Source organism: Lontra canadensis, unplaced genomic scaffold, assembly GCF_010015895.1.
Source record: "Lontra canadensis isolate GAN:19392208 unplaced genomic scaffold, GSC_riverotter_1.0 scaffold41, whole genome shotgun sequence".
Classification (NCBI taxonomy): domain Eukaryota; kingdom Metazoa; phylum Chordata; class Mammalia; order Carnivora; family Mustelidae; genus Lontra; species Lontra canadensis.
In genome coordinates, this window is record NW_022631035.1 from 9,358,886 (window position 1) to 9,430,974 (window position 72,089).

At 38.2% G+C, this 72,089-nt stretch overlaps 1 protein-coding gene across 1 annotated transcript; it reads right to left on the minus strand.

Annotated features, from left to right (window-relative positions):
• Nucleotides 1-23,098: 23,098 nt before the first annotated feature.
• LOC116875517 (ATP-dependent RNA helicase DDX18-like) lies at nucleotides 23,099-49,863 on the minus strand. Its single transcript, XM_032871080.1, is given in 7 exon segments — nucleotides 23,099-23,118; nucleotides 23,121-24,092; nucleotides 40,351-40,476; nucleotides 42,278-42,324; nucleotides 42,977-43,097; nucleotides 45,218-45,332; nucleotides 49,669-49,863. Coding segments are annotated over 7 exon segments (1,596 nt in total).
• Between the last annotated feature and the right edge of the window lie 22,226 nt (nucleotides 49,864-72,089).

Genomic DNA, 72,089 nt, shown 5'->3' on the forward strand with positions numbered 1-72,089 from the left:
AAATGGCACACTCTGTCGTGACTCTTTGGTGGCTTCTGGCTTATGGGCGAATGCTCGACTTTGTTTGGGACTATTATGTGTACCCTGCTGGTGACACAATTTTAAAAAGAATACACTATGAGTAAATAAAGACACAATAAATCAGAAAAAAAGGTAGCGAATTTGGGCTGTTTTTAATGCTATTTACCTTTTACTGTGTTGGGTTGTTGAATTCAGTGCAATAGCCTGCTTGGAACTCCTTTTGAGTGGAGCACCATTATAACTTCCTAGTTAAGGACATGCTCCCAGGGAGATGGTCCACATTTGTCTTGGGCCATCATCTGTTCCCTCACATGGTTCCACAGGCCACAGGGGTGTACAATCAAGGCCTTAAGGTGATGAACATGAAATTCATATATTGAAATGAATCCCCAATGTGATGGTATCTGGGGGTGGGGCTTTATGGAGGTGGTTAGGTCATGAGTCTCATGAATGAGATGGGTGCCCTTATGAAGAGATTCCAGAGAAATCCCTTGCAGCATATGAGGACATGGCGAAATAAAGGTCGTCTGAGAGCCAGGAAACAGGCTTTTGCCAGACAGGGAATCCACCAGCACCTTAATCTTGGACTTCCAGTCTCCAGAATAATAGAAAATAAATTTCTGTTGTCAATAAGCCACATAGTTTATGGCAATTTATTTTAGCAGCCCAGACAGGCTAGGATAGAAGGCTTGCCTACTCGTGTGATAAAGGATGCTTTACTTTACTTCAGTATCAACAAATAAACATTAAGAAAGAGGAGAGGAAATATGACCTAGTTCTGGACCTTATTTGGAGAGTACCTGTTAGCACAAGGGCACTACACTGGTAAGACACATAAGAAAATGGAAGCTGTCAATACTTTATCCATTCATTTTCCCAATCATCGACTCACTTAACTGTCATCCCCATATCTACAAAATTGACCATCGGAATGTGATCTGCTTTATCATCTAATGACGTCTCTTTTACCTCATTTCTTCATTATTATCCTTTTCTTTGTATGTATTCTTCTTTATGTAGGACAGATCCTGTTTCCCAGAGTCCAAAATCTCACACATTTCCTTAACACTCTGGAGGTAAATATCTATCTAAATAAGTCATGGTTATTATTTCTCAAAGTATAATGCACAAAGTTAGAGCATGATTACTGTGCTTCTAGGTCAGACCTTGTGCCTTTTGTCCTCTCAACATAGGATGGAGGTTCCATCTCTGAGAACAGCCCCACCCCCACTGGCTGGTCCTCAACCTTCAGGTCTCTGCTCGGAGGTCACTTTTTTTTTTTTTAATTTAATTGTTCTTTTATTCAGAGGTCACTTTTTATGAACGATCTTTCAGAATCTCTTAGGTTGGCCACCTCCAGCAATTTTTTATTTTATCATCACTTCATTTTCTTCATTTTTTTAAGATTTTATTTATTTATTTGACAGAGAAAGATCACAAGTAGACAGAAAGGCAGGCAGAGAGAGAGAGAGAGAGAGAAGCAGACTCCCTGCTGAGCAAAGAGCCCTATGGGGGGCTCGATCCCAGGACCTGAGATCATGCCCTGACCCGAAGGCAGTGGCTCAACCCACCGAGCCACCCAGGTGCCCCCATTTTCTTCATTTTAACTATGACATTATGAAACAACCCTGATCATTTGTCACCTGTTTACTTTTGGTCTTCCCTCATGAGGGTACAAGTTCTGTGGACCCAGCAACCTTGTTTGTGTTTGTTCACCACTGAAGCCTTGCAAAAAAAAGCTGGGCTCGAGGGAGGCATCCCAAACCCATTTTCTGGGTGAAATTTAGTATAATATACTTTGCTGTGGAAAGCTTATCTCTTTGCCCAGCGAAGGTGTTGGGTAGGCAGAAATCCTCCCTGATCCTTACTCTCCTCAGACGTCTCTATAATCACATTGTTCCCGAAGGTCAGTAACTGACATCAACACACTTTGTTCTTAATTCTGGTTCTTGTTCTGTGTTGGTGATGAGGATGAGATCTGGGCAGGCAGAGTATACAGTGGAGTTTTGTCGGGATCTTTTCTGGGTTGTTTCTTTGCAGATGAAGAGTTAGGTGTTGCCAAAAATCCCTTGAGGTGTCCACCGTGGGTGTGGTCCTCCCTCCTAGCTTTTCACCCTGAAAAATGTCTTCCCTATGTTTCTCTTCTGTCAGCTTCATCTTTGCATGTCTGAGAGGGGACGTAGGCCTATATGTTGAAGCTCTTCCCCTACAACTCATCTGGTGGGCAAACCCTGGTTGTTCAGTTGTTGCTTACACAAAATTCAGTTAAACAGAAATCCACAGTTCTGATTTAAAACTTGCCCCAGACCTTTGCAGTATCACCTGCTTGCTGAATGCCTTTTAGAGAAAGTTTTTCATAATATTCTATGTCAACATAAAACACATAAAACTAATTTTTAGCACTAAATCTTGATCTGTGTCTTCCTTGAGGATAAAACATCTGAAAGAATTGGGGTGATAATCTTTAATTCTACTTTTTAAAATCTGTGGATTAAAAAAATAACTAGTTGACTAATTTGTTCAGATTTTAAATTGTGTGGGCATATATTTTGGGGGGGCAACGTGGTGGTGGGATATGAAACCTACTAGCAAAATAGTAGTTGTTCTTTTCTTTTTTCTTCCTCGATTACCCTCAAATCTGAAACAAATTAACCACTTCTCATTGTTCAGAAAGGATTTGTTTGTCAGCATTCCAGTTATACGCAATAATCTCTATATTCTTATGAAACAACGTATGGTATATGTGTTCATGTGATCCGTGCACCTGAATTAGTACCATAACACTTGTCTGTGAAAAGGAAAACATAGTCTGTATTAAAGTATAAGAATATGACTATGTGTGCGCACACACACGCAGACATACTTATTATTACTAAGATCAAGTTAGTTCCCAAGTAAATCTAAATATGTAACTTTTCCAGCAGGCTTCCACTATAATAAAATCGTCAAGCCATTTTTCCTTAACAATTACTGACTCTAGCTATAAATCCCTAAACTGGTCAATAACCTATAACCCAGTGCCTCTCGAAATGGAATGTGGGATATTTATGTTCCCCCTGAGAACAGCTTGCATATAAAGTCCCAAACAGCAGTGTGCGCTGACCAGGACCACCTTTCTTGAGCAATAACAGCACAATGGTACTGGCTTCTTCCCTTCTGTCCTCCCCTCCCCCACCCATACTGTCAGAGGCCACTTTTCTCTGGGAGGCTTGAATCACGCCCAACTTAACATATTAGGTGCTAGCTTAGCACACACAGCACTAAACCACACGACAGCTCATTAACCTTTAGACTATAAAAAAGAAAAAAAAACTTGCAAAAATGTCAACTTAACTTTCCATTTCAATAACAGGGTCTAGGGTTAACAAAGAAGAAAAATACAAACCCTGATTGTGTGGTCATTATTAGGGATCGTTCATTTCATAATTATTTGCTCTAAGTCATAAAGGAAAACACACTAAGAAAATTAGCTTCTCATTGTATATTTTATTTCAAATTCATTATGTTTTGCTGTACAGAGATATATTAGACATGTGGAATGTGTGACACTGAGTAATTCTTTTTCAACATACTCAAAACTTTTTCCCAAAGAAATGAAGTTCTCATAAGACCTTTTTCCATTGTGTTGTTTTGGTATTTAACAAATTCTTATGAAGCACTTATTATGTCCTAGGCACAACTTGGGAACATTTGAGAGATGACGGAGAGTAGAACCGATTCGGGATGGAGTTCCCATGGAGTTTGTATGCGTTTCAGTGTTTCCCATTGCTCCCTGCTCTACCCTAACACGTGCATGTATATTTCCTTCCAGGATCAAGGTCAATCTCACAATATCCCAAATACTGGAATGAGTGATTCCCCTTGCAGTGTGTTTGACACCTTTTCTAAAATAAAATCAAAGTTTTGTATATTACAAGTTAAAGTATTTATGTTATCCAAGAAATGTAAAGATAAGCAGTTATGATTCAAGTGTCCAAATACTTATGACTTGTTCTCTCCCATGACATCATAGACTGGGGTGAGGGGAGACACGTCGTCCAACAGAATGAGTGTTTCAGTTCCTCAGCTCCAAAAATTTGTCAGGAAATGATGACCTATCACACTGACTGAGGCTGTGTGTGTGTGTGTGTGTGTGCTGCATTATATATATTTGGAGAGACACAGAGCACTTACTATATATCAGGCACGGTATCAGTTATTATCTTTGCAAAGGAAAAAAAAAAAACCAGGTGAGTCAAGTAATTCTTAGTCAGCTGGGGAAGCCATAATTAAAGAGATAGAGTTCTTCATGTGTTGTCATGACAGACTTTGACACGTAATAGGTAAGAGAAGTCTTTCAAAAAAAAATTCATGCTCAGTCGGAATCTTTTTAAAAGATTCAGCTTGTCATTTTCTTTTTCTCCTTATCACCTACTGTGTGTCAGGCTCTAGGCTGAAGTTTGGGCATTCCGTGATAAATGAGATAGGCACGGTCACTGTCTAAACCTAGTGAACCTAAAACTTAGTTGAGGAAGTAAGATACTAGCAGTGATGGAAATTTATATATGGAGTTCACTGTGCTGGGAGCAGGCTTTGACCAAGTAAGGCGTGGGCCAGGGGGGCTTCCTGGCAGAGGGGACAATTTGGAGAAAGCACTGGAAAACAATAGACTTGGACAGATTGGACAGATGACGTACACCTACTTCGGGGCTCATGTGTCACTGCAAAGCAAGGGATGCAGAGATTTCCTGTATCCTTGACAATATTCTCTCACGCAGGTAAAAAGAACCAGAGTGGGGGGTCCAAAGACCCGAGTTCTGGTTCCGGAGGAAGGATCTTGAGAAAGTCAGTGCAGCCTTAGGGAGTATAGGCACAAAAGGATGGTATTGGAAGAGATTCACACTTTTTTTTTTAAATTTTATTTATTTATTTGACAGAGACACAGCAAGAGAGGGAACACAAGAGGGGGGCATGGGAGAGGGGAAAGCAGGCTTCCCACTGAGCAGGGAGCCTGATGTAGGGCTTGATATGAGGAACCTGGGATCATGACCTGAGCTGAAGGCAGATGCTTTACCGACTGAGCCACCCAACTGCCCCAATCTGAATATTCTTAATTTGACCCATCAGCTATGCCTCTCATTCCAACACACCGGATGGCATAAAAATGATGAAAATAGTCTTTATTGCCAACTTCAGATGGTTCCAAAAATAAATGAGTTAATGTGAAAATTATTCAAATACTCACCAATGACCCATTTGTTGGAAAATGATACAGCAAAATATTAAGATTTCTATGGAGAAATTTAAATCTGGTTTGTGGAGAAGGTTAAAAAAGACTAACTCTCAAAACTCCAAAACATGTTAATGTCTGTTGTGTCCTTCCTTGACCACTCAAAGTCTGTAAGCATAAAGATGATGACTTTTCTTCCAGGATAAAGAAAAAAGCATGTCCTTCAGAAAATTTATTACAATTTTGGGGTTTTTTTGGTAACTGAGAGACAAAAAAATTAAGACTTGTATATATAAAATATCCTTAGATAGGAAGATAAAATAGGATAATTTTGCCAGTTCTCCTGATAAGATGTGTATTAGATGCAATCTTATTTGAAACTCAGAGGAATTTTACCTATAACTTTATATATTTTTACTAAATTGCATGTGGAAGAAATAAGTAATTTGAAATATCGAAGTTGATTCTAAAAGGATAAATAATTAATGTGTGTTCCTATACATAAGAAATAAAAAATGACCATTTGCCAAATATTTATGAATGGCTCTCTAAGCTTTCAGATTGCCTTTGAAATAAATATATTCAAAAGGGACTCTTTTGTTTGAAAATAACTTAAAACTTTGGTTAGAAAATATTAAAATCCCAGGGAGGGGGAGAAATCAAATAAGAGATCAAGAAAAAGATATACATTGCAAATTTTGCCTCACTTACCAATAGTGGTAAATGGCCTTAATAATGATGGGACACTCTAGCCCCATTAAAGTGACAAATTAAAAAAAAGTAAATTCCAACCAAGCAAGGTTACATTTATATGGTATGTTCCTATATTATTTGAAGAGTGTAACCTGGTATAGCCTTTTAGAAAGTAAATTGCCAGGATGAGGCATGGGTAACAGTGATGATCACTGTGATTTGAACATTCCAGGAGTGTTCCCTGATGAAATCTTTTTTTTTTAAAGTATTTTAATTATTTATTTGACAGAGAGAGAGCACAGCGAGAGAGGGAACACAAGCAGGGGTAGCACCAGGCAGAGGGAGAAGCAGGCTTCCTACCAAGCAGGGAGACCAATATGGGGCTCAATGCCGGGACCCTGGGATCGACCTGAGCCCAAGGCAGATGCTTAACGACAGAGCCACCCAGGTGCCCCCCCGACGAAATAATCTAAAAGGGAAAAGGAAGTCATACACATGAAGGCATTGATTATGACATCACTTGGAAACAAATGAGAATCGAGTTTGCAAAGATAGGGTGACACTAAGGTAAGGTAAGGTGAAGTAATTAAAATACAGTGCAGAGCTTTTTACTCCATGAATTTTTATGTGAGCACTAATGGAATAATAACTAAAAGCCTTACTCACATGGAAGTAAAGGCATTATTTAAGTGAAAAAGAAGAATGAAAATGATACATGGACTGTGAACGACGCAGTGAGGTGCAGGGGTTCTGGGTGTGTGTCTATCTCGTCTTTTCACACACACCCACACACATCGCACTATGCACACACTGGGATTGAAGCAACATTGTATATAATTGCAGGCTTGTATTTTCACCTGTACATGAGGACAAGACACAATACATTTTTAAATACAGCAGTTACATTAAGGTTGTTAGTTCAATTTTGACTTTCTTCCTTCAAACGGTCATTTTGTTGAGTGTTCCCCATCCTTATGTGCTGTTTGGAAACTTTCTGCATCCCCAGCTCCAGGGCACAGACCCTGATTATTCTAAGAATTCATAGTAATTGGCACAATACTTCCGGTACTTCCTGCATTTAATTGGCTCAGTCGTGGGCATGTGGCCTAGTCCTGGCCAAAAAAAAAAAAAAAAAAGTCTTCTGGGTTTTAGTGGGGTGTTTTAGGGGACTTCTGTGGTAAGATTTCTTAGTTTAAAATGATGCCTATACAGAGAATCTGTGTATTGGTGATGACAGTACCTAGCCACACTAGGTGGGTATAAAAGCAAAACCAAAACAACAAACAACAAACCTCAAAAGACTGTGACTTAGAAACATAGCACTGTATGTCTTTCCTATAACATGGCTTACGTTCTCATCCCATTGCCCAGAACCTGGTCACTCAGTTGCAAAGAAAACTAGGGGCTAAGGTTGCCCGGTGGAGTTTCTCACCGTCTGTTACTGTGTAAGAAGAGGACATGTGTACTAGGGGGAAGACCCGCAGGCTCCTCCACAGTCTCTCTTAACTTCTGGAAGCTGTCAGGTAAACGGTAATGCTGAGTGGTTGGGATTACCTACTCTCCTAAGGTCAAAGGAACTGGTTTTAGGATAAAGCTAGGAACCAGAAGACTGAGCAGTTAAAGAATGTGAGTTCTTGGTGATATTACTGGGCTTCCAGTGCCTGGAATGCTGGGGGATTGACATCTCTGTTTTTTATTTTAGTTATCGAAGATGTTTCCTATTTTTTAAAAGTCGGGTTTAAGTCAGAATTTCTTAACTGATTCAAGCATAGATTGTTTTTTGTTTGTTGTTGTTGTTTTTTTTGTTTGTTTACAAAAAAGTGATGTGACTTTATAAAATTTGTTCTCAATTTTTCTTAAAGTTCTTTGGACCACATAATAGATCATTTGGTTAATTGTGCCCCTTATTCAGCATGTATCACTCCAGTACTTTTATAGCTTACTTGCCTGAATTAACAATTAATATTAATTTATTTCCTTTTTTTTTTTTTTGCTATCGAACTCACCCCCAAAATGGCTGTTTTATCTACAAACTCTTACTACAAAGCAAGTAGCCTATGGGAGGACGTTTACTTTTTTGTTGTTTTTAATATTTAGAACGACAATATAAAGATTTTCATTTTCAGGGGAAGTAAAACAAAAAACAAAAAACAGAAGACGTAATGCATTTGGATAAAATACCACTAAAAGGTTGTACCTATTGTCTCAAAGAAAATCTGCCTCTGTGGAGAAAAGTTTGACCCAAGGTCTGAGAAAGAAATATATAAGATAAGCTCTAAAACAAAACAAAATAAAAATCTGTCTTAACAGAAATCAAGGATGCTCTCCAAAACTAGCGGGTTTTTGGAAAAAGGATTCAGAATTCAAACCGTAACTTCAAGTAATAGAAACATTTCAGATATGTTTATATCCAGAGTTTACAGGGATTCTAAAAATATAAGTGGTCTTTGGAAAAAAGCTAAAGAAATAAAAACTGGCAAATAAGGAAAAAGTCTCCAGTATTTGTCCTGACACTTCTATACAAATAGTACTTGGGGTAATAGTGGACAAATTTTCATCTAGAAGTAATCCAGGAAGCCAGGAACTACATCAGGCACTGTGCTGTATTCAAGAACTCTGAGGTCGATATTTTTTTTAAAGATTTTATTTATTTATTTGACAGAGAGAGATTTCACAAGTAGGCAGAGAGGCAGGCAGAGAGAGAGAGAGGAGGGAACAGGCTCCTTGCTGAGCAGAGAGCCCGACGTGGGGCTCGATCCCAGGACCCTGGGATCATGACCTGAGCCGAAGGCAGAGGCTTTAACCCACTGAGCCACACAGGCGCCCCTCTGAGGTTGATATTAGCTAAATTTAAGATCTATATTGCTCTTAGTCGCAAAAAACAGAACATACAGTGGCTTTATTCATTTTTTTTAATTTAAATTCAATTAGGCAACATACAGTACATCATTAGCTTCAGATGTAGTGTTCAGAGGTTTATCAGTTGCCTATAACACCCATTGATCATCACAACACGTGCCCTCCTTAATGTCCATCACCCAGTTACTCCATCCCCCCCACCTCCCCTCCAGCAAAACTCAGTTTGTTTCTCAGAGTCCAAAGTCTCTCATGAATTGTCTCCTTCTCTGATTTCTTCTCATTGTGTTTTCCCTCCCCTCCCCTATGTTCCTCTGCACTATTCCTTATGTTCCACATAGGAGTGAGACCACATGATAATTGTCTTTCTGTGATTGGCTTATTTCACTTAGCGTAATACCCTCCAGTTCCATCCATGTTGATGTAAATGGTAGGTATTCGTCCTTTCTGATGGCTGAGTAATATTCCATTCCTCTTTATCCATTCATCTGTCAATGGACATCTCAGCTCCTTCCACAGTTTGGCTGTTGCAGACACTGCTTCTATGAACATTGGGGTACATGTGCCCCTTCTTTCCATTACATCTGTATGTTTGGGATAAATACCCCCTTAAGCAAAGAGAAAACAAGTAGATCAGGGGCTGACCCAATTGATGTGAACAGACTGGGAAACTATACCAGACAGAGGCAGCCGAGAAGCAGGAGGCCATACCTGGTAGGAGAGACATTTTGGCCAGGTGCTATGGCTACAAGACACTGTCCCTGATACCTCTCCATATGAATTGTAACCTGTTCTTCACCTTTGTCTTACCTGCTCAGAATCCAAATCCTGACGAGTATCTGATTGGTTAAGCTTTGAGGTTGTGTAGCCATATGTTGCTCCTAGAGGCTGGGGAGAAAGCAGAGGGAGGCTCTGGTCCCTCCTGACTCTCTGGAATGGGGAAGGAAGTTCCTTATGCCAGGATAGAAAGGTCAGTGTGTTACTGTGCAATTTAGTAATGGAATATCTATATATGTTTATATCAATAATATATAATGTTAACATGTTATTTATTTATAAGTAAGTAAGCAATATGTGATGTAGTAGAAGACAACAGGAGAAAAAGAAGGAACTATACAAGTGCTATGGGCAAAGTCTGCCGTGCACTTCACATCTCTTAACTTTTCAGGGAAGACATTTTTAATACCTTTCAGATAGCCTCATAATTCAGGGGAATAAGTTAGGTCAGTAACCTAAATTAGTAGGGCCAGTGTTTAAGCTAACTCTTCATGACCACAAAATTCAGCTACTATGAGAATCCAGGAAGAAAAAATAATGTTCAATCAGTAGATCAGTGAAACAGATGGCATTTGTTTTAGACCTTGAACGCTGGGTACAATTTGACATCTACTGTTGATGTCAAAGACAATCCCCGAGAGAGGGAATAACAGTAAGCAAGATTAGAGAAAGGAGTGCAGTTTGGCAATAATGGGAAAAGATATTGGACAGGCATTAAGGTGAAGCAAATGAAATCTTGGAATGCTTTGAAGGTCAGTCTAGGAAAGAAATTCCATCTTTAGTCTTGGGAGCATTCGATTTTTTTTTTCTTACCAGAATGCGTACTATTGCCACAACTGTCCTTCAGGAACATTAATTTGATGAAATTTCATTCCATTACGAGTTGATATACGCTATTCTTATCAAAAGAATATGGTCATGCTTTCCATTCTTTATACAAGGACACATAACAGGGTCCATTATTTTGGGTATTAAAATAATCCTTGGATAAAAATATTCCTATAGATGATTTTAATACAGACAGCCACCTTTAAATTTGCATTAAGGTGAAAATATCCCACATAAGGCAAAATTTGCTTTCTTCTCAACAGCTAATATTTTAGGTACATTAAAATTGATATTTTGAGTATATAACAATCTCAAAAGGTGCTTTGTGTTTAATGCACATCCCAGTAGTTACTGAAAGAATATAAAATGAAACCAAGGCAGAACAAATGATTTTAACAATGTCAAATTATAAATTCGTGTCAAAGATAATAAAAGTCAGAGTTAGCTCTCCCGACTCTGATTCCAGCTCTGCCTTCTGCATTCACCACGTAATTGCTGTCTTCTCTCCTGGCTTTGCTGGAACAAATCAGTCTCACAGAAACTTCTGTAGGTAGCTGAGCCTTCTGTGTGTAGGAAACATTTACAGTTTTTAAAAAGTCCTTCAGATTTATCTGGAATTCTTGTGAAAATTGACAAGGCCACCATCTTGAAAACATCAAAGTTGATTTGCCTCCCAAAGCTGTATCTTGAGACGTGATTTCTAAGTTGTAAAATTATCAACAGATTGGCAGTTGACCAGTTAGACATGGCATTCCAAGGAGAAATGGCAAACAAACAAACAAAAAAAATCATGTGAGATGATATGATTTTTTTACCTTCCTGTATAGAAAGAGCAAAGAGAGATTTATTTTTGAACCACTAGTTTCTTAAAACACACACACACACACACACACACACACACACACCACCAACAACAACAACTCAAAGTAAGGGTTAAGAGCATTTTAGGGCTTTTTACAGAAATCATCAGTAGGATGGGCCCACATGACTGACTCCTGCTGCAGTCCTATTTTTCTTTAAAAACAAAAGGAGAAATCGAATCATGCTTATTTTTCTTTGCTTTGCTAAATGCATTGCATAGCTTTCTGAAAGGGTTAAATAATTTCCTCCTCTTTGGCACATTTTTTTTTTCTTTTTGTGTGTGAGGTTCCCCACTAACCATAGCTCTGTCCAAAAGGAAATTAAAATGAAATACATCAGGCATGCTGGGACTTCACACTTCAGAGACTTACGAAGCAATATGGCCTGTTTAAATTGATTGTCACTTTAACTACCCACAGCTACTCTTCAGGAAGGGGGCTTACGGTTTTACTGTTCTTAACGGGACCATATCCCTTTTCCAATGGCTTAATTTAGGTTGTGCTGAAATTCCTATTAAAATCAGAGTCATTAATATTTCATTAAAAATACCCATGATGTCAGAAGCGGCCATTCCAGGCCTGCCAAGTTACAAAGAAAACTACCCTTTCCCCCTAGGGTTGTGCTAACATCCTGATATCCAAACCTACATTTACATTTTTCCATCAACCTGAACAAAAAACAAAAATGAGAGAGGGGATATATCAAGTGACGGCCGTCGTCTGGTGCCTTCAATGTTTTGATGTCTTCAGATGGTGAAATCGTAAAACCTGACTTCAAGGATGTAAAATTATCAACAGATCAGCAGTCTGACCATGTAGATATCTGCTTGGCACCAGAAAGCAGAGCGTTTGACAAACGGGTATTGGGTCTCCCTGTGTCAAGTGCACTGAAAAGATTTTATACAAAAAAATACCGTAACCGAGGCCACCCTGTAATTACAGAGCTGCCAAAGGAATGAGTCTATAAAATTTCAGTCATAACTAAAACTCATTGTCATGTGCATGGTCCTTTGGAGAAAACTTCTTGTTAGAGTGTGGTTTGAAGCGTTGATTTTTAGTATTTGCTTGTAAAGAGAAAATGAGAGCCAAAGTGGCCAGATGAAATGGGACGGATCTCTCACTCAGCCGATGGAGTGAGATTAATTTTAGGATTTCCTACGTAGGACACATTCTCCAAGCCTACCGGTGTAACTTCCCCTCCATCTTTTTCCTTGCAAATACTCTCAATTTATCCTCAGAGCTCTCACACATGCCTTTTCCCCTGGTTTTTAAGACTCATCAAACTTTCAGAAATTGGAAAGCAAAAATTTTGCCTGTCACTGTACATCAACCTATTAAAAAAGCTCATTTAGCTCATCAAAACCTGTTTATTGCCAAACTAGGTTTTGCCGGGGATAATTTAGTTTATATTTACTGAGACGGCAACTCCAGGTAATATATCCTTTTATATTAAATTATGATCTTCATATGAATATTAAAATTCGGAGATGTATCCTTTTTTCTTTTCCCCCACAATTTTAATGTATCATTCTTCAACATTTTTTACAACTTAACACGTTTGGGGGTTCTTTTATTGAAAAATAATTTTAAACAATGCAAAACCGGTTGGATTATCTATTTTAGAACTGTCCCTACTTTTTGTTGGGCTGCAAATAAAGTTTCTTTCTCTTCAGACCTTTCACAGGTAGTGTTAGGGTCCGTGATCAAAGGAACGAGACTGATATAAAGCGAAAATCAAACAAAGCTTTATTTCACGCCAAGCATCAAAAATCAAACTGACCGGTCAGGGCTGTCTCTTACGAAAAGACGACGATGATGATGATTCCGACAAGGTCACTCCCAAGAAGGCCGCTCCGGACGAGGCTGCTCCGCAGATGAGGCCGCTCCCCGGTTGGAGCCGATCCCAAGAAGAGGCCACTCCCAAGAAGGCCGCGGCCGGTGAGGTCGCTTCCCGGGCAGGACCGCTCCCAAGAAGAGGCGATGACAACAGCGATGATGACAGGGAGGACAACACCGATGACACAGATTCTGCTCCCCATGACGCCACTCTGACAAGGCTGCTCTGGAGAGGCCGCTCCGGAGGAAGCCTCTTCCCTGACGAAGCCGCTCCCCGGAATGAGACAGCTCCGGCGAGGCAGCGGCTCAGGGTTCCCGGCGAGGTTGCTGCCGTCTAGGCCGTTCCCCATGGCGCTGCTGCCGAGGGTCGCAGTGTGTGGGCGGGGCTGCTGGCATCGGGGCCGCTGGCGGCTCGGGACCACTGGCGTGGGGACTGCTGGTGGCTCGTGGCCGCCGGCGGCACTTATAGCTCTTACAAGAGCTATCACAGCTCTTCTTCTCCCGCCGACTCTTCTCCTGCTTCTTCTTCCTTCTTCTTCTTCTGACAGCTCTCCTTCTTCTCCTTTTCGCCAGCCTCGCAGACCAACCTTTATGGGGGTGGTTGAATCCCGCCCCTACACAGGTAGCCAATTGAATCCTAATTCACCCAGTGGATATACCCACGCCCCACCGATTGGACGTCTTCACCCGGCCTGCCCCGCCCCTACTTCCGGGGTCCACAAGCTAGTTCCTCTGAGAGGGGCAGGCCCTTACAGTAGGACCAAGAAGGTAAATAAAAGTTTTGTCACAGTACAGAGGGAAACCGTATTTTTTTTTTACTTTTCTAAAAAAGATTTTGTTTATTTATTTGTCAGAGAGAGAGTGAGAACAAGTAGGGGAGCATCAGACAGAGAGAGAATCAGGCTCCTACTAAGCAAGGAGCCCAATGTGGGACTTGATTCCATGACCTAGCTGAAGACAGATGGTTAACCAACTGAGCTACCCAGGCATCCCGAAAAGCAACTTAAAAAAATATATATATTTATTTGAGAGAGAGAGAGAGAAAGAGAGAGAGAGAGCATGCACTAGGGGAGGGATGGGGGGGAGAGGGAGAAAGAGAGAAGCAGACTCTGCCACAGGGCTCCATCTCACAACCCTGAGATCTTGACCTGAGCCAAAATCAAGAGTCAGATACTTAGCCAACTGACTCAGCCAGGTGCTGTCTCTCTCTTAAAAAATAAAATAAAATAAAATAAAATAAAATAAAATTTGAGAGAGAGAGAGAATATGCAGGGGGCATGGGGGAGCAGAGGGAGAGGACCAACTAGACTCCCTGCTGAGCACAGAGCCCTATACAATGCAGTGGGGGCTCAACGTGTTGGGGGGATCTCGATCCCAGGACCCTGAGATGCAGTCAGATGTTTAACTGACTGAGGCACCCGGTGCCCCAGGAAAGCAACTTTAATGTGTAGCTTCAGAAAGGGACAAAAGATAAAAAAAGAAAAAGAGAAAGAGAAAGAAACCCTTTGACTTCCATGTGCTCATTTCAAGATATCCTGATGCCAGATTTGAGGTTCTGCATCCCAGGTTTGGAATTTCCAATGTTAGTGTAAACAGAGCTGATATACACTAAGATGAATATAGTTATTTCCTCTTGCTGGTCACTATTGTCACCTCCTACTTGTCATTCTTCATATGAATGTATTTAAAAGAAATAAAAAACCCTTTTTGTAACAACTGTTTGCAGTTCAAAAATCAATAAACCGTTCTTTTCAAGAAACAAAAAAAAAAAACGTCTTAATCTGCTCCTTGATTTCTAAATATTCCATTTTTCAATATGATAACGTTCTCTATGAAATTCTGTACAATTTCCTGTTCTACAATACACTCCCTCCACCACCTCCTGTGATCTCATAGCATATCGTGTGTCCCCCATAACATCCTGTGATTGCTGTCAGAACACTGGGATGTCTCTAGGTTGTCTGACACTATATCCTCAGCACTCGCCAAGGAACCCAGCACACATTAGGTTTTTATTAGAGTTGGTTGCTCTCAATAAACCTAATATAAGAGATTCAGAAAACAAAAGGCATGGATGACTTCCTTTACTGAGAAATGAACAAGACAAGTTTATTTCCAGTAAAGGCTACAGAGTAGCCAAAAATTTCCTACAAACAGAAATGCACAAAGCTTATTTATACCTGGGATGACTTTACAGAATTGAAACAGTGACAGATAAGGAAGAAATCTAAGTAAGGGTTGAGTTGAATTCCTATAAAATATAAACAAACACCTCTTTTTCCTAGGTCCCCAATTATTGTCTTAATTGATTTAAGTTTCATTTGTAACTTCATCATTCCCTTGAAATTCCTTTTTCAAAGGTCAAGACAATTGGTAGAAGACAAAGTTATATAACTGTACTTCAAATTAGAACACTATGTTACCTGAGTATAAATCATTCATACTCTTAACTATGGAATATTGCCCAAATTTATCAGTACAGTTCTATCATTGCCCCTATAATCTCTCATACAGACCCCCAACACAACCCCGTCATTTCATTCTCAGAGAATATGTAAGAAATTAGAAATGTTAATGCTTCCAAATATTCCATAGGATTAACCTAAATTCGAAATTTGATTCAGAAATTTTCCACTGTACATAGATAATGAACCCTACATGTTCACGTATTCTGAAATATCAGCCCAGAGAAGATAATTTCTAAAATTTAAAACTTGGATTTTCCCAGTATGTATCTGAGCAAGGAGGGGTTTGAATGTTATATTAGAACTTTCAGATTATTTAAGTAATACATGATGATTCAGAAGAAAATAATTAGTACTAATAATCTAAAAAATAAATGATCAGGAATAATTAGAAATCTTACTGCCTAATATTAATGCAGAGCCTTCTCTAGGTTCTGAAGGGTGTGTGCGTGCACGCTAATATACTCATTTTCTCTTTCTGTTTTTAAAGTCTTTTTTTTAAAGATTCTATTTATTTATTTGGCAGAGAGAGAGAGCAAGATCACACACAAGCAGGTAGAGGAAGAGGCAGAGGGAAAGGGAGAAGCAGACTCCTAGCTGAGCAGGGAGCCCGATGTAGGGCTCCATCCCAGGACCCTGGGATCATGACCTGAGCTGAAGACAGACAGACGTGTAACCAACTGGGCCACCCAGGCACCCCTTAAATTCTTTTTTTAAGCAGCAAGAACAAACTATAAATACTACTTTGAAATCAGCAATTTAAAAATGTTAACTCTGTGTTACTACTTCAAAACAATTTAAATATACAAACACACACAATACAAAAAAAAGTAATAGTTAAGAAGCATTCTGTTGTATGAAATTAACTATAATTTAATTTATTCAATCTATTTTTGTTACATACTGTGTTGCTTCTGTAATCTTAACATGAGAAATAAAACTTTGATGAGCTATTCTGAGCTTCATTTTTGTCCATATGACCAATTACCTTTTTAATTTTAATTTTTTATTTATTATTATTATTATTATTTAGGGTGAGAGAGAGTGTGAGCAAGTAGGGAGGCTGGGAGTCATAAAGGAAGGAGAGAGAATTTTTTTTTTCTAAAGATTTTATTTATTTATTTGACAGATGGAGATCACAAGTAGGCAGAGAAGCAGGCAGAGAGAGAGGAGGAAGCAGGTTCCCCGCTGAGCAGAGAGCCTGGTGCAGGGCTTGATCCCAAGACTCTGGGGTCATGACCTGAGATGAAGGCAGAGGTTTAACCCACTGAGCCACCCAGGCACCCCAGGAGAGAGAATCTTAAGCAGGTTTCCTGCTCAGCACAAATCCCAGTGTGGGGCTCGATCCCACAACCCTGAGATCATGACCTGAGCTGAAATCAAGAGTCAGACGCTTAACTGATTGAGCCACCCAGGTGCCCCCAATTACCTTTTGACTGTAAGATTTTTAAAAGGACTGCTGGATTAAATAATATCTATGTTTGATTTTTAAATTCCCATAAGCACTCTTAGATTTACCTTCTGAAAGATCTGAATAATTATGACATACTTTCTTGGTAATGTCTTCATAATTCAAATATAGATCAAAGAGAAATTGTTCACATTGCTGATTTATTTCTTTTTACCATTTCTTATTATTTTAAAATGTTAAAAACTTGGATTTTTAGAAGATAGGGATTCATTTTTGACAACGTTTCCAAAATTTTTGCTGAAATAATCTAATTTTTCCCAAGTGAATAGGAATTGCATATTTATCATTTGTAAAATATGAACATTACCAGAAAGTCTATTTGCAGACCCTATTATCTTCCACTGAGCTCTTTTCCCAGAACCAGTGGCAAAGTATTTGACTCCTCGTAGCATTGTAATGTATTTAGTAGTCTGAAATTTCTTTTTAAATTTTTTTCATGTTTGTTCTTGCTTCTAAAAAAGAAGTGAGTCATATAGGTGTAAATAATGTGAAAATAACATCTATATGGAAAATATATGAATGAAACTTGAAAAAATGTCACTTTCATAAGATCTGTATGCTTCAATTATCTGTACCAGTGAAACTTTGGGATAGGTATTTTTAGTATATGTGCTGCCGAAGCGAGCACTGGGATAGGTATTTTTATATGAGGAAATTTAGAGAAGTTATGGTTGCCTATGAGCATAAAATTGGTAAAAAGCAGAAACAAGTTTTAAACTCAGATCTTACTAATTTAAATATCAGACACTGGTTACCATGTCTCATATGTCTCTCTGGCACTGGAAATATCAATTTCTAGATGCCCATATCCAGAAAAAGAAAGCACTCTGGTTAAGAGTCATTTAGAAAAAATGGAATAAGGAATGTATTTTAAAAAAACAAAGCAATAATATTGACCAACTGAATTCTGAAGGAAAAGGGAACATAAAACAGAAGAAGAACAAGAAGCCAGCCCACATACTTTTCTGGTCCAAGCAGTGACTCAAAAGTAGACATGATGACTATCTGCAACTATTTGAATTATATAAACACTAGACAAATAGAAAAAATGTTAAAACAGAGGAAATTAATGTGACACAAAATAAAATTTAAAAATATGGTCTGAATAGAATTGGGGGTGTATCTTGATGATATGTTTTCTTGTTTTTTTCTGTTTTATAAATAGAAATTAGATAAAACTATAGTTTCATAATTTTTAGATTTGAACATGTGGATGTTGGAGAATGTCTAAACCTGCCAAATTGATGAACCAGCCAGCCAAACATCTCTTCATTTCTAAAATGGCAGGGCAAGAGTCCATGAAGATTGTAACTGGGGTTGTTTTTCTGTTGATGAAAACAGGAAATGCTCCTAAGTTTGAGAAGGACGATATACCAGCAAACACTCCATTTCATCTCTAAGGCCAAAAACATGCAGATAAATGTAGATTCATCTAAGAAAGGATTAGCACAAGGCATGACTGAATTGAAGTGAAGACACCAGATCTAGACTCCTCTGCCCAATTTCTGGCAGTCTGTCCGTTTTCATTGTACCTTCGCCAGGGCTTCTAATGAGCAGAACATCTGCTCAAGTATATTTTGTATTGTTGCAAAATCAAAGGGGATATACTGGAGGCAGAGATCACATTCAATGAAGTTCCAGGTTAGATACAACTCTCATTACATTTGCTAATAAAGAAAAGGAGAGAAAGAAGAGGGGGAAAAAAAGGCATAGAGTACATAACACAGATAAAAACATAACTTAGCTAAAATGATTTAGAATACATGGAAATTATACTAAATACAGAATCTTTATATATATATATATATATATATATATATATATATAAAAATTTCAGCTTTACTGGGGTCCAATTGATGTATAAAATTGTAAGCCACCTGAAGTGTGCATCCTGGTGATCTAAGTATATATTGTAAAAGGATTCCCCTCACCTGGTTAATTAACACATCCACCATCTTCTGTATTTATCCTTGTATGTGTGTGGTGAGAACATCTCCGTTCTATTCTCTTAACAAATTCAATGATACAATAGAGTGGAATCAATGATAGTCACCATGTTTTGCATTTGGTCCTCAGACCTTATTCATCTTATCGCTGAAAATGTGTCTTTTTTTACCAACTTCTCCCGATATCCCCTGCCCCCAGCCCCTGGCAATCACTTGTCCACTCTCAGCTCCTATAAGCTTGACATTTCCTCTCTTTATTACACAGGATCTTCGTTTTAACACTTTCAGATTAAAATCTTGCTTTCTTAAGATACAGGTATTTCACAAGTGCATCTTTGTCTTCTAACAACTAATAAGTAACAATATGGTTTACTCCAGAAATAGGCACGCTTTCTCTGCAGGGCTGTATGTTATTTTAGGATTTGCAGGACAGAAAAAATCTCTATCATGATGATTCAACTTTGCTGTTACAGGGTGAAAGCAGCCACAGACAACAGGTTAAAAAAAAAAAAGGACATGGTTGTGTTCTGATAAAACTTTATTTACAAAATGATTCAGGCCAAATTCACCCACATAAGATGGCTTGCCAACTATCCTGGTCTAGGGAATGACCTTTATAATATATTATTTAGAGAATTGGAATCCACGAAACTTGAGGATCAAAGGAGGGGGAAAAAACTAGTATTCATTACATACTGACAAAACCAAGTAGTCAAATTTCACAATTTCAAATTGGGACTCAAAGAAATTGAATCACATACACATGGAAAAAGAGCTAGTGGATATTTGAAGGATTCTAACATGACTTGTAAAACTCCATAATCTACTCTTTCATAAATTCATCCTGTTACTCTCTTTTAAGTCATTGCCCCAAATCTAATAAACAAATCAGGAAGTAATTAAGCATGCCTACTTAAACATTTTGTTCAGGACTCAGAACAGTTCACAGAATTCAGTTCAAATGTGCCATTTTAATGACTGAGCCACCCAGGCGCCCCTCAAATGTGCCATTTTAAATGAAAATTTTCATGTGTACAAAAGAATACACATAATTTTTTTCTCTCCTAAATATGTTTCCCAGTTTATTGCTCATGATTTATTTTTGTTTATGATATTCTTAAGATATCAACTTTTTAAACCTCATATATTCAAAAGATTTTATCATTTCTGTGATGATTCCTTCCTTCTTCTGCTTTTGTATGGAAAGACTTCCCTCATCATGACCAGATAGATATTCACAAATAGTTTATTCTAAATCTGAAAAAAACCCTAATGTATTCTTTAATAAACTTGAAATTTATTTTGATATATAATGTGAAATGAGAATCAAACTATTTGTTTCCCATAAGTAAGCACTAATTGTGACTGTTGAATAAATTGTCCTTTTCCGAAGGATTTGAAAGGCCATCCTTATCCAAAAAGACTTCTGTATATACTATTCGTAATCTTTCTTGGGAACCTCCTTTTGCATTTTATTAATAACTATGCTTTTTTCTATAGCATCAAACTTTCACTTACTATAGCTCTACATTAACCATCCCTCCTCTCTCTGAGCTTTACTCTTTTCCCCTGTTTACTCTTCAAATTGTGTTTTAGATTTGATTTGAATTATTTTCTCTTTTGCAATCTCTTTAATGTACATACAGATCAAATGCTTTCAGCATAACATCAAGTTGAAGTATGAGTGTTAAGACTGATATGCTTAGTCAGCTGAAGGGAAAACAAAGTAGAGAAAGGTCAGTGCACTGGCTTTGTGGGAGACACCACCATGCTCCTTGCCCTGAATTGAAGTCCGTGTCCTGCATTGAGGTCCACTCTTCTGAACCGATGTCCTGTCCAATCCCATAAGGATGAGACTTCCACCTTCTTGCTTCAGAGATTAGGAGGTCTTATGGATTGAAACTTGTCATTTGGAGTAGCTGAACATTTTTTTCTCTTTTTCTTACAATTTTTGTTTTCTGCTAAAGAATTAGAGCTAGGGGATTATACTCTGGTCTCCCCAAGGTTACCATTTTGCCAGAGAGTAATGGGGCTAGAGTGGGGAGGTGAATGTGGACTATTCTTCCAGCTTTTGTGAATGTGCTTTTATGTAGTTGATGGTTTTCCAAAGAGAAAAGAGAGCAAAGAGCAAACTCAAAGGAGAGTATCTTTCTATTCTTTGTCCAAATTACTGCTCATACTTCCACTCTAGTTCCACTAATTTAGAAAAGTAGCAGTATAATTTTTAAAAAGATTTTATTTATTTATTTATTTGACAGAGAGAGAGAGAGATCATGAGTAGGCAGAGAGGCAGGCAGAGAGAGAGGAGGAAGCAGGCTTCTTGCTGAGCAGAGAGCCTGATGCAGGGCTCGATCCCAGGACCCTGAGATCATGACTTGAGCCGAAGGCAGAGAGGCTTAACCCACTGAGCCACCCAGGCACCCCTAGCAGTACAATTTTTTTTTCTTTTTGAAATATAAAATGGATGTAATTATTTAATGACACAGGAAAATAACATGTTATGAAACAAGCTGGTTACGAGCAGGGAGTAAAGTATGACTTCACTTCTGATAGAAAATTTAAAAGTACGTATACAAAACCTCTGATGGCCATGTATGAAAATACTGAGTCTTTACTCTTGCTCTGTGATTAAAGAGTCTTCCCTTTGTTTTTGTGTGTTTTTTGAGACATGATTATTTCTAAAAAAAAAAAAGTTACTGAATGTCTTAGGTGAAGCATTCTTAAATGCCGCGAGTCTAACAGTCAAGGCCTGAATCTGAGGACAGGTCCAGCCAGGGGACAATGGTCAAACCCAGACACAGAGGATCACTTTTTTTTTTTTTTTTTAAACTACTGGGATGTTATTTGTATTAAGCTGTTTCCACCACATTTGATGTTCTCAGTGTACTTGTACTTAAAAGGAGACTATGAATACTAACTAGCACAACAGCAAAACAATGCCAAAAACTTTGGTTTCAAATTGATCAAAATGTAATAACCATTTTATAGTTATAAAATGCACTGGAAATAAAACAAGACATACTAAATACTGTGGAAGTCAAGAATTCCTACAACACAACTCCATGTGATGAAACCCCCATCTTTGCTGCTCTTTTTGACCACTGTTCATTTCCAATCTTCATCATAAACCTATTTTCATTTCACAGATCTGGAAGGGGCAATTTTTCCTCAAAAAATGTTCTGCCTCCCTGAATACTCTGCAGAGTTAGAAGGGCTCAACAAAATCCAAACCACTTGGAATAAAGTTGAATGAGTGGTATCATCATTATGTGCCTTTTGCAAAAATATATTTGCTAAGTTATTAAAGGGAGAATAACAGATTATTACACATATACTGGTGTAAATGAGGTTCAAAAATCTCAGGTTCCCACTGTTTCCAACAAATGTTAGGACTGCGAAGGGTGCTTTATTCAAATAACAATGACAAATAACCTACCCTGTGGGCTCTTAAAAAAAAAAAATAGGAAAGGCCCACTGCTTTAAAATCTGGAGTATACAAAAACCAACGCCACCTTTAACGTAACGTGCTTCTTAGCCACAGCAGCATTTTCAGGGGAGGTCAAGAACTAGTTAAGGTTAAGTTCCAAGAAACAACCAAAACAACAACAAAAAAACAAAAACAAAAACAAAAAATACTGAGATAATTTTCTGCATTACCACCCCCAGTGTACCAGGTCAGTGCCTTCTAAGGTAGGCTGAACTGGGTAATGGACATTAAGGAGGGCTTGTGATGTAATGAGCACTGGGTATATAGAAGACTGATGAATCACCTAACTCCGCCTCTGAAACCAGTAATATATTTTATGTTAATTACTTGATTTTAAACAAAAAAAATTAAAAATACCCTGCCCCCTAAAACAATGACAAATTTGGAGGCAAAAGATCTAAAATACTCTGTTGCCCAACAAAATCCAAAAGATCCCTTGTTTTGCTCTTGAACAACCTAGAAAAATTGAACTCTGTTTTACATCCCCAAATAAGAGGGTTATCTCCTGGAAGTGCCTGGAGCTTGAAACAGTCAACTCATACCCCTGTTCCATCAGTCCCAATCCTGAAGCTACAATTCCTTTGTTAGAGAAAGGGGGGGAAAATCCATTTCAGGACAAAGCTATTTGAGACAAAAGGAAGGTGTGTCTTCAGTGGGAGAACTGCCGCTGTCGGAGGACTTCTTGCTAATGTGTTTGAAGATTTTGGATTTCTCAACTTTTTTGGCTTTCTGGTAGCCGAAGCCACCACCATCTCCTCTCTTTTTAATCTTGCCATCATTGCTGTTCATGTTCAGATCAACAAAAGGAGGCACCTTGAAACCAAACGAAAGAGCAACCTGAGGCAAATTTAAGTTATTAACATTGAAGATCTGTTTCAGAGAGTGGGAATCATATGCTCGAATGTAGGACTTATATGCTTCCTGGGCTGACTTATGAAGGAAATAGTCCTTTTCAATCAATTTTTCAAGCTGAGACTGAATGTCAAAAATTTTGGACCAGGAAAACTGAAATTCACTTAATGGAACCTTGGATTGATTCAAGTAATGAAGGAAACCCAATTCTTCAGGGCATAAAATGAGCAAGGCATGCCCTCTCCTGTTTAGGCCTCTGGCTATTCTTCCCACACGATGAATATGTTCCTTGGGGTCATCTGGAGGGTCATACTGAACAATCCTGTCGACTTCAGGAATATCCAGCCCTCTCGCTGCCATGTCAGTACATAATAATATCCCTGAATCTGCGTTGCAGAACTGGAAGAATGTGGTTGTATGCTTATTTTGCTTCTGCCTTCCGTGAATGGCCAAGACAGGCAAATCGATGCAGTTCAGCAACTCATAGTGGTATTTCACGGACTTTCAGGATGAAAAGAAGACCATCAGTTTCTTCTTCTGGTTCTTCTTAAGGAATGTAAAGAGTAGGAGGAATCTCTTTTCCGAGGGACAAACAACATAGCCCTGCTCAAGACCATCCACTGTTGCATTAGCTTTATCATCATCAACACCAACATACAATGGCTCCTTTTTCAAAGAAATCCTTGCCAAGTCCTCAACTTTTCGAGTTTGTGTGGCAGAAAAGAGCATGGTTTGCCTGCGCGTTGGCAGAAGTTTAATAATTTGTTTTAATTCCTCTTCAAACCCAACATCTGATGTGGGGCTCAATCCCAGCACCCTGAGATCATGACTTGAGCTGAAGGCAGAGAGGTTTAACCCACTAAGCCACCCAGGCACCCCTAGAAGTACAATTTTTAAAAATATCTCACTTGGCTCTTTTCTGCTCCTGCTTAAGTGGGACATCTTTTGATTTGGTCCAACTTGTTCTACACCTTTATGTAGAATATAAAAAATAGCAAAAACTGATTTTTATTATTTATGTTTGGCTAAAGGCCTTTAGTTTGTTTCACCATTCATGATATCTTCTTTGCTACCATTACTTCATAAATCTTATTTTATTATTTTTGTAGAGGAGATTTTTACAAATCCAAATTTCAATACTACCTCATATCTTGCAAGTTTCTGGATTGCATTTTTGATTTATAAAAGTTTTTATCTTTTAATAAAGGAGTTTTAACTCATTTATATTTATTGTCATCACCAATAATTTTGTTAGTTGGATATCAAGTTTTCTTAATTTCACTTTTATGGTTTTGTCTTTTTTACTTTTTCAGCATAGGTATTTATCTCAAATTTTTGAACAAGTAATGTTTTCCTTAATGTTAAAAATGCTCACCTTTTATTTTTTGGGAAACACACACACACACACACACACACACACACACACTTGAACTTAATATTTTCTCTTTACCAACATCAGTGATAAAATTGTATTTGCTGGCCTCACCCTATTTAATACTAGCATATTTAGCATATTTTACAAATTAGCATATTTTATTTACTTCTATAAATCTCAGTCCCTCACTTTTGGGGATATGATCTGGGTTCTTAGAACCTGCTTATGAATCACCATTTAACATCATATATCTGTTCTTATGATAATTAGTTGCACTTTTTTTTTAATTGGCTCCATGACCAGAGAGGAGCCCAACATAGGACGTGACCCTCAGATCAAGACCTGAGCTGCGATCAAGTGTCAAACACCAAATTGACTGAGCCACCTGGGCTCCCCAACTAGTTGTTTTTTAAAAATAATCATAATTTTTGTACTTGATTTCTCATAACTAGTTTACATGTTTTTTGTGTTTTCTACTAATGTTATTTTAGAAATGCTCACTTTAGAGCTTTTTGTTTTGTTTTTTTTTTTGGATCTAGTTAGCTGAAGAACACCTCAATGAACACTTTTATTTATTTATTTTTTTTTTTAAGATTTTTATTTATTTATTTGACAGAGAGAGATCACAAGTAGACAGAGAGGCAGGCAGAGAGAGAGAGAGGGAAGCAGGCTCCCTGCTGAGCAGAGAGCCCGATGCGGGACTCGATCCCAGGACCCTGAGATCATGACCTGAGCCGAAGGCAGTGGCTTAACCCACTGAGCCACCCAGGCGCCCTCAATGAACACTTTTAGAGAAAGGACATGAGTACTCTCTCTTCATGTTTGACTCCTACTTCATGATTAAAATACCTGCTTGGAAATGGAAATCATTAATAATAATTCATTTCCTTCAAATCTCCCATTGCATTCTTGTGTTTAATGCTGAGGAGGCATCTGAAGGCAGTCTGATTTCTTCTTCCTTTGATGGTAACAAATTTTATTTTTATTTCCATTGTTTACTTGACACTTCAAGTTCTTTATTTTTTTAAGGTGGTTGGCATATACTGTTCTATTTCAATTGATTTTCCCTGGTATTCTGCAGACCCTGTTCCATGACTCAAGGATATTATTCTATTTTGATTATTATTTGTGCTCCTTATTCCCCAGTGTCTTCTCAAAATCAAGTCGAGTCTAATTCTCTCTCTCCTTCTTGACTTTCGGTAATTTTTCCTTAGCACACATCCTTTAAGGCACACTTACTTGGATCTTCTGCTGGGCAGCCAAAGCTAATAGGAACAGATAGAAGAGATATGCATTTTCATTACCACTTCAGCAATACCAAGTGTGGACAAGTTAGCATTTCCAGCAGTACAATTTTATCTCTGTGTGCTTGAGGAAGCTGCCTTGCTGGGGACAGCTATCAATAAGATCTATTCTGTTCTGCCTGCCTTCAGTCCCTGGGCACAATATGTCTATGCCTGATACCCTTTCTGGGGCCGCTGCCTGAAATATCACTGACAACCTCTGCCTGATCAAGAAAAAACCTCACCGTCCACTGGACTTTCTGCCTGGTGTATCTCTTTCACAGATTGTTGCAAATGCTTCTGGTCCAGGATACAAAAGGAAACCCATTTGAAACATTCAGTATCAATCCCTAGTCATATCTTGGCTGTAAGTCTCAGACTCATTCTTCCTGATTTTGGTACATTAGCAGGATTTTTACCAATACTTCTTCGATTTAATTTCTCCTAAACAGCTTTATCAGAAAGAAGAGCCAAGATGTTCCTAAAGGAACATCTCATCATAACTTCATAAAAAAATATTGGAGGAGATTTTTACCATATGGTTAGAATTTATCTCTCACCATAAATTGGGATTCTCCCATATATAGTAATGTAACTTTATATATATTTCTTTCTTTGGATGTTTTGATCTAGGTTTTAAACCTGGAATTATTTAGATACTTGTGCTCAAATTACCGACCTACTAAAACTCTTGACCCCTAATAGTAATGAGCAATCCTTATTTTTCAATTAATAGTGTGTCTGAGATTTTTTTAAAAAGAGACACTTGCAAATAAATGTGTGTTTTTAAAAGGCCTGCCTGCTGCATCTTTATTTTTAATTTTTATTATGTCTTATTTTTTATTTTACACCCTCTGGTGCGTGGCTCAGACCCTCCCTCCAGACTCAAGGACTTTAATGGTTCAGTGCTGTTGTCTTCTGAAAACTCACAGCTAGGTCTCTCTCTCTCCAGCATTGCCCTCTGTGGAAGGGAGCTCCTCTAGACTTCCCTCAGTGGTGGTCCATATACAAGGACTGGCCTAATGCAGAGCCTGTCCTCTTGCCTCCATTTGGGACATCTCTGAAGGACAGTTAGAGATCAAGTGCTGATCTGATTGAATGGTGCTATAAATGTAAAATATGCATCCATCTTTGGGGACCGAATATAAAATTTTCTCATTAATAATTTAAAAATGTTTGACCCCATATTAAAATGATAAATTCTAAACACATTAGGCTCAGTTAAATATATTATTAAAATTAATGTCACTTACTTTTCATTATTATTTTTTTAATTGGGTACTAAAAAATTTAAAGCCACACATGTGGCTTTCATCTGTGGCTCACTTTTTTTTTAAGGGGGGGCTCATTTCTTCTTTCCATTAAGACAAGCTCTCAGTCAGAGAACTAGCAAAACAGTTGGTATGTCTAGGATGGACTGAGAGCGAGAGAGAAAAGTAAGAAAGCCAGACAGGGTTAATGACGTTCTAGAGCAAGAAGGGCTCTGTAGGTTGTTGTAAAGATAACTCCTACCTCTGAAATTCAGAATAAAAAGCACTGCGAAGTCTGGGGTGGAGAATATTCTGACAATTTTTATTTTTTTTTATTTATTTCTTTTAAGATTTTATTTATTTGACAGATAGAGATCACAGGTAGGCTGAGAGGCAGGCAGAGAGAGAGGAGGAAGCAGGCTCCCTGCTGAGCAGAGAGCCGGATGCGGGGCTCTATCCCAGGACCCTGGGATCAGGACCTGAGCCGAAAGCAGAGGCTTTAACCCACTGAGCCACCCAAGCTCCCCTCTGACAATTTTTAAAAGGTTGCTACGTTGAGCCTGGGACAACAATGAAACAAGGGTAAAGGCAGGAAAATTTGTTGAGAAAGCATTATATTAATTTAGGCAAGAGGAGATGGTGACTTTGGCCAGAGTAATACAGAGCATTTCGTCCAGAAAGCAAACAAAAAAGATGAAAAGTAGGAGAGAAGAGATAATAAAAATAAGGAACTCTGGAAGATTCAGGGAGGGGATGAAATAAATGAATAGTAATAATAATAATAAAAAGTCAATTTCCCAGACTTGAAAATTAGTCTTCACTTTGAAAAAGGCACTAATTAAAACACTAATCAGCAATAGATATATTGTTGTGAGGTTCAAATATAAAAGAATAAAATGGATACACTAAAAACTTGCTTGAGAAATAAACAAGACCACCGGCTAAGAATCTAAAATTTGATTTTTCAACAGAAACTTTGAATACGAATAGAATATTGATTACTAGTAGTATTTCAAGTGGAGAAGTAAAGAAAGGTTAATGGGTTTGCATGAGGAGTAGAGAGCATCAGTCTAGAGAGAAGGATACAAAGCTGTGGTGGTCCGGGGGAGAGGAAGGGAGGATGACTCTGAGGTGCTTTGTTGGGGGCAGGGGGTGTAATTAGTAGAGTGCTGGGATCTTTGCTTGAACACCAGGAAAAATTAGTGACACTTGTCAATGTCTTTTGGAACATTGAAAAATAGAAATAGGTACAAAGGGATTATAGGAAATAAAAAAGTATTATGTAAGCAGTGAATTACATCAATAGCATCATGTAAACACTGGTAACGGATTAAACCCCCAAATTATGATGAATTATATTGATATCATGGGAGAAGGGAAAACATGGATGAGTGTTCAACAAGGCCAAGCTCTTATTTAACTGTTACAGGAACTGGAGAATGTTTCCAATTGATAACTATCTACTAAGACCAAATTACATCACACAGAAACATAAAATTATTTACTGAATGTATTGGATGGATGGTAGATCAATAGATAGATAGATGGGGTAGATGGATAAAGGTAAACACCAAAAACAATAGAAAATATTTATCTCTTGGATAGCAGAATTAGGAGCTCGGAAGGAGAGCGATGGGGAAATACTGATGTTTCTTATACGCCTTTGGTACTGTTGTTAATGTTATATGATGGATTCAATTCTTCTTGTCAGTTCTTCACTCCTCTAGAGTAACTACAGCTATGACCGCAAAGCTTCCCACAGAGACACTTACCTCAGCCTCTGCTATGGGGCTTTGGACCTATGACTGTCTGACTTGTTTTTGGTGATGGAACCACAGCCAACATCAAACACACACAGACACTTAGAACACACTTCTGTGATTTGGTTTTCCCAAGCGTGCCCGAAATCCACCAGGAATAGAACAGGAAAGAAACCTGTGGGGTCAACTTGAACCCAACTCAAACCATGAAGCCAAGTCCAGCTGCTCCAGGTCAGGTTCTGTGGACCCACAGCCAACCCATGAGCAGGGAGATGGGTGGTATTCTGTCTAAACCCTGAAGATATGCAATTGGTGGTATATGTCACCTCGACCTTTGAGGTTGCTGAGTTAATCATACGTTAATGAATTCTCAACATTCATAGTATGTACACTCAAATAAATTTAAAAAAAATATTTTTAAACTAATTAAAAACAACAGTAATAACAAAGAGGAACTCAGTGGAAAAGTTTGGATATCATACACTGGAATTTCTCTTTGTCTGCTAATGTCATCATATACCTACCTGTTTACTCCATGATGATAGCCCTAAAATCTGTTTCTATTCTCGAGAAGCACAAAAATGAATTCCATGTTGGATCACTGTCCTCCAAACTGCTTATCCATGAGACAGCATCTTTTGCTTGAATCAGTTTTTGTCCCCTTTTAAAAAAGCCACTCTAAATCTGTGAGCAAGCAATGCATAACCTTTAAGACTTTCTCAATTCTTTCACTGTGTGTGCCTCAGTTTCCCTGTTCTGGGAAAATCGCTATCTGCTTCTATCATGTGTTCCCTGATACCATTGTAGAAAGGAGAGTCGGTGCTATTAGCTCAGAGCAGCATGAGATCACGAGTTGAAGAGGTCAGGGAAAGATTCATGGGCACAAATCATAAAAGGATTGAGTCGGTTTTGAAGAAAAGATAAGCTTTGGCTGCATAAAGCAGAGTACACAGGGGTCTCCTTTCTAGCTTGTGAAATAGAAAATCACTTTTAGGACCCCCAAAGGGAAATCAATGGCTTCCTCCCCCATGGAGAAACTTTCCTGTCTTAACTGGAACAACATAAATAACACTTCTATTATAAGAAAGGATTGGACCCTTATTAAGACCCATAAATCAACAGTTATTTTATTTTCACAAAGCAACCTCCAAATGTAATTTTAAAGTGAAAGCATATTTTAAAGGGCATGTGGGTTTATATAATTTATATTTCTCCGTGTAAATATGGTACTGAGATATCTACTTACATTTGAATAATTATTGGGACAATACACTGTTTCGCTATGTATAAAAAGCCAGAGACAATGTGTAAAATATGGGGCTTTAAATTACTATCAGTTCATATAAGTATCATACATGAGTGTTGAAAAAACTTTGAGTCAGAAGGCAGGGATTGAATTCTAGCCTGTGTCTATTATAAATGGTGTGATTATGACTTTAGTTGTTGTTGTGGAAACAAAATTCAAGATTTTTTTTAATTTATTTTGAGAGAGAGAAAGAGAAAGAGAGAGAGCATGAGTGAGGGGGAGGGGCAGAGGGAGAAGTAGACTCCCCGCTGAGCAGAGAGCCTGATATGAAGCTTGATCCCAGGACCCTGAGATCATGATATGAGCTGAAGGCAGATGCTTCACCGACTGAGCCACCCAGCCACCCTGGAAACCAAATTCAAATTACTAAGGAAGAGGAGAGAGAAAAGGGGATTTGAAGACTAAGCCCTGTAAGTGTCTGCTACATTATGATATTACCTTTGGATTATCCATAATTTTTTGTGTGTACTATAGGTATTCACACTCTCCGGGAGTTAACAGTCCTTAGAATACTGCTGGGAAAGATAAAATTATGTCTGTTTATTTCTGCTTAAATTTTACTCAGGATTTTAATGTGTTACTTTCTCAAAATAAAAAGCCCATCCAGTTACCATTTAAAACAGATAAAAAAATAACATATTTATTAACTATAACTAGTCTTCAATTAAAGTGTGTGAAATAGGACCAATCTGATGTTTAACTATATAGTTTGGCTGTTGTTTTTTTCCTTCTTTATTTCATATTTTCACTCCCCACTGACCATGAAGTTTCCAATTATGAGGAAAGGCTTTCAATTAAGAATACTCCAAAATCTACTTCAAAATGATTAAATTGTTGTCTTTATGCGTTCAAATAACTTAAGAGCTACACTTCAATGCCTCCTCATTCTCTACATCATCCCAGAATGTTACCAGAATGACCATATCTTATAAGACGAAAAGACCACATCTATTCAGGGAAGGAAAAGCAGAAAAACTGCTAAGCTAGTTATTGGGAATAATAAAGACAAAAGAAATAGAAACTATTCAGTTAAAGAATATATTTGTTATCTATGTGTGTTCACATGGTCTAGAAGAATCTGACTGTCAGCCTTAAATATATCTTCAAAAGACAAAACCAACACAAATGTATACAGGGTCAAGTAGGAAAATACGTGCCTCATGACTGTGCAGTCAAATACTTAATTACCAGTCTAATTTCTGTAGACTAAAATAATGGCAGGAGGGATCACACAGTTAGAGCTGCAGGATTTAGAACATATTTCACTTTATGAATACTGTAGGGTGTCGTAAAACGGCATCCATATAAATCAATTTCTTTAGAAAGAAAGACTACATTTTATTCAGGCATTTTGAAGCCTCGGGACACAAAGTGTTAGGGAAAAGTGCATCCCTTTATACCTATACTCACACATACTCCAAAAGAAAATATGCTATGTGTCTCGAATCCATCCTAGCAAATAAAGTTTATGCAGATATTCTGCTGGTCTGATCACCCATGGCAAGGTCAATTGAAGGGGAAAGCTGAGGTTCTTAAAGCTAATTAGTTTCCTGAAAATTCCCCATTCTCTCTTTCTCTGAGCCTCCTTTGAATAAATCTCTCAGAGATCCAGAAAACAATGATGACATTAAGTGTATTCTGCTCATCAAATGTGGTGCGAAGTCCCAGAAAGGGTCCTTGATGCTGGTTTCTGGTGGAAGTGATAGAGAGAAAGTCCTGTCATCCCAATACAACAGTCACTCCCTCCCCACTGTGTATGTGCATTGTTTGAGTTATAGTATAAATGGTCCTGATCAGTGAATTCCATTGAGTCTTATACATAGTTTGCAAATACCAATTTTCATAGGGTCTATTTAGGTTGAGAGATGGTAGGGGGTGGGAAGAAAGAGGACTTCAGAAACTGGTCCCAGTTGAAACTCAGAAACATAAAAGTCTGTCTATTGAATTCGAATTGCCCAAATCCAAGGTCAAATTTCAGAAAAGGACAAGTGGAATTTGTAGTTTAAAACATTCAAAAATTACATATATATATGGAGAGGGAGAGAAAGTCATAGACAGGTTAATTGGTAAATTCTGCAGAACCCTTAAGAAAGAAATAATATAGGACACCTGGGTGGCTCAGTTGGTCAAGTGTTTGCCTTCCACTCAGGTCTGATCCACGGTCCTGGGATCAAGTCCTGCATCTGGGTCCCTGCTCAGCGGGGAGTCAGCTTCTCCCTTTCCTTCTGCCCCTCTCCCCTGGTTGTGCTCTCTCTCTCGCTCTCAAATAAATAAATAAAATCTTTAAAAAAGAAAGAAAGAAAGAATATATATTATACATGAAAATAAATAAAAGGGAGACCATACCTCACACTTTATGAGACTTTACCACATTTTATGAGCCCAGCAGCTGTCTTGATACTCAAGCCAAAAAAAGATAATTATAAGAAAATAACAGATCAATATCTCTTATAGACAGTCCAACTTGTGTCACACCAAAATTCACACTGAAGAGCTAACTCCCATGTGATGGCATGTAGAAATGGGGCATTTGAGAGGTAATTAGATTTAGCCTCATTGGGTTATGAAGGTTGGTTCATGAGGACTGATGTCCTTATAAAAAAGAGAGAGATGCCAGCATCCTCTCTCTCCCAGCACATGCACAAATAAATGATTATTGTTTTCAGCCACTACATTTGGAGTTATTTGCTACTCAAAAACTGGAATAAAGGAAGAATATCATGTTGCAAAGCTTCATATACAAATGGTGCCCTACCTGGGTCACCATCAGGTGATGCAAAGCCACATCACTGTATCCTGAAGATTTTATTTTTGTGTGTAGCCTTTCTCCTCTCATGTTTATAAAAAAAACAATCTGAGTGTCCTTACACTAACTCCCAGTGCCATCAGGATGGTATATTAACATCATAAAAATAATCCCCTCAGAATAATTTTCATTATCTTTTCTGAAATAACTCAAGAAAGCTCTTTCACATCTTTCTACCTAGAATGGAATTCTTAGATCTCATGAGTTGTTGCCAACGTAGCTCAGAGTCTGTACCTAATCTACTTGGCTCAGAACACATACATTTCAAGGTATTGTTGTGTCCAAACTGGGTTGTTTAACAGGTTTGGTGACACTTCTAAACTCTTTTATATCCACAGGACACAGAAACACGCTTGCAAATGGAATTCCTAGGAAAGCCTTGAATTTCCTAGAGTAAGTACACAGATTTAGCTCAATAATTATATTAACTAGGCCATATAGATTTGCACAGAGAAAAATTTTCCATAGGTAAGTATTCTACCCCAAAGCCCTAGACTGCCTTCTCACAAACATGTAAACAGGTATAAGAAGAAGAAACATGAGAAAGTGTGAAATGTGAACTTAATGAAAGCTTATCCTTTTTCAAAACCCAAAGGAAAATTACTTCATTATTTATTTACTCCTAGTTTTTTGGTTTTTTTTTTACCCCCAAAAGGCATTTGAAGTTGCTGAAAGTGAGGATTATGGTAATGAAGGCCATCTTTTATCATAATTGTTTTGTGGGCTGTAATAAATCAAGTGTGTTCATAACAGGCATGTTTTTAGTTTACCCCAAAACAATAGCCATCAGACTGGTGATATTTAATTAATTAAAAGAAAGAATGTCAAAAATGAATAACATCAACAGATACAGAACTATGAAATGGGTGAAGGTATAGGTAGAAACAAAGTACAATAAAGGCATGTGAAAAAAAAATAAGCCTCTGGGGCAGCATTTTGAATACTTACCTTTTCATGTATCCATACTAATGGCTCAACATCACCGAAGCAGCTGGAAAGTCTTCAGCTGCCTCTCATTTATGCCATATCAACATTTATAAGGATGTGGGCCGCTCTTTTTAAGACATGTCAAACAGAGGCTGTGTTCACATAACAAAAAGTAAATCTTAACACCAAAACTTACAGTATTTATTGGCAAATACCCTTGACAATTCAACAAAGTATTTTTGATTGTAAAGTAATTCCTATTTGCAGGGACACTTCCAGATGCTTCCGAGGACTGGGTTAGTGATTCTATATTTCCAGGATCTTAACAGAAGTGAATAGAGAAGATACCCAAAACTTGTTTTGCCCTAAAGCATTGAGGACATGTTTTATTTACAGGATTGTCATAGCTGTGCTTTCCTTTATAACCAACCTGACATCTCCAGGGAAAGAATTAGTGAAACTGAAGATGGGTAAATAGATACTAAACAAACAGAAATGCAAAATGTAGAAAGGGAAAAGCTATGTAGGTCATTCAAGAACTGTGGGACACGATCAGATGGCCTAACACACGCTCAAGGAAAGATCCAGAAGAAAGAGAAGGCAGGATGTGAAGAGATAACAACTGAGAATTATTCAGAGTATGGATTAAAAGGCAGAGATTATCTAAGTGGGAAAAAAAGTAAGACCCAACTCTATATCGCCCATGAGAAACCACTATAAGTATGAATTGCGGATGGTCTAAAGTAAAAGGAATCACACCATAATCAAAACAAAGCTGGAATGGCTACTCATATCAGATAAATCAGGTTTCATAAAAGGAACATTACCAGAAATAATAAGGAAACATGACAAATTGGTAAGGATGTTTATTCATCAAGGACATAATTTAAACATGTATATTTCTCAAAACAGGTTTTCAAAATACATAATGCAAAAAACCGATAGAACAGGAGAAAGAGGTATATCCACGATTAGGTTGGAAACTTTAGCGTCCTCTTTCAGGATTTCATGACAAATTAGTCAGATGACCTATTAAGACATAAAGGTCCTGAATAGCACCATCAGCCTACTTGACCTCACTGACATCTGAGACCTTTCCACCCAATACAACACAGAATACACATTCAAGGGCACATGGACAGGCTATATTTTTGGCTACTAAACAAGGCTTTAAAGTCATGTGAAGCTTGTTTTCTATCCACAGCACAATTAAACTAAACATCAACAACGGAAAGATATCTGGGAAATCCCAAATATTTGGAAATAAAATAATACACATCTGAGGAACTGAAGGGTCAAAGACAAAATTGAAAGACCAGTACATTTTTTTATTTAAACCCAATTAGCCGACATAGAGTACATCATTAGTTTCATGTGTAGCGTTCAATAATTCATCAGTTTTGTAGAACACCAAGTGCTCATCATATAACGTGCCCGCCTTAAGGAGAATGGCCATATACAATTTCTGCGATGCAACTGATACAGTGTTTCATGTGTGCTTGTGGTTCACAGGCTGAATCTGGCATCTCCTTGGCTCAGTCACACCGCATGACCTTCCCTTTCTGATCTTTGATTTCCCTGCCCCCATTTGGGATATCTGTGGCAATTGCTCAGAAATTCTTACAATGAAAAAAATGTGAAGATGCGAGGAAGCTGGGACTCCACAGAGAGACTCATGAGGTCTGGAGGCAACAAATATCAGGTTCTAACCCTCAGGAAATAACAGCAAGTTAAACTCTACACATTTCTTCCAAAGGTCCGCAAACAAGATTGATACGCAGTGGGAAATTATTGCCATCTGGAAATGCAGGATCAATAACCTGCCTTACAATTGGTATGTCCCCTCTCCTTTTCCATCACATCATTCCTGTGTTTCCACTTTCATTCATTCAGATCGATTTCCCAAACAGACATAGAGGCAAGCCATCTCCAAGGCTGTGTTTCTTGGAAGAATTCAGGGAAAGAAAAAAATTACATATTTTCCTTTTATTAATCCTTTCATATATTGCCCTTCTTTGTTATTTCCAATAATGTTGTTAATATTGTGGCAAGCATCAATATACACATTATCTTTACCACACAAAAATATATACGGATGGATTCCTGGAACCAGTGTGTTAGGTAAAAGGGTTCACATATTGCAAGTTTTAATAAGTAATGCAAATTTTCTTTTAATGATTGGTACTACCTTCTCACCAGAGTTCTGGGAGTCACTCTTTATTGGAAATGTCCTTTCTTTCCAACACCATGGCAGATCGCCTGGTAGCAGAGACTAAATTCACTAGGTCATACCCCTGTATTAGCCCAGTATCTACTAGAAATATGTTCATGAGTTCAAAGGTTGTGCAAAAACAAATACTATTTCTATGGAAAGAACAGGTAGGATGCAAGAATCAAGCATTCTAACTTCAAGGAAACCCACAAAAACAGAACGGGCCAGTCAGTGGAGGATCACAATCCAAGTAATTGGCCAAGACATTTACGAACATTATTAGTCTCCCGATATTCATGTAATTGAAATGCTCATTCAACAATTACAAACATAACAAATAATACAGAAAACAATAAAATGGTTTTGGAATTATGCACCTTCTTATGAGGTAGTCTCATAGTTTAATCACCTAAATTTTTTTTAATTATTTATATGGGAATAGAGTAATACAGTAGTAGTATTTTCACAATATACTTGATGGGTGGGTAATTCTCTAAGAAAAATAAAGGCCATAAATAATGAAATTTATGAAGTCTCCACTGCTCCAAACTTTTCTATTGCAGAAAAGTAGTTAAAATCTTAGTTGCTGCCTTTCCCCCGGGATAAAATTTTTACTGGAAAGGTGGTTGGACTATGGAAACATTTACCAGCTGCAGGTATAATGCTCTGTCTGTTGTCAGACTCACAATTTCATTGGTTTATTTCTGGAGGATTATTTAGATGGCTGTGGTCTTATATCCAGGCCCCAAGGAAAGAAAAAAAAAAGGAAAGAAAGAAACAGGAGTCTATGAGGTGTGCCTTCGTGCTACAGAATAGTGATTTGTTATGCATTTGTCTGAGTTAAATATAGTAGGCAGTCATCTTGCACAGTCCTGTATTATATTCTGTTCACTAAAAAAAAGAAATACTTGTTTGGATAGTCGAAGGAGTCTCACTAAAAACCACAGCTCCCTTCTCCACTCCTGCATTTATTCTAAGTAGATTTGCAGCCCTTATGATGGTCCTTTCAACCATTAATCAATAAGAATTGAAACTCATTTGACTCATGAATGCCACCATCATCTACTCAGATTTGTTATTATTTTAATGATGGTGATCTTGAATGTGACATTCCTACTAGAGTAGCAATTATGTGGAAGAGGAGGTGGCTCACTGTTGGCTCCCTTGGGTTATTAATCAATTGGGGGGCTGAGGGGCAAGAATTAATTAGGGATTACAAAAACCCTCCTTCATTATATTAAATGGCTCATTGAAAACAAATAACCTCACCTGCATTAACTCTATGAGTTCACAGATTAAAGAAACTGCATTGAATTCATTACAGGTGATTTTCAGTCCCCAATCGGAGACCAATATAATGTTCAGAGGCAGTCTCTGTCTCAAGGAAAGCCCAGGACTTCAAATTATCGTGCTATTTCTAGTCCCCCCAGACATTTTCTAGATCCCACGGTCTGTTATGGTTTGATTCAAACTACCAAGTTTTCAGGCATTGGCAATTGCAGTATTTATAATGATGAAAGTGGGAAGAATCAGGTCTTGATATCTGTTTACTATTATGAAATATTTGGTAATTAAACTCACTGGTAGCAGGATTCGAAAGCTTTGCTGACTTCTGCGATATGTCGGGATATGTGACATTCTTGCATGTGCATATTTACTATGGTTTTCAGGAGAAAAAGGTGTATCCTGGACTAACTTGTCACAATTTTTCCTTAGAATAGATTGCGAATATATTGGTCTCACAAATCAAATATAGCACAGAATGCATTTTTATGTAACACTGTACCTGCAATATTGATAAGAAAAAAATTATCTTGTTTTATGGAAGATCCAAGAAAGCTTTGAGTGGGTCTGTCCTTTCAGTTTTCCTTCTCTTCTTCTTCTTTTTTTTAAATAAATGTTTATACATTCTGTCATAAAAACAATTTATAAAATATATTATCTTCATTATAGAAAATAGAAATAGGATGATGAGTTAAACTTAAGTAATTTAAGACTTTATTTTATAATAAATTTAAGGCTACATATATATGTACACATACATACACACACACATGAATTTATCTTTTGCAGAATTTCATCTCAATTTAAAAATTGATTTCACATTATGTAAAAATGTAGACATTGGCTTGTTTCCTTTAATTTTATATCATGAGTATATTGTCATTACTTAAACATTTTTAAAAAATTACTTCAACATTGACTTAATTTTGAAATCCTCCTTTCTAGGTACTTTTTCCTTTTATTTTCCTGAAGCCAAATGAGCATGTTGAGATGATAGATTTTGGTGTGTTTCAGACCTGAACCAACCGTATGATCTCTATCTCTAATTAACTCTATGATCATTGTCAAGTTCTAAATCTTGACTGAATTTTCCAGCCTCAGTTTCACGTTGGCAGAATGGGGATATCTCCTTTTTTAAAATGTTGTGAGGAGTCCTTGTAATATTATATACAAGCATTGAACATCGTATCTGGAATGCAGTGATTGTTCAATAAAATTAGCCATTACTGGTTGTTTACCAAAACTTCTCAATGTCATCCACAGGGTCTCTAAGGTCTCAGCATTTGGTAACAAACTCCAATGTCAAAGAAAACATGTTCTTTCTTCCACGTATGTAAAATCAGCAGGGCAGTAGGAGCATCTCATGATTGGATGACACTGATGAGCAGCTACTTCCATTTTGAAAAAATCACCCTGCAGATATTTTCTTTTAACAAAGTTGCATTTGGCCTTCAGCCAGCCCACTCTTTTTTGCTAGTTCTCCAGTTTCTGCCCTGGATTTGTCCACATTTCCTTGTCCGATTACATTCACCACTGAGAGCTGTCTCTGCCCATGGCAAGGTAAGTCCCTCTCTGCAGAGATAGAATTACATGCCATACATTTTAAATGAAGGTTGTTTAATTACCTAGATCCCAAATATGCTTACTTGCCATCTCTTTAAATAAAGTCTAGATGTTCTGTTCTATACCTAACACACTTGACTCTGAGCTTTCTGTCTCCAAAGAAGGAATGGAGAAAAGTCTTTCAAAAACAAGTAGAATGGCTCCAAAGGTTGTATTTATATTATTGCCTTTGTGTGATTTTAGGGCCCTGGCATCATCAATTATGGAGGTAAGTATTTAAAAAATATCCGGCCATGTGGAAATAACCATGGACAAGTGCACAGACATTGACCTGCTAGAATGCTCAACATAAAATTGTTCATTAAATTAAAAGATTAAAGGCAACCTACGTCTCTAAAAACATTAGAGAAATTGAGCAATAATTTATGATTTTGTGGAACTTCGTAAATGAATAATGGTATCAAAAAAGATTTCATGAGGGAGAAATAAAATAGGAGTTGTAAAACAGGTCTGTGCATTGTGGTCCAATTTTGTTAAAATAGGAAAGAATATGTATATAAATCCGAGAGACTGCCAATTTCTTTGTTTTGTTTTCCTTTTATCTGTATTTTAATATTATGTTCAATAACAATGCATAACTTTTTTTTTTTTTACTTTAAACATAGTGAATTGGAAATTCAACTTAATCTTGCCACATAAACTTGGTTTATCTCATCAGCACATTGCATGGACCCTGTCGTTGTCAGGGATAAATATTTACATGACTCTTGAATTCTGTCTCTCTATCTCTTGCAAATAGAGCTATTTGGATAAAGAATAATATAGGTCAATATTGAAGACCTTCTTCCTTTGTATGATAGGCAGAATGATACCTCCTCCTGCCCCCAGAGCCTGTTAATATGTTTTCTTCCATGGTGAAAGGGATTTCACACATGTGATTAAGGATGGGATGGGGAGGCTCTCCTGGATTATCTGGGTGGGTGCCATGTTATCACAGAAATCCTTGGAAGGGAGGCAAGAAGTCAAAGAAGGAGTAATGAGGGTGGAGACAGAGGTCAGAATGTCTGAAAGAGGCCATAAACCAAGGACTGTAGGTAGTCTCCAAAGCTAGAAAAGACAAGGAAACGGATTTTCCCCTGGAACCTCCAAAAGGAATGCAGCCTTACCAGCTTCCTGATTTGAGGACTTTTGATCTCCAGAAATGTCAGAGAATAAATTTGTGTTGTTGTAAGTCACTAAGTTTATGGTCCTTACTTGTTACAGCAGCAACAGGAAGCTCTTACCCTTTGCATGACAGCATTTGCTGCTGAATTGCTTGGCAATTCCAGGGTAAAACCAGGTCAGACATTCAGAAAGTACTCTCTGGCTTCTTTCTCTTTCACTCTCCAAGAGTGGCTTCACAAAGTTCCCTAAAAGTAAGCATTCACCATTTCAGTCATTAAAAAAAAAAAAAAAAAAAAAAAAAAAACAAAGACAGTTTCAATGATCAAATGGTATAACAAAGAAGCCATGAATGCCCACATTTGCAACCAATGCAAAGGAGACGTGGGACTCCTATCTGGAAGGTGAACATGAAAGGTCCTGCACCAGAGGTACCTTTCAGGCAAGGCTTCCCCGCGTTTCAGTCAGCTGTGTTCCAGCAGTTGAAAGCGCCTACCACGAGAGCAGGTGAAAATGTGGTTATGAGCTCTGTGCTGACAGGTTTTCCTACTTTGGAAGAGAGCAGAGTCGCTCTTGTCCATGTGTTGTATGGGGGATGCTTTTCACTTTGTACATTATCACAATGGAGCTGGGCACAGTTTCTAAATGCACCACAATAATATAAGGAAAAATCATTTTTCTCTTCCATAACATAGTTATCCTCTTCAGTAACAGTTCTAATCACAGCTAATACCTAATCAGTGATGAATCTTGGAAAATGTTAAAAAACGCGTAGCAAAAATAAATCCCCTGTAACACACTGTTAACATTTTACCTTTTCTTGCTCTCTCTCTCCACCTCGCTCTCTCTCCCTCCTTTCTTTTCTATATATTCATACACTTCACAAACAAAACAAAACAAAAATAGACTGATCTCTGCTGTGGTGTCATACTGTGTTATACACCATTGTCCGTTCTATTGTCCATCAGCCATTTCTTATTAGCTGCCAAGTCTCTGGTTCTCCAACTCTGGCATGTCCTACAACCAACTGGAGACCTTGTTAGAGGCACACGATGCTGGGCTCCAAACCCAGAGTTGCAGATTTAGTGGGTCTGGGGCAGGACCCCTAGCATTTCATTCTAACAGGCTCTCACGGGGGTGTGGATATTGCTGACTGGGGCCATGTTTTGAGAACCACCACTCTTTTCAGAAGATTAGGAGCTGCCATTGGAAGACACTGTACACTCCTCTTATCTCTTCTATTTACAATTATATTTAAGTGTTTACCATGTTCACTCAGGACATTTGGAGGTTTACGGGACGATACACGAATGTTCAGTAAGCACGCAAGAACAGACGTTGTTCAGAAAATTCAAGAACAAAAAGAATTTGCTTCTACTCTAGGGATGGTTCCTAATAATTGGATAATAAATGGATAATTTATAATTAGATCCATTATAAATGGATAATAATTGGATAATAAATAATAAATGGTTCCAAATAATTGACATAATTTGGCTCCAAGTCCCAACTAACTCTGCACGTATAAATTGAAATTTTATGTATGATGGTACTTGTTTCTCAAGGAATCCCATTTAAATACAATTTTCTAATGGTATGTGTTTTCCAGGTAGTTCCTGAAACAGGTTTTTTTTTTTTTAATTGAACTTTTTTTTTTAAATTTTTTTTTAATGGATTAACTGAAAGGGCTGGCTGGAAACCTTGGAATGTAGGAAACCCAAGCTGTTCTGGTTGCACCATCCAAATGTAAACAGCCTTCCTTGTCATTTGCTGGCATAGTGTTTGGGACACCGAGTTATTTCACTTTATTGAAATTTCTCTCATGAAAAATGCATGGAACAGGCTTCACTTCTGCCAAACCCTCATGTATTTGCCTCACTGGGTGCAGTGGAGATTTGTGTGTAAACATATGGAAAGCCCTTGTACTGTCTGAGTCAAGCATAGAACAAGAATTATTCTTACTGCCCATAGGAAAAAAGGGTAACATAGATAAACTTTGCACTGGCATCCACTTTCGTCTTAAACTCTTTCCAGAACATTCCTGCTTACCTGTGCTTCTGCCCAGGGTGACAAGGAACCCTCTTGTTGGCTTAAACCTGGACGGGACAAATGAAGATTTTTATGGTTCTAGAGTACAGTGACCTATTCCTTAAACTCAAAACATAGGACAAATTATTCATGGACTCATCTTCTCTGAATTGCAAATTTAGCTATAGGATACATCTTATAAAGTCAGAAATGGGAAATTAAGTTTGGTTATCTATTTAAAAATTAATCACCTTGACTGAATAAAGAAGATTATATGAAATTAAAACTAAGGCATGAGACCTATGGCATAGAGAATAATATAGTGGCCTGTAGTACTTTCAACATTTCGCAGCTAAAAGTAGTTGGTTAGAGTGAAAATGTGCAGCTACAGTCCTAGAGTTTTAACACAAGGCAAAACACAAAGTATCAGCCAGAGATAATTTTTAAATTTTACTTAACACATACCTCCAACTACTCATGTAAGTGAGCTCTGTGTTCTGATGCCCTGTCCATTCTGCTTATCTCCAATTAACATTGACATGACAATAAACTCATAGGGCATCCTATGAGTTTATCCTGTGGCTTCCTGTCACACACAGCCGAGAAGGGGTACACCACAAGTGCTGACAATACCAGATCTGGATGCAGACAGACCTGGGCCCAGACGAGAGCAGACACTGGAGAGTTCTGTGCACACCCCGGGCTTGCCACTCGGTTTACATCTGTGCCAACAACCCTTGTTGCTCTCCTGGGAGCCAGCATCTGCATCTCTTGGCTAAAGGTCGGTACTCACGCTCCGTCAGCCTTTTATAAAGTGCGGTGCCCTTGGCGCAGCAGCTTTCTTGGGAACATGTTAGAGATGATAAAAAGTCTTGAGTCCTACCCCACACCTACTGAATGAGAAACTACAGTTAAACAAGACTTCATGGTTCTTCTGCTGCTGCTGACATCTGAGAGCCACTGGACACAGACACACACTTACTCTGTGGACAAGGAGAGCCTCCTTACTTAGGATTTCATGGACCCTCTTGTCCTCCTGACAACTTTTTTTTTTTTTTTTAGTGATCTTGAATTTTGTTTATTTATTTACTCCCTCTCCCCCTTACTTACTTACTTACTTATTTATTGGTGGGTCTCTGTGGGACTTAATCAAATACCCGACTCTTAGGTATTTTCTTTCCTCATCTCACTTCCTTAGTTCCCCACTGGTGTTTCCTGGGGAATACTCCTTAAATGCACAACAAAAACAAAAACAAAGACAAAACTCCAAAAAAAGCCCATGAAACTAGTATAGTGTTTTATGTTAATCATACCTCAATTAAAAAATACTTTTATGGGAATCCTTTGCTTTGGGGGACTCCAACTGAAGATACTTGCTTATTATAGTGTGCTATCCCCCTCAAATTACTCCACCTTTGGCGCCGGGGGTTCTGAGCTGAGAATACAGGTAACACCATCACTGGGTACATCAAATGGTCTCGTGCCTGCCTATGAGAGACTATAAGACCACTCGTGGGGCTCGGTTCAGCATTCACTGAGGTGCTCTCCTTACCCCCTCCTCTGCTTTTATCTCAAACCCTCTCCTTTCTTTTGTTGGTATTTTTAGTATTATTGCCTTCAATTACCATCAGTATCATCGTTAGAGTCAGAAATGTACTTTGAAATGAAGATGGGTCATGATAACAACTAATAACTTTTTCTTGTGTGCAGAAATACAAACCGCTACTGAATCCCAGTGCGTCATAGAGAAAGAAAGAAAAGGAGCAACCTTCTTTACCTTCAGAAGCTGGCCTGGCATGCATACCTAGGCCATGCTATTCTATAGAACCTCGCGATCTCACAGAACACCAGACTTAGCCCAGGGCATCCTGAGGCCCTGATAAGAGAGATAAAACAAGGCCACATCACACCTTGTATTTTTGTCTCAGTGCAGATTTTTAAAAATTCCCAGTGCCATCCACAAAATACCCACAAAATACCAAACACCACCCTCTCTTGGCTAAAATGATAGAGCAATCCCTCACCAACCAGGGTTTTATTTTTGTTCTTATCTCCCCTCTTTATAGATAGATTTATTGAAAAAATCACATGGAATTGTCCTGCCTTCTAGAAAGTTTTGCTTCTTCAGCCCTTCTGTGAGCCACCCAACTAAATCCTGTAATAAGTTCTTTCTAACACACTTTTCCTGAAACACCCCCATGTTTCCCCATGCTCTGTCTTCTCCCTTCCTCCAATAAACCCACCTTGTGGAACTACTGCTGTGTTTCTGGATGGCTTTGTCTGAAGGGCATTGGCCCTACTGAGAAGACATAAGGATGCAAAGCCTTAACCCAGCAGTCTAGCCATGGAGAAGTCATGACAAGACACAGGGGAACTGGGAGGGCTTTTAGGTTTTTGTTTTTGTTTTTCCCAATTATCATTTTATTTGTTTGTTTGCTGTGAACCCAGTCTTATTTATTGCTCAGGCTCCTTCTCCCAGAGCATCTACAGATCTTATGATTACCACTGGTTGTTGTAATAACAGAATTTTCAATGACATACAGTGCCCTTAATATCATATTTAGGATGCTATTAAGAAAATAGCTCCTCCCATCTCCTCTCTAGTGAAAAAAATATTTAAATATTTAAAACAACATTTAAATATTTAATAAGTGACACTAATTTCTAGGAAGTTAGAATCTGCACAGTCTGACAAAAATATGAGAGATATTATTAAGATAAAGAAGTATATTCTGTCTCAAAATGAATGAGGTAGACAAGTCTTTCAGGGAGTCAGAGAAGGAAGAGAGAGAAGGATTGAGAGGGTTGATGGTCACAAGCCTGGAATACCAGGTGAATAAAAGTTGGGGTGGGGGACTGCTGACTCTATTGTCACATTACTGGAACTAAGGAGACCATTGACGTCCACACTACCATGGCACTCACCACCTCCAACTCTTCTTTACATAAGTCTCCAAATACTCTCATCCTCATCTCCACTGTCACCTCCACCACCCATTCTAGCACCAACACCGTTACCACCCTCATTTCCACTGCCATCTCTAATCACCATGGCAACAACCCCTCCGTACCACCTCTACCACCACCACAGTTCAGTGGAGAACAGCTCTTGTCCCCAACTCACATGTACCTCCACATGGCTTCCACAATAATTTCACAGCTTGCAAGTTGCTATTTTATAATTTGATTGCAAAGGAGTCTCCATGTTCACAGCAGCAATGGCCATGATAGTGAGACTGTGGAAGTAGCCAAAATGTCCATCAACAGATGAATGGATAAAGAAGATGTGGTCCATGTACACAATGGAATATTACTCAGCCATCAGAAAGGATGAATATTTACCATTTGCATCAATATGGATAGACATAGAGGGTATTATGCTGAGTGAAATAAGTCAATCAGAGAAAGACAATTATATGGTTTCACTCATATGTGGAATATAGGAAACAGCACAGAAGATCATAGGGGAAGGGAGGGAAAGCTGAATGGGAAGTCATCAAAGATAGATAAAAGCCATGAGAGACTCTTAACTATAGGAAACAAACTGAGGGCTGCCAGAGGAGAGGTGAGTGGGGGTATGGGGTAACTGGGTGATGGGCATTAAGGAGGGCACATGATGGGATGAACCCTGGTTGTATATGCAACTGATAAACTATTAAATACTACATCTGAAACTAATGATGTACTGTATGTTGGCTAATTAAATTTAAATTAAAAAAAAAAAGAAATGAGCTTAATATCAACCTTCTCCAGTTACCTTTCTTTTATGGTTTAAATATCAGGGAAATAGAGTAAAAGAAATATGTGGAGTATATACTCTCATAACTCACACTGTTTTACTTCTGAAAATCATGATTGTGGAAATGTTAACTCTAATGAGATAGCTTAGATCCTCCCCCACATCCTAGCTCAGCTGTACATTAACTAGAAAATCTAGGCAGGAAGAATGTGGGGATTTCATCTGCTAAATTCCAGGAACTCTCCCCCTGAGTCCCTGCGGTAAAATCAATTTATTGACCTCTAATGTTGCCTTGTCCATTTATATGCCCATTCTTATCCACATTCTAGTTAAAATGGTTAAATCAAGTCCATGTGGAAAAATGGAAATAAGTAGATAAATGCAAAAATGTTCATGTTGACCATGTCTTCTAAGGCTCTTTATCCAGTAGTACAGTTGTACTGAGCTGCTTCTTGCCCAATTGTCCTGGTAACCAAATGTGAGCATTTCTAATATTGTTGGCAGGGCTAATGGTGCAGTTGGTGGTCATGGAAATAAATGATGTTAACTGGATGGGTCTGGGATTATGCCCATGGTCTTATTCTCATAAACACAATGCGCTAACCAACTGTTGCTCAGTCAAAGCCAACTGTAGAGTGAAGCCTTCTCCAAATTTCCTTTGCCCACCACGACAGACTTGGCTGGAGACCCACTTTCACGCTTGGTTAAGTTGGTGAAGGTTGGCCAAGTCAGTGTCTCACCACTGACCTTACCATTATGGCTTTGCCCTGCCCATGGCGGTCATCCCCAGTAAAAATATTCAGAGAGTCTTTTGTCATTTTCACGCTGTTGGTCTACCTCTTATGAGGTAGTGTCTCCAAGGTTAGAATTAAACACATATTAACTGAAAACTACATCAGGTGGAATCCACATTGTGAAATCATCATCTGGGTTAATAAATGTCTTCTGCAAGATTAATTGTGCTTTCTTTTGAGGCAAGGCAGAAACAGACACTTTGTCACTGTCACTGGTCTTTATACTATTTTAAAAAAGTATAAACTGACTATGCTGGCTTTTTAAATTATTAAACTTTTCATATAAACATATCAAAAGTTATATATGTAAATAAATAAATACATAGACTTTTTTTTCTCCCCCTCCACCTCATTCACAGCTTATAGAATTCTGACCACACTGACTACCAATCTTTGGCAAAAAATAGGTTACTATAAGTACAAATATTTGGTATGTTAAATATGAGTAGAAATTAGATTCACTTTTAATGGCTCTATACCCAGGAAGAAGTTTATACTTGTAAGAAAATAAGTTTCAAAAAATATCTATGACTCTCCAAGGGAAAGGGGACCATTTGCCCATAAATACACATATCGTCCCTATTTAAAAATAAATACCCTACGTATTGCTTGCCACAACTCAAATCCTATCATTAGCAAGCAATTCTTATGAAGAGGCATTTCATTAAATTAATACATGGGAGAAGGCAATTAGGCATGTACTATACTTTAGGGAAGAAAAAAATACATAAATAAATGCGTGGGAAGGGATGTTTTGCATCAAATGTTGTATATTCCAAGATTTTCCCCCAATATGAAAATAACTTTTACCACTTGGCTGATGAAAAACTGGACCTAAGTAAATATGGCTAGACCCTGGACAGTTGTACTCAACACATGGGTGGCAAAACCAGAAGCAAAACGAAATAAAACAAATAGTGGCCACTTAAGTTTTAAAGAAAAGTGGCATGTTGACTAAGTCAGGAAAATGATTTAAAACAAAATGAAAATATAAATAATAATTAAACATAATTATGTAAGGAAATAGGTAATTTACTATAAATAGAAGGTTTACCATTTCGAAAAAAAAAAATGATCAGGTATCAATGAACCCTTTATCTGAATTTCCTTTTGAAAGTATTTGTCAACCACATTGACTTTTTATTGTACCTTTTGCTCATTTTGTGCTTGTCACATGATGGTACTTTTAATATAAAACTTCAAGTTCTGTTCTAGCAAACATTTTTGGTAATGTATCTTTGATAATTTATTTCCCTGAAATTTCTTTCTTTCTCTCTTTCTTTCTCTCTCTTTCTTTCTTTCTTTCTTTTTTTTAAATAAGACCCATTAGCTAGATGGTGGACCTCATGTACCTGCTCTCTAATTTCCTTATTTTTCCTCTGTTATTGCTGATCACTTTTAATTTTGTTCTACTGACACTTGACTCAAAATTATCTCCCCATCTGGCCACATGTTTTTAAAAAGTGTAGTTCTCATTTTTTTAGTTGCAAAACCTCTTGGTTTTTCCCCATTTCTTACATCCTGTTCTTGTATAGAGATTCAGTGTTTTATAGTCTCTTATCAATTTAAGTTCTTAAGTTACATTTTCAAGTTTTCTTCTAACCCCCTTGAGTTCTTTTCCAGTTATTTCTTTTCCTTTTGGGGTTTTGTTTTAATTCCAGTTAGTTAACATACAGTGTATGTCAGCTTCAGGTGTACAATACAGTGATTCAACACTTCCATACATCACCAGTGCTCATCACAGGTGCCCTCCTTTGTCCCCATCACATGTTTCATCCCTCCCCACTCTCACTTCCCTTCTTCCAGCTATTATCTCTCTGTCTCAGGTGTCCAGGCTTTCTTCCAGCGTCTGATGAAAGATGACTTCCCATTATGTTTAAGGGTGAAACATCAAAAAGCTGATTGGAAGTTCAACGTTTGACAGGGTCTTATCAATTGGTGGGTTTTATTTTGTGGTAACTGGTACAGTTTCTGTTGTTTTGTTGGAGGACTCCAAACAATAGAATCTTGTGTATTTCTCCTTCTCTCTCTCTCTCTCTCTCTCTCTCTCTCTGTGTGTGTGTGTGTGTGTGTGTGTGTGTGTGTGTGTGTTTTCCTGGAAAGAATCAAAGAGCCTCTTGCCTATGTTTGCAAATAGATAGCCCTGAATAACATATGCTTGAATAGAGAGTCAGAAAGAGGCTGATAGTCTTCTGAGCTGATGCATGAATTTTCATCTAACACCCCTGTTTTCAGATCAGCACCCCCCACTGACCCTCTACCAGGGCTGCTTCCCCAATCTGAAGCTTTCTTGGTTTCCTATCTCCAAAGAACAGATCTTCCTTCCCTCATTTAGGGAGCAGATATACTATTGGGATCTGTTTCTTATACAGACTTGTATAGGTGCAAGTCCTTCTGTTTGTTTTTATTTTTTTTTAAATATTTTACTTATTTATTTGACAGATAGAGATCACAAGTAGGCAGAGAGGCAGGCAGAGAGAGAGAGAGGAGGAAGCAGGCTCCCCGCCGAGCAGAGAGTCCGATGCGGGGCTCGATCCCAGGACCCTGAGATCACGACCTGAACCGAAGGTAGAGGCTTTAACCCACTGAGCCACCCAGGCACCCCAGTTCTTCTGTTTTTACTCTCTTGCCCTACTGTTGCTTTGCTGTCCTGTGCCCAATTCCCAAGTCTTACAAAGTTCCGTGGCATGAATTGGTTGATCTTCAATGGCATCTCATCCCACAAACATCCACATTCTCCTTATTTTATTTTTTTATCAACCATCTGGTGACTATACTCCTGATCTCTTTCTCATTACAGAGGTATGCGTCAGTCACCTAGTGCTGGGTAACAAAGGACCATATGATCAGCTGATGAAAACAAGAAACATTTGTTATACCTCACAGGACTGAGGCTCAGGAATCTGGGTATAGGTGGATGGCATTAGGGTGTATTCGTTGGGTGGTATTAGGGTGTATTCGTTGGGTGGTATTAGGTCAGGGGCTTTCATGGGATTGCTATCAAGCTTTCTACTAGGGCTGCCACCATCTAAAAGCTCACACAGGGCTGAAAAATCCATTCCAAAATCACTCATATGGTTGGTGGCAGACCTCTTTCTTCACTGGTTGTTGACCAGAAGGTTCAGATTCTCCCATGTGGATATGTATCTCTGGGGCATTGGGGTGTTTGTAATATGACAGTTTGTTTCCCCTATGGTGAGGGACAAGACAGAGAAAGGGAGAGGGAGAACCCTTGTTCTTTTATAACCTAATACCAGAAATAACACTTCTGCCCTCTGATATTGGTCAAACGGACTGACCTCGGTACTCTATGTGGAGATTACCCAGGTTATGAATACCAAAAGGCAGAGATTATTGTCAACTATAGAGGGTGGTCTCCACAGTTGATGTCTTTTTTATTCATTTACTTTTATCTGTGGAGTTTTGGAGAAGAAAACATAGATATGAGTGTTCAGTTCCCCCTAGGTAACCAGAAATAGGTTGTAGTTTTTAAAAGCAAGACTTGAAGGAGACACGGGGCTTAGGTCATCAGTGGGGGAAAACTGCCACACTGAACGGTTCTTAGATGCAGAGCCATCTCCACAATAGGAGGAGGAGGAAAAAAAAAAAGAAAAGAAAAAACCCAAAAAACCTTGAAATACCAAGCAGTGAAAAATAGAACCAAATTTATTCCATGCCAATTAAATTACTCATAGAAATTTGACAGTTATATCCACATACTACCTGCTATTCTAAAACCCTGACTAATACAGATGAAATTCTACCTGCAATTTCTGTTAAAGGAATGCTGAGCATTTAAACTGAATTTTCTGGGACTAGCTGTTTTCTGCATTTTTTACTTTTTATGTTGTTAAGAAGAAAGCTTTGGCCAGAGGCAATGTTCTGGAATGAGAACATGATATACAGATGCTTTTTTTTTTCAATGGTATGAAGAGAATATGTTCTTAATAATGCAAAAATTGCAAATTGATTGGTTAAGTCAGTCTTTTATAAGGTTGGGACTCAGGGTAACAGGAGGTATAATATTTGATGAAGCCTATTTGCAACCATTTCGTTTTAGCAGTGGGATGGGTGACTAATGTAATAAATGCAAAATAGAGGAATGGATTTTCTATAATCTTACCACGATGACAAATGTTATGCTACCAAACTATCAACTCTTGAACCTCTAGTTTTTATGCATCTCATTTCCACTGATTTCCAGAATTCAAATCACATTCCATGTGTACCTCTGGCTGGCAAAATACCTTTAACAGTGTTTTACCATGTTTATTTTATGCACAAATGGAAGAATACATTTATAGCTAAACTACCCAAATGACACAGTTTTTAGCAAAACTAGTTTGTATGGTTATCATCTGAAAATTTGTATTATTTAAAACATTGACATGCATCACTGCATGATTCTCCCAGGGTCTTCTAAAGCTGAAAACACAGATGTACTTGTATGGGGTACATTTCCACCAACAAGTTTATTATTATACTACTGTTCTTAATAGAACAAGTCTATTATTATACTACTGCTCTTAATAAATTAACAATCCCTTCACTAGTTGTACAATATTAGATAAATACACATATGTAATTTATGCACATGTGGATTTTATGTTAACATAAATGTAGACATATGTGAAGTATACACGGTCACAGACTTATGTAGGCATAGAGAGGATATCTTGATTAATAACTAATGCATTTGTTCTAGGTAATTCTTAATGGTTCTCAGTTACTCAGGATTCACTTTAATTGCTTTAAGAAAAAGGAAAATAATACTCAGAATAAAAATTCTTCCTCCGTTTTAAATTTTAACATATAATTTTAGCAGTGTTCAGAAGGTTAAAAAAAAAAGCTATTGACTTATATGGATCTTGACAGAGTAAAACATCTTCTAGTTATTCTCTAAACTTGGAGAGCAAAAGCTAGTGTTGTCAGGTGCCTGGGTGGCTCAGTTGGTTAAGTGACTGCCTTTGGCTCAGGTCATGATCCTGGAGTCCCAGGATTGAGTCCTGCATTGGGCTCCAGCTCCATGGGGAGTCTGTTTCTCCCTCTGACCTTCTCCCCTCTCATGCTCTCTCTCTCTTTCTCAAATAAGTAAACAAAATCTTTAATAATAATAAAAAAAAGCCAGTGTTGTCCTTACATTAAAAAAAAAAGTATGTCAACATATCCCTACAAAAGAAAACTCTCCAATCATGCCTTGAAGAGGATCTAAGAGAATATGGTTGGTTTCCATACAATGATGCTCTGAAAAGTGTCCCATCACCCTCAATCTTCTTGGGTTGAAACCCAGATTGAAATTTTATGGTTGAAATTAAATAGAACAATGGCCTTGCATTCTAAGATCTTTCTGAAGAGACCTTTTACCGTGGAGCAAAATTTGTAATCTGGCCTGAGTGGAACAGTGAACATCTAGTGGATGTGGTAAGAGAAACTCCTTGCTAAGATTCCTACAAATTGAAGGATCACAGACAGATCTGAGAATGCCAACAGATATAAAAGTTGTGTGAGGGGGACCACTGGGTGGCTCAGTCAGTTAAGCATCTGCCTTCCTCTCAGGTCATGATACCAGTGCCTGGGATCGAGTCCCACATCGGGCTCCCTGTCCAGCACAGCGTCTGCTTCTCCCTCTGTCTGCCACTCGCCCTGATTGTGATCTCTCTCTCTCTATGACAAATAAATAAATAAAATCTTTTTAAAAATTAAAAAAATAATAATAATAAAGCGTGTGAGAGGCTACAATCAGGAGGACACAGTAAACATGTTGACAACCTGAGGTGAACAGATAATCTGGAACATGGGCAGCTGGTACCAGCTGATGACAGAGGAATCAGCTGGTGCTCTGATGGGCAACAGCCATCAATGGCTTCATTTTTGTGAGGTTCAATTTTCTCCTTTGTGCTGTGAACTTGATAATAAATACTTGGCTGAGTTGAGGAAAAATCACATAAATTTACATAAATTACATAATGCTTACGTGACTCCTACAGTGGTTGTCATGCGGGAAGCTGTGGTCACTGTCACTGACTGTCAGTTCTTCTTTTTCATTCCTGCATGCGTGTAGTACTCGAAAACATGATTATAGTGTTGTGATGCCGCTGTTGGTGGCTCTTGGCTTTTCAATAGACTGACGAGAAATTGAGACACTGAAACCCCCAGGGAAGCCTTTAAGATGTCCTCCTGTCTCAACCATCCCGTACCAAAGAGTCCAACCAACTTCCATTATTTGTTTCCATTATTTCCATTATTAACTAATAAGTTTCCATTATTAACTAATTTCGCATAAAAGCTTACCCAAAACATTTCTTCTGTTTATTTATTTTACATTTAATCCTTAGTGACAAATTATATTTTCTGTTTGTTTGTTTGTTTTTATTAAGAGAGAGAAAGAGAGAGCACCTGTGTGTGAATCGGGGGAGGGGCAGAGGAAGAGGAAGAGAATCTTAAACAGGCTCCATGCTGATGTGGGACTCAATCCCTGATCCTGAGATAGGAACCTGAGCCAAAACCAGGAGCCCAATGCTTAACCGACTGAGCCACTCAGGTGCCCTGGTGATAAATTGTTGAAAACAAATTTGTTTTGTGTATATTTGTAAATCAGAAGTAAAATATTATCAAGGGGTGATGACTTTTTCAGGCAGATCCTCACAGGAAGGGAAGATAGTCAAATGATTAAGTGAAGAAGTATTAAAGAAGTATCTGTTACTCGGTCGTAGGGTGTTTATATTTTTTAGATTTTTGAGGATTCACCGTGGGGAATGGTGGCTGTAGCAATTTACATTCCTACCGACAGTACACAGGATTATCTTTTCTCCACACCCTCAGCAATACTGTCATAGGGTCCAGCGATCCCACTTCCTGAGTGTGTATAAAAAGGAAATGACATCAGTATCTCAAAAAGACATCTGCCCTCACTGCCATAGTCACTGCAGCAGTATGCATAATAGCTAAGATCTGGGAAAGAAGCCTAAGTGTCCATCAGTGGATGAATGGAATATACATATATAAGAATGGAATATTAGTCAGCCATAAAAGAGAAAGAAATTCCACTATATGCAGCAACATGGATGAACCTGGAGGATGCTAAGTGAAATAAGCCAGATACAGAAAGACAAATACTCTATAATCTCACTTTTACGTGGATTCTAAAAACATCAAAGTCTCCGAGGCAGAGAGTATGACAGTGGTTGTCGGGGGCTGAGAAGTGAGGGAAATGGGGGCATGTTGCTCAAAAGGTGCATATTGTCAGTTATAAGATGTACATGATCTAGGGACTTAATGTATACCATGGTGACCATAGTTAATGACTGTATCATATACTTGAATCTTGCTTTGAGTTCTCACCATTAAAGAAAAAAAAAAGGTAGCTATGTGAGATGATAATGTGTTCATAGAATTGATGGTGGTAACCCCATTTCAAAATGGGTACATGTATCATATAGTCATGTTATCCATCTTAAATATGTACAATTTTAATTTGTCAATTACACCTCAATAAATCTGGGGGAGGGAGAAGCATCTATTTACAGAGATGTGGGTAGACTGAGAGGAGTCCTCAAGGAATGGCAAAATGCTCATTGACAAGCAAGATTACACAGTTGTTGCCATCTAGACACTCAAGCAGGGCTTTACCTATACCTTGAGAGCTGTAGCCATAGCGAAAGGTCGCCTCTCAGAAGCTGCGGCCGTTTTAAAGGGCAGAGGCACCACCAATATTGTAGCCCAGCTGTGAAGAGCCAGAGAAGGAAACATCCTTGTCTCTCTGTCTGCCCTCTCTTCTGTCTGTGCTGCTGCCCATCGACCAAACCCAACCGGAAACTAAAGATCCAGGGAGCTCAGGTAAAGCAATGTTGCAGGAAAGGTATCCAGAGCAAAAAGGAGGAAAGGACAGAGAACAGAATCTAGGCACAGAGAGCAGAACCAGCACAGTAACCAGGTTGTGGGTGTGGAAATTCTCTCCCTATTTTAAGAATCAGAGCATCTGAGACATAGAATAGCTCATTCACAAAACCAGAAATAGACGATTCATCTAATAATTTCTAGGACATGGCTGTCCTCTGACTGGGATGTGCCGTTTGGCATTTTGCTTTGTGGCCTTTTAATGGATGGGTGTATCTCAGAAGATCCGTATAAATGCCTTTGGTCTGGGTGGTCAATGAAACATTTAACCCAAGATTCACAAAACTCATCATATTTGTTTCTGAAAAATGGACATACTTTAAAAATCGTGCTCATTCACACCAAGATTTGAAACTTTTTGTTGGGTTTTTAAGTGTGTCTTCAAAATGTTGACAGAATGTTGGCAGGATCTCTTTTTCTATGTCCCCACCCCCACTTGCCCCCCAAAACTAGTTAATTCGTACTTAAGAATGAATGGAATAATTTTAATATTATCAGAAAAATAAAAGAGTTCAATTTCATGTTAGTAAAACTAAGTTTAAAAAATATAGGCTACAATTACTCGGTGTGTCCTATAGACGCTTGGATCGTTTTATTGCCTAAATATGTGAAGGAAATAATTAATAGTTCAAGTATATATCCTGAAAGTATGTTATCTTTCTGCTGGATGTCTTGAGTGATATACAATGTATCACTTTCAGTGCAGTGCCCTGGTTAAAAAAAGTAAAAAAGTCAAACTTGCAGTAGCCAAGTTACATAAAGACAGTGATTACAAAGGCGAAAGCCCTTAAGGTAGGTATACCAACCCATTTTTTTACCAGTATGATGCAGGATTTCTTTTACTCCTATTAGAGATGGGTTAATACCTTTTTAAAAGACCAAGCTGTGTTATATCAAATATTTATATTGTCTCTGCTTTGAGGAATGTGATTTGAGCCATACAAAGTTTTAATGTACATAGAAACAAAATTGGTTACGTCATTAGGTACAAATATAATTTTACCATTCCCCAAGAATTTTTCTGAGCTGCATTGTAGTTATAATATTAGAACATTGAGGGGCACCTGGGTGGCTCAGTGGGTTAAAGCCTCTGCCTTCAGCTCAGGTCATGATCCCAGGGTCCTGGGATCGAGCCCCGAGTCGGGCTCTCTGCTCAGCAGGAAGCTCTCTCTCTGCCTGCTTCTCTGCCTACTTGTGATCTCTGTCAAATAAAAAATATGTCTGTCAAATAAATAAATAAAATATTAAAAGGAAAAAAAAATATATATATATATATTAGAACATTGAGCTAGCTATGAGCTGGGGTTGAGGATGCTGGATCATGCTTTTCACTTTGATTTCAACACCTTCCAGTCTATTTCAATTCCTAGATCACAGAGTGCTAATCTGTTATCTACAGCTAGAGATAAAACATCCCAAATCCTCATATCATTTAACTCTTCTGTGCTGCGTTTCTACGGAAAGATGATACCTGCATGAACTGCTTATATGTGTCTATGAGTGATTTTTCTCTCATGATTTCAATCTCATGATTTCTGCGCATGTGCGAAATAGTTAACACTGATTCTACACTAAAATATACCTTCTATGACAGTTTTGGAAAGTATTTGAATTCCACCGAGACTTGTTTAAAACCCTACAAAAATAATTACCTCTTATTAAAAACACTGGAGGAGTTTGGCTTTGGGGCAGAGATGAAGTGAGAGACTGAAATTCTGTAATAGGGTGAGGATTCAATAAAATGTTATCTCAAACTAACAGGCTCTGGCAACTTTTCTTTTCTTTCTGCAAATTCTGTCTGTGGCATTACTGCAATTAGGTCAAATAGGTGTCCTCTGCAATAATGATCAGGACGGTACAATGACAGATGGCACAACACTGGGACCCAAGGCACTGTCTGGAAAGGAGCGTGAAATTTCAACTCAGTCTCCCTTTGTCTGCTAAGGCTTCAGTAGTCTTGACTTTCCTCATCCTCTGTTTTTTTTTTTTTTTTTTTTTTTAACATATGCCATGATTGTCTAGGTCAGGAGGTGGCAAACTTTTTCTGGATAGCGCCAGACAGTAAATATTTTTGGCTCTGCAGCCAGTCTCCGTTGAAACTACTCAGTGCTGCTGTTGCCGAGTGAAAGCAGCCACAGAGTAATTGCTAAATGAAGGAGCCTAGCTGTTTTCCAATAAAACTTTATTTACAAAAACCGGCAAAGTGCCGTTCTGGCCTGCAGTCTGCAGTGGCCAATTCCTAGTCCAAGGTCATTCTAACCTGACGTATTGAGGATGTCGAGAAACAACTTTTATTATGTGAGTCAAGAACTTCTTTTAATTAACTAATTAATTAATTAATTAATGTTTAAAGATTTTATTTATTCATTTGAAAGAGAGACAGAGATAGTGAGCAACAGAGTGAGATGGTGGGGAGGAGAGGGAGAAACCGGCTCCCTGCTGAGCATAGAACCCGATGTGGGACTTGATCCCAGGACCCTGAGATCATGAACTGAGCCTAAGGCAGATGCTTAATCCACTGAGCCACCCAGGTGTCCCTAAAACCTCTTTTAATTATCTTCGAAAACTAAAATAATGGATTTTGACTGCATAGAAGCATATAAGAAGAGACCTAAGAGTACTCTTCCTGTAGCATCTGCATAGTGGAAGAAACGTTGGAAAGCTTCCTGGGTGTGTTTGTTTGTGCCGCTGTTAAGCTCTGCCATCATTTTACACATTTGAAATGTCTGCTAGAAGTTTCTGGGTGTCTTGGATTTTTATATCCCCTGATAGTACCAGTCACCAGTATTTTTGGATTGAGTTCCAAATCCCAAACCTGTTTCCATCATGGCAAAATCTACAGACATTTGAATTTGGGTAATATTCAGGGATTTTTGTATTTGGCCTTCGAAAGGGTTTACAACAATGCAACTTTTCGGTTGCTTTAACTTGAGAAATAATTAACTCTATACTGCAACTTTTCGGTTGTTTTAACTTGAGAAATAATTAACTCTATACTAGCTTTACTCTTTTCTGATGTGTCTGTTTTTCACGCATTGGAAAAGAGAATGGAAATCCTAGCCCAGCCATGACAAATTTCACTGTGTTGTGCTATGTGCCTATTGTTTCTAAACAGTGTTCTTAGTTGGCCCATGAGGATAACAAATTACTTTTACAAAGTACAAATGAGTTTTATATGTAATGTGCTTAGAAAAGTTCTTTGCATGCAGCATGTTAAATACATCCCTACTGATACGTTTAATGGACTAAAGAAAAGTTGATATCTCATCAGGTAACATTATCATGTGACAGCATCCTATTTTGGGATTACAACATTTAAAAGTCAGAAATTTGTGGCATCATGCCACTAAAGAATCTGATTAAAGAGAACTTCAGTGCTATCAATTGTGAGCAAAATTAGAGACACAAATGAGGGATAAGACTTTTGACTTCTGGTATTGTAGGTGGCTCATGATCGTTCTCTGTTGACGGTGACTTTGACTGTAATATTGGGGAAGGTGTTCCAAACCCGGCTGTGAGTCACCTGTCAGTTAACTCACAAAGTCACCCGAAAGGAAAGCTTTGCCTACGGAGGTGAAGTGCTCCCACAGTAAACAGTTCCTTACTTATACGTACACTCTGGTAGGCTTGTTCCAGAACCCTTCCTCACCACCACCCACCGAAATAAACAGACGCAGGTGACTCCAGGGTATTTTCGGGAGCATGTGGGAATCATGACTTATTCTCTTCCCCGGAGTGGACGAGGACACTGACAGTTTGGATTAAAGGCAGTGCAAAGGCTGTCTGTGCCACGAAGTGTCCCATTCACAATTTTGACAAGGAATTTCCTCAGGGGTTACCGGTTGTTTTGTCCCTAATGCATTGCAGTTTACCTTTTTTGGCATTTATGTTTTGTAGGTAATTTTGAGCTGGAGAGTCTTGAAACCATTTGACTTGTGGAAGAAAATTGCTTGGAGCACTATGAAAATATCATTGAGACCATGTGGTTTTTAAACTCTTTTGCACTGGACTCTGTTTCCCAATTATTTCCAGCTGTGTCTAGCCACTAAGCGTACCTTCACAGTCTGACTTTTTTTTTTTTTTTAAATAGTTGTGAAGTACCATTATTCGTTTATTTGTTCAAGCGAATGTCTAATGTCGGGTAGAGGTGGATTCAGTTCTAGAGAGAGCTATCTCCACACTTTCCCCTGGAACTTTATGCCTCTCTGTTTTTCCTGATTTTCTATTTCTGACAAGAATAGGAAGTGAAAATAGAATGAAGACTCAGGAATTCTTACTCCATTCGTTCACTCTTTGACAATATAGGCAAGAGTAAAGTTTCTCTTTCACTACCTGTGGAAAAAAGGATGCATTTTACAAATCAACATCCATAGTTAAATAAGTATATTAACCTCCTGTTGGGATCATTACTTGCCCAAGTCATGACCAGGATCAATTCGCCAATGAGTCATACGCATGGATTCCTTACCTGACCTACAGATAAAATTGTTAATCAGTAATTTGGGTGGCTTACCCCTCCATCTATTTTCCTTTAAAGTCTTCTGAAACTTACACCTCTAACTTATTTTGCAGTGCTTTGAACCATTTTCCCCTCCATCTTTGAATTGACTAAACATACCTTCACTCAATCCAATTCTGGCCAAGGTAATTCTCTTCGGTACATGAGCGAAATGTGTAACTATCACTAGTGCAGCATGGTGACCTATTCCCAGGGCTGATGTTGAAAATATTTAATGATGGGGAGAACATGGGCAATGGCCAATCAGAAACAGATGCCCTGTCCAATCAAAAGGAACACCAGCCATAACCATCAGCACAACCCAACAGGTGCTTACCAGCTGCCAGTCAGCCTTGCTTGTTCCCAGGGGAGGTCCACAGCTGCTTTCAGACCAAGAAGATTAGCGAGGGACAGAGAATACACGTAATAATGTACCTTCTCTATGACTTGATTTTGTCAACATCTCTTTATATGTCACTTAGTCCTAGTTTAACCAACAACGGCATTCCCATAAAACCCAGACCTTTTTATTAACTTCCTAATCCTAAGAAGAATTTGAGTCCTAATTGGATGCTGTGTAATATTTCTGAGGGGAAAAAAGATTCTCCCTGATCCCAACTTAGAACATGTTGAGATATTTAGAGGCAAGGTGTGGAGACCTTCGTAATTATTGGCTCTACTTGGAATTAGGTCCTCAGCATGACTTTATCACTTTGGGTAAAGCTGGTTTCAGAAGTAACACAAACATCTAAAAACCAAGGCTTACAAAGGCATTCCAAAGAACATCATGGATCGTTTTAAAATTATCTCTGCTTCTGCTCCATTAGTGAAGATATTAGAGGTCTAGCCACATGAAAAGATACCCAGCATTAAGTACGTGAGTATATGCACACAAGCTATTTATTTTTACACACATATGAGGGAAGCCTACACATAATTCCATATGCTCTTTCTCTAAATTTAGTTTCAGTTCTAACAGAAAATTCTATATGGTGCAGAAAATAACATGTATCCCTAATGATAAATTTAGTAACCAAAAGTTGGCAGAACAGTAATGGATTCTGGAGGTCACTGCTCTCTTGCAACCACTAAAAACATGTTCTCTGTTATAAACATTTGAACAAGGTTTAAATTTGGTAGGTTATTTATAAAAATGAGAGTTTTACAGACATTCCTCTCTGACATCCTAGGAGAATGGTCATCTCTTCCATATTCTGTATTCTAAGAGATGTATAATGTGCTAGAAGCGTGTCTCTTAAATGCCATGTATGCTGGGAAAGCATGAGCAAATCTCCTTTCTAGCCAGGCATCCTGCAAACCCACGCATTCCACACATCACAGTAAAATGACCCATTTATTCATTCTTTTGCTCATTCATGCCACAAAATTTTATTGAGTGTCTTCACTGTGCTAGGGGACCTTCATTCTCTTTTGAGGACTACGGCCTCACCCCTGTCTTCTAGAAGCCTATACTCAAGAGGCAAAGGCAAAACGCATGTCAATAAAAATTAACGTACATGGAAATGTCTGCTGTGATTGCAGTAAGGACAAGAAGCGATTCAAGTGCAGAGAAAGAGAAGCTAAATGTTTTAGGGAGGTGGGGAGGACAGCAGTTGTCTGCTGAGAGCTCCTGAGGAGATCATTTGGAATTAATAAAAAATGGCCAGGAAAGCCTGGGTGGTGCAGTCCCTTAAGCTTTTGACTCCTGGTTTCGGCTCAGGTGGTGATCTCGGGGCCGTGAGATCCAGTCCCACCTGCCCTCGACACTCAGCCAGGAGTCTGCTTGAGATCCTCTCTCCCTTTTATAAATAAATAAATCTTAAAAAAAATTAAAATAAAAGAGCCAAGACATTGGATAAGTGAGAGCCTGTCCTGCCACATAAATGGACATAATTTAATATTTTGTTATACTTTAAAGGGAAAATAAAGCTTCTGTGAAGTAAATTGAATTCACACACACACACACACACACACACACACACACACACATACAAATTAACTTAAAGTCCAGGGATGCATTATTTCCTTACACAGGATGCCATCAGTCACTTAGGCAGGACCAGCGCAAACATGTGCCGTCCATGGAGAGCATCCTTGGTTGTGTGCCTGCAGTACGCACTCCCCTTTGGTCTCTTTCTCCTCCCTAATGTGCTCCTTCCCCTTCTTCTTAGTCTTAGATGTAAAGATGCAAATTCAACCCATGGAGTTATCTTCCTTTATATTTAGTTGGCATGAAAATATTACCCCAGTGAAATTTCCCATTTCTCACTTCAATATTTTCGTAAGCATTGGATGGCCTGGGAACGTAGTCCCAATCCTGGAGTCCTAAGTACTAACCACTTGGGTTTTGAGGAAAGAAGTAAGAGAATAAATTGTCATGAGGACTGTACCCCTGGGGCAAATATTACATTATATGTTAATTAAAAATTGTCATGATGATTTACTTACGATTGGTGTTTGTGTTTACGCGTGTGCACACACACATGATGAAACTATTCTGTGGTATGATACGTTTGTGAGGTATTTAACACACTCGTATATATGACTGACTGTAATAGAAGGTTGCTGTTTTAATTATTACGAACCTCAGAGCTTAACATCATGCAAAATGACTTGAAAGTACTTTACACATAGAAAAAACCCATTTCTTCCATTTTATTTCAGAGCTCCTGATTGTTTAAAAGAAAATTAAACACAGCAAAAAAATCTCTGTAAAGTCCTCCCATTGGAGGGGCCTCCAATTCTTTTCTCTTCTGGTTATGCTGCACAATTTCAGTGAGCACTTTTTGGAAAATGGGGGGGAGCGGAAACTTTGAACACAGCGGAAGACAGACACAAAATGTCTCAAGCACTCTAATTGTTTTTCTGGGAAATTTAGTAATTATAGAGAAGTTCTGTTTATTTTAATGGCTTCTTATCACCACATGCAACTCGCTTAATGACCACATTTTCTCAAGGGACCTCCATGACATCATTGAGTAGCCCCCGAGCTTCCTGATACTTTTAAATACTGTCACAGCCAATTTTCAGCATTGTGGAGGGTTGTGGGATTCCTGGGAAGGCTCCCAAAGCTCCCTCGCATACACACAAGCATGTGCATGTACATCCATATGTGTACAATGTAGAGTATTTAAAAAGAGGACATGCAACATGTAAAAATAAAACATGTGTATTTCTTTGTAATTCCCAGGGCAGTGAGATGAAGGTTGGGATAGTTTGAAGTCACCACTGTATCTGGAGAGGCTAAGAGGAGACTCTGAATGAGGAACTTGAGCCTAAAAATGATACCAGTCATGTGTTTTGTCCGGAGCCTGGCAAAAGTTTGGCACGCAAGCGTGAATACGGGAACGAATGCTCGATTGAGTAAAGGTTGACTTCTCAGATGATGGGGAGCCGGGGAGATGTACACAGACCATGATGAGTCTCTGTCCTTCCTGAGGACTGTTGTACAGGATGGCTTATCATATGTCTCTGGAGGTGGTGGTTCCATTTTTACCAATCATTTCTGCCGTTCAACGTCTTAATCCCGGGGCGCCTGGGTGGTTCAGTCGGTTAAGCATCTGATTTTGACTCAGGTCATGATCTCAGGGTACTGGGATCAAGCTCCACAAGAGGCTCTCCAGTTGGCTGGGAGTCTGTTTCTCCCTCTCTTGCTCCCCCTCCTTGTGCTCTCTCTTTCTTTAATAAATAAAATTTAAAAAAAAAAAGAGTTTTATCCCAGGAGAATAATATCTCTCACGATGAGGACTTGTAGCACTGGGACCCATGGATTGGACACATTTGAAGGTTTGGGGCATAGAGAAACGTTTTACTGCACTGAAATCCCAAAACACCTCTGGCTTCTTATTTCTCAACTTTGAGAGAATAACCCTAGATTCTCCTTAAGTAGATGACAATTTCTCTGTGCACAACAGAAATCATTCCCTTTACACTGGGCCTCTCCGTGTCCCCATGGCTCTTCATTCATGGGTTTTTACCTTGGTTCATGCCTGCCCAGTGTGTCCTTTTCATACAACGGGGAGATAGCGAAGTCAGCCAGTGGCAGCCTGGGCGGTGGGTGTTGGGCTGAGAGGTCAGTGCAGGTTGTAGCTTTGGAACCTTGACCCTGGGCACAATGTACAGCACAGCGTCAGTGATTTTCTCATTTCCACTGAAAGCACTGGGCTGCTTGCGACGGGGATATCAAGTGTTACCACGGCTTGCTGCAGCTGTGAGCCATTATTTCCAGTGGCAGTGGAAATCCATTGAGAGATCTCCTGGGAGATTGTGCAAAATGGTGTGGTGGGTTTAATATTAACCCTTGCCACCGCTGTAGCTAAGACTTCCGGCAAAGACCAAATTTTACTGGTCAGCTGCTGGCAAGTTTTAGAAAAAACAGACTTCATCACATGCAAGCTCGAGTTTGAGATGGAAAGCAAGTGCCTTCTAATGCAACACTAGCCCCCTGGAAGCCTTTTGTCTCCATTTGACAGTTTCACACCCCACAATGTCTGTTTCAGAGAGGTCTAGAAAGCTTTCTAGGAGGGGAGAGCCTGTGATGGGGACTACAGCACAACTTTGACGATTCCAATGCCTTTTTCTTTTATAGTTCAATATGTGACTTAAAAAAATACAACACTTTATTACATTACCAGACACACTTAACTTTTTATTTTTCCAGCTTTGTTTCTTGAGTTTTTTCCCCCTTACTTAATTTGAAATATCTCTATTATTTTGTTTCGTTTATTGTTTGGAGAATGTTGCCATCTAGACACTCTGTTTACAGCTTTCTCTTTGAGGCACACATCTTTAAGTGAATAATAGAGTCCTCAAAACCACGCAAATATGACCAATGCAAGAATTGTCGATTGGAGGCCACGTGGTTCCATTTGACACAATTTCTACAATCAATTAGTTGCAATTAATTAGTAGACACAGTCATGTGATCCAAAAAGTGGATTTAAAGCAGGGTTTCTCAACTTTGGCACCGTAACATTTGGGGTGGGGTAATTCTTTGTTACAAAGGGCTGTCCTATTCATTGCAGGATGCTTTGGAACATCCTTGGTCTAAACCCACTGGGGGCAGGGGTGGCATCAAAATGTCTCCCAACATTTCCAGCTGTCACTTGGGAGCAAAACCACCCCAGTTGGAGAACCACTGGCTTAGAACATAGGGTCAGAAGGAAAGAACATCACACCTCTCTTTAAACTACAAACAACATCCTCGTAGTATAGGATATTTTACACGGGGGTTCTAAATCCCTGATTGCAAAACCTTAATTGTTCTGATTTCTGCACAGTCTTCACTCTCTTTTTGGTCTCCCGTTGGTGGACTTCAAAGAAAAACATCCTGAGCTCTTTCCCTTACCCATTGACTGTTGAAATCTTCAGGTGGTTCCCAGCTTGGCTTTTCATTTTCACTTAGAATTAAAGCCTTCAACACCATAACTCAGCTCCCAGCTGTGGGCTGACTATCTCAGCCCGGTGCTCTCCTGCCCGCTGCTATCCAGGGGAGCACCAGGCGGGGGCAGATGCAGGGCACAGGCTTCCCAGAACTCACCAGAAAGTTGCTACCCCTTCCTCAGCAACAGACACAGAAAGAGGCAGTCACCATCAGGGGGTGCACCCTGTGGTCAGCAGCAGGAGACCCGGTCCCTGTCACTGTAGACTAGAAAAGCATTTCCATACGCTAATTCTCATTTTTGAGAGAACTCATCTTGGTTCCAGTCAACCATGCATCTTTAAACCACGTGATCCTGGGGTCACAGGATGGAGACTAGCGTCAGGCTCCCTGCTCAGTGGGGAGCCTGCTTCTCCCTCTCCTTTTGCCTGCGGCTCCCTCTGCTTGTGTGCTCTATTTCTCTCTCCCTGTCAAATACATAAATACAATCTAAATAAATAAACAAATAAACAAATGTCAGATGCCCCTTTGAATGGGAGGCACTCCCACCAGGAGCCTTGCTTCTACCCAGTTTGAGATTGTTTTGGGAATTGAGTTCCTCAAAACTGCTTTCTGTAAGATCCTGTATTCCCACAAGAACATAACATTGTTAAACAGCAATTTCAGCTGAAAGTTAACAAGGTTTTAAGGTAGTTAAAAAACTGTGAAAGCCTGACTCCCAGTGTGAAACACAAAACCTGCGAAATTCAAACATGCAGGAACGCTTTCATTTACTCGGAGTATGATTAAGGCTGAAAATGTTTCTTTGTTTTTTGTTTTTTCTTTCTTTCTTTTTTTTTTTTTAATTTTGTTTTGTTTTTAAATCCATAGGCCTGGGTGTGAAGAAATGTAGGGTCGTTCAAGTTGCTATTTCTCTTTTTCTTTTTCGAATTATGAGCTGAAAATAGTTAATGTGTATATAGTTAGGTGTATTTATTTGTGTATCTCTGTATATTCTCTTTGTGTTCTAACTCTCTATGTATTTATACATATATATTATACTTTTATATTAAGTATAGCTTATGCGCTCGCACGAATGAGAAGACCTCCTCGGCAGGATAAAGGAACACGTTATTTTTTTTAAAGGAACATATGATTATGTTGTGATGGAATGAACATTCGTATTTGCATCAAAAAAGTAGGATTCAGTTCTCAGCTTGCTCTGGGAATAGTAACTACCACGATTTTATCAATATCTCAGCCAGTTCTCCGTTTTCTCATACCTAATGTTGGAATACTAATTCCCTCACGTTCTCTGCCTACTCCCCAATTCTAAAAGCCCTGTTAAAGCTGCAAGGTATATAAAATACACAGAAATAGATATTTATATAGATCTACACCTAGATGAACTAAATATTTTAAAAAAAATTTGTAAGGGCAACTGCTACATGAAATGAATTCTGTGTTCATTCTGTATAGAGTGTGAAGTGTATGGTTATTTTATAAGCTGTGCAAAGGTTTTTATATCAGTGTGATAAAGTGAATCAACACAGAGCTGTTTGAAAACTAGGATTTATGGAAAGTGAGGTAGGGTGAGAAACAGAGCTTTTTCTACCACCAAGACATTCCCTTAATAGGAGCTTCTCCCAATTTCGTGAGATTTTTAAGTTTTGTGTACCTAGCATTCAAATTTAGTTCTAAGAAGTATGATTTTGAATGATATAAAATACCTAATTTATCATTTGAGTTTCTTACAATCACAGAAAAGGTATTTCAGAATGCTTGTGGGTAATTCATTACCCACCTATTGATGAAAATGGTATTTATTCTCTTTCCTTAACAAAAAGGATCAAAATAGTTTTATTATGCACAAAAGTATTCATCTGTAGCAAACAGTTATATGAAGGAAAAGATACAAACTTCACTTTTCTTTATTCATGTTATTAAAATATAGTCTTTAAAATAATTATCTCATCCCTAAAAATATGCAAATTTTTCCTTATCTTTTATGACTTTTTTAATAGCATTTGCTGTTTATTTAGACTTGTAATGAATATAGTTTAAAAGATATAGAACTTTCAAATCAAAAGACTTAGAATTGGGGTCATAAAATCTTTTTTTGACTTCGGAATCAATTTATTAAAGTATCAAATAAATCATTGCTCTACAAGAAAAGGTAAATAAGTTAAATGCGTATGATGTGATAGTAGTTATTTAAAATCATGTAATCATAAAGTAAAGATCTGGGAAAGTTTTCAAAGCATGTTAGGTGAAGTGAAAAACTTACAAAATTCTGTAGCTGCTATGATCCAATGTTATTAAATATATCTCTATAGACGATAACTCTCAAAGGCACATAAGATGTGTATATACACATCTGCATATGTGAAATATATATTGTATATATACACCTGCATATGTGAAATATATATTGGTATATGTGAAAAATACACATCTAATCATGTGAAGTGTATATGTATTTTACATACACATGGATGAAAACGATGGGATGGGAAAACACTACCACTCTGATCGTATACCCCTGGGAGGTAGAAGTATGGGCAATTTTAATTTGATTTTATATTGGTGTCTCTATTTTCTAAATGCTCTGCAATTATTGTCAATTATTTTATAATCAGAAATTAATGGATGTCTTAGATAAAATGCTATAATCTTAAAAATTATGAAAGGAAAAACCCCAATTTATTTATAGCAGAATTAAAATCTGGGATAATCCAGATTTGAGATGTTAATTCCAGAACAAATTGAAATGTGAAAGTAATATGTATTTCTACCTCTAAGTGTGTGTTCTTTGAAGAGTGTAACGTAAAAACTCAATTTGAAAGCAAAAAGGACACAAGAAAAGTGGTCTGACAAAGGGAATAAAGAAGAGAAAGTATTAAAAATGTTTGTTAAAGTCAGCCGCTTTGGTATATATTCCTTTTTCAAAGATTTTAATTGAGATTAATTTTTAATAGGGGTCCAAGTCATGGCAAAAAGGTTTCATTTTCAGTAGTAATGGACGTATTCTCTTCAAAGATCAAGGAATTTAAGGTATACGGAGAATCAGACACGTAAAATGATTATTTCTATTTACGTGGGGTAAAATATTCCAATTTTTATGTTCAGTTTATTGGCAGAATACTTGGAGCTTTTTTGTGTGTTTTGGAATTGTTTAAAATGTTACACAAGAACATACAAACTGCCGTTAAAAGAATAATATTTTAAAAGCAGCCCAGTGATGTTTCTTCGAGTCATGGAGATAATGAATATAAATTGTCTCATTTGAAAGGCTTCTGTTCCCTAACTGGCTTTTTGTTTATGCAATATTTTTATAGGATTAATGCTTAGGGGTTAAGTCAGAGATTCAGTTGGAATACCGGCCTTACTAGGTTCTGATTTTTTTTTTTTTTAAATCATTAATGAATCCAAAAAGTAGAGCTGGAGAGGTGGGGCCACATATGGTGTCAATACACTTTAATTAAGTGTAATAATTCCCCTTTTCCTGAGGTAGCTGTGTTAAAACAGATTTCTCTTCAGAGATTTACCTTCTGGGGATCTGTTTTTCAGCGCGGCCATTAGGTTCATCTGTGGAATTGCACTGCCCTCTGTCGGGGCACCAGGAAGCTTCAGGTGATTTCCAACCTGAAAAGCAGAAATGTGGGGTTCCATTTCTTCGTTTGGGGTATTTTTGGCTCTTACTATCAATCCTCTGAGCACAAAATAGTGTGAAGAATCATGAGGTTGAAGGAAGGCTGCTTCACTTCCTAACAGGCAATCTCCATGCAGAAGCATATCTTTATATCTTGAAAATAAGCTTAGACTTGTATCACCTTCTATTTATCTGTAAATACAATGTATAAAGTTTATGAAAGCTTTTGTTTGCTAAGAGAGAATGAAAGACTTTTCAAAAAAATGTCTTTGAAGTATGGCAACATCATTTTATTTTTCCTCTTTGAGGAACCAGATAGAAAGTATGGTAATTTAGGCAAATGGATTATAATAGCCCGGTATTATTGTATTTTCATTTCTTAAGCTAACTATTCTAGAGACTAGCTTCTTTTAAGAATTAAAACTCGTTGGTGTCTGCAATTCATTTTTTGAGTGGCTTTCACTGAATTAAGTTTCCCAACGCTGACCCTTGTTTTGGTGAGGAACTCTGGAGATGGATGCCTTTGATCTGTAGAGCAGACGGTGGTCTGCACGCTTCTAGCACAAATCCTCCACAAATATACAATAAGAAGTGACCTGGAAAAGTCACCTCACCGAGGAGAAAAGAAGTGACCAGAGGTGGACTCCGAAAACTCAACGCTATCTGGCTGGAGGCATTGTTACCGATTGGATGTCAGTTTTTAATTCTTTGGATAGTGCTTTTCAGCTAGAATCTGAAAATCTCTCCTCCCTGTTCAACATCTGGTTTAGCAATTCCTAGAGAGACAAAACAGCCCTTTCTCTCTCATCCCATCTATTAAAATGTACCTAGGTCCTGAGACAGGAACGAATGACCATGTCAGAACTGAATAGTTCTCCTCCAGCATTCTGTTAGAAATAAGTCCTAATGCCCTAAAACCAAAATATTACAGTAGGACAATCTTCGACAGTGCAATTGATGGGAAATTAGCTTGGTTTCCTGCTTGATCCCATGAAGTCATTTGTTACATCAAAATGCATGAAATATTATAATCAGTTCAATTTATTTTTTTATTTGAAGAACAAAATGATCATTTAAGTTTCTCTATTGGATCCCTCGGTGGATGTTAATATTTTAATTTATAATAAACTATTCCAAACATTTTTTTTCATAAAGCCTTTCTAAATGGTACTTAACATATTAAATATGCATGAGGACCTGAACTTGGATGCATTCGTCTTGCCTCAATGTTACAACACAGGAGTGGCCATTTATGAGGACACTTGTATTTTAACTATAAAGAATTCTTTAAAAGTTAGTTATCATAAGCCTCTTGTATCAGTGCAAAACTTCCTAAACTAATCAAAACTCTTTAGATAATATGAAATCTTGGTCTGAATGACTAATTTTACATCTATTTTTTCTTTGCCCCCCCCCCATTTAATTGAAATACAACAAAACTGAACCAACTAAGAATAGCAAAAATCTATTTATGTCTGTGAGTTGCTACCTGCCATATGCTCAAGGTTTACTCATGCTTCTTTCACTTACTGAAGCTGATATGCTTGAAGATATATATAATTGACATATCATATGCAAGTATCATCATTATTAGAGGAAAGAGATTCTGATGTATTTAGTGTTTTCTTTTCTTTTCTTTTTTTTTTTTTAACGAAAGACTACAAACTAAGTTGTGAATCGCAATGTTGATTACTCTGTGTCTCCACAAACCTATGCCCTGCCTCATATGGGTAAGGGTGTCAAAATGTGGATTGAGATGTGGTCGGTAGTCTTATGTAAGTCATAAGAATGTATCACCTTGTGTGCGATTTTAAGCGAAGTATTTATTATTATAGGGATTATTCATTACTCTAAAGGTAATCAAATTGTTTTAAATACAAAAGTGTTATTGTTGAAAAATGTGTGAGATCAGAATTCATGAATATTCCAATTTTTTTTTACACGGACCCTGAAATTTATCTAAATCGTCTTTGTTTAAAATCAAACTTGCTGCCATCTGTCATTAAAGCATGTTATTTGGTGACTTATGAAGCAGAGTAGGGAAAAAATGGACTCATAAAAGGTTTCTAAGATCTCTGATAGTTATTAAAGAGAGAAGAAGAATCGTATATTTCTTTAATCTAGAGGTTGTCTTGCTACCTTGTCTCGGCAAGGGGTAGTCTCTATATAAAACACGGTGTTCTCTTACAACTGTATAGTCAAGATTTATGGAACCAAGGTGGAGCAGAGACGTCTGCATTTCTAATTTTTCACCACCTTTTAGGACTCTGCTTCATGTAACAATCAATTCGTGGAAAGTTTTGATCAACCATTAAACGCAGAGAGCTAAATCTGAATGTAAGAGTTTTACCATTGTCCCCACCCTCTCATTCTTCTGTTCTAGAGAATTGTTGAAACATCTTCTACTGCTGTGACCTCCACCTGTATACTGAAGGTCCTTGATAATAACTCATCTCCTTGAGTGCTTACTCATACCTTTGAGAAGTTACTGGATATAGAGATTCAGAGTGCCACTAATTCTTGCAAAAACTGGGAATTTCTCCTGGCAGGAAGATTGTGCTCTCTTTAGAGCTGATCTGGGTCATTTTCTTTCTCTCTCTTTCTCTCTCTTTCTCTCTCTCTTTCTCTCTTTCTTTCTTTCTTTTTTAAGATTTTATTTATTTATTTGATAGAGAAAGAGATCACAAGTAGGCAGAGAGGCAGGCAGAGGTCAGGGGAAGATGGCTCCCTCCTGAGCAGAGAGCCTGATACAGGAGGGCTCGATCCCAGGACCCTGAGATCATGACCTGAGCCGAAGGCAGAGGCTTAACCCACTGAGCCACCCATATGCCCCTGAATTGGGCCATTTTCTGTCTCCCCATCTTGGTCCTTCTTAGTCTCACAAGCACAAAATTCCAATATAGCCCCCGAGGTCCATGCTGTTTCCCACTTAAATTTTAACCAAAATAGATAATGCAAAAGTAATACAAAAATTCCTCTTCTTCCGTTTCAGTCAAGACAGATTAGGAGTTTCCTGAAGGAACTTTACAAAACAAATTTTTTGGTTTACTGTGTTCGAGACATTGCATTTGGCCCTTTATAGACACCCTCTCCTATAATCCTGTCAATAGTTCCGTGTTGTTATCATTCTTTCCATGTCGCACATGAAGAACCTGAGATTCACACAGAGGAAGTGATTTACCAAAGAAATCGTGCTTCAGTCTTCAGACTTTTTCTGCTGCAAACTTCTTACTGGGTTGTCTTCAACTTCCCCTACTTTCCTATCAAAATCTCTTCTCCCCTCTATATCAAAAATGCCTGAAATTTGTTAGGCAAAACTTTAGTCCTTTAGAGGAAGGAATATATCCCTTAGTAGAGATTTCCTCAGTAAGAAACTAGTTCTTATAAGGAGAATTCCAAGAAAGAATTTCTGTCTAGCCAGGTTAAACATGGCGCCTTCCAGCCTTACATCTTCCCTCAGCCATATATATAGATACCAATGTCTCTGGACTATGAAGAAATTATCCTGAGTCTTGATGTCATTGCTACTTTATGACCAGTTTACTCTTTGGTTTCAAAAGACCTTCAAGTTGCCACATTTACCTTTATAGCTCTGGTATTCTTAGAAATCTTAACATTACCCTGAATCATTTCTGGTATGACATATAAATGAGTTATTACTCCATTCTGCATGAGATGCATTTAGCCACTAGTGAATTCATGATTTTTTCTGCTAGCTTTAACCAGAGCCCTGGGTAGAGTGGGGCTGTAGACACAGAAATCTGATGAAAAGCATCATCTTGAACCTGTTGGTTTGGAAATAATTTTTCTACTTCCTGTTTCTAAGGCATCCTCTCTGGTTCTTTTTATGCTACCCAATAACTTTCTGTTTCCTGGTGGAGAGATGATACTAATA